Source organism: Medicago sativa, chromosome 4 (genome assembly GCF_051527215.1).
Source record: "Medicago sativa cultivar Bolivia chromosome 4, Bolivia_mono, whole genome shotgun sequence".
Taxonomy (NCBI): Eukaryota; Viridiplantae; Streptophyta; class Magnoliopsida; order Fabales; family Fabaceae; genus Medicago; species Medicago sativa.
The window spans coordinates 14,566,346-14,638,434 of NC_140752.1; the positions used below are offsets into that span (position 1 = coordinate 14,566,346).

A 72,089-nucleotide genomic window follows, 5' to 3' on the forward strand; every position below is an offset into this window, starting at 1 on the left:
TCACCCAGAAATTGACAATTGCCACTGGTTGACTTTCTTTCAATCCTATCACCAGCATAATCAGCATCACAGAATCCAATTAGCTTATAATCTAAGGATTTCCTATAAAGGAGTCCAAGATTAGTTGTTCCTTTCAAATACCTGAAGATTCTCTTGACAGCAGTCATATGAGATTCTCTAGGATCTGATTGGAATCTTGCACACAAACATACACTGAATAAAATATCTGGCCTAGATGCAGTGAGGTATAACAAAGAACCAATCATACCTCTATACAGCTTCTGATCTACTTTAGCTCCTTCATCTTCTTTGCTTAAGGTGCACGTAGGGTGCATTGGAGTGTTCATCACTTTACAATCTTCAAGTTTGAACTTCTTCAGAAGCTCCTTTGTGTACTTTGATTGATGAACATAGACTCCATCTTTGCATTGATTGATTTGAATGCCAAGGAAGAACTTCAGCTCTCCCATCATACTCATTTCAAATTCATCCTGCATTAACTCAGAAAATTCCTTGCAAAGAGATGCATTAGTAGAACCAAATGTTATATCATCAACATATATTTGCACAACAAGAATATCTTTCCCAAGGGTCCTTCTGAAGAGTGTAGTATCAACCTATCCTCTTTTAAAATCATTTTTGATTAAGAAATTACTTAGTCTATCATACCAAGCTCTGGGAGCTTGTTTCAAGCCATATAGTGATTTCTTCAGTTTAAAAACATGGTCAGGATATTTAATATCCTCAAATCCAGGAGGTTTCTTGACATACACTTCTTCTTCTATGACACCATTTAGAAATGCACTCTTGACATCCATTTGATATAATATTATGCCATGATTAACTGCATAGGAAAGAAGTAACCTGATTGCTTCCAATCTTGCAACTGGAGCAAACATTTCAGTGTAATCAATGCCTTCTTGTTGACTATACCCTTGTGCAACAAGCCTGGCTTTGTTTCTTGTTACTTCACCTTTCTCATTCAGCTTGTTTCTGAATACCCATTTTGTTCCAATAATGTTCTTGTGCTGAGGTTTGGGTACCAGATCCCACACATCATTTCTTTGAAATTGATTCAACTCTTCTTGCATAGCTAGGATCCATCCATCATCTGAAAGTGCTTCATCAACTGTTGTAGGTTCAATCATTGAGATTAGTCCAATCATTGACTCTACTTGTCTGAAATGTGATCTTGTTCTTCTTGGACTATCTTTGTTTCCAATGATTAGCTCCTCAGGATGTGAAGACTTGTGTTTGAATGTGTTTCTGGGAGGATCTGCTTGATGTGAGCCATCTTGTGCTTCATCAGAAGCAGCTTCATCTTGCGCTTCTGATGTGGGTTCAGCTTCTGGACTCTCTTCAGACTCAGCTATCTGATCAGGTTCTGGAGTAGCTTCAGGAACCTGTATCTCTGCAAAACTTTCACCTTGCTTTGAAGTTTTATCTTCAAGCTCCTTGTCATCAAATTTAACGTGCATAGATTCTTCAACACAGAGTGTTTCTGAATTATACACTCTGTATGCCTTTGACCTTTCAGAGTAACCTAAAAAGATTCCTCTTTGGGCCTTGGCATCAAATTTCTTTAGGTAGAGCTTGTTGTTCAGAATGTAACATGTACATCCAAACTGATGAAAGTAAGAGATATTGGGTTTTCTTCCTTTAAAGAGTTCATATGCTGTTTTCTCCAAAATAGGTCTAATATAGATCCTGTTTTGAACATAGCATGCTGTATTCACTGCTTCTGCCCAAAAATGTTTTGGTAAATTGTTTTCATGAATCATGGTTCTGGCCATTTCTTGTAAGGTTCTATTCTTTCTCTCTACAACCCCATTTTGTTGCGGTGTTCTAGGAGAAGAGAATTCATGGAAAATTCCATGTTTTTCACAAAAAGCTTCAAATGGCTCATTTTCAAATTCTCCACCATGATCACTTCTGACTTTCAAAATTTTTGATTCTTTTTCAGATTGAATTTGAGTGCAGAAGCTACTGAATACATCACACGCAACATCTTTACTCTTTATGAATTTCACCCAAGTCCATCTGTTGTAATCATCAACAATGACTAATCCATATTTACTTCCATATAAGGATGCAGTACTCACTGGTCCAAATAAATCAATATGGAGTAATTCTAAAGGTCTTGAGGTTGAAACAATGTCTTTGGTTTTAAAAGATGATTTCACAATTTTCCCTCTCTGACATGCACCACAGAGTGCATCTGAATGATAGTCAATGTCTGGTAGCCCTTTCACAAGTTGTAACTTACTAAGCTTAGAGATTAACCTCCAGTTAGCATGTCCCAACCTTCTGTGCCACATCCATTTCTTATCATTCACTGATAGTAGGCAAATCACCTTCTGATCAGCCAGTTCAGAAAAATTAATTTTATAGACATTGTCAACTCTCTTTCCCTTGAACACAATGGATTTGTCTTCCTTGTTGATTACTGTACAGTTGGGTTTTTCAAAAAGCACATCATAACCATTATCACAAAATTGACTAATGCTCAAAAGGTTATGTTCAAGACCATCTACCAACCATACATTATTAATTGAGGTAGAGGAGTTACCGATAGTTCCTGTACCTATGATCTTGCCTGTCTGGTTTCCTCCAAACTTCACATTTCCTCCCTCTTTCATTGTTAGGATGAGGAACATGGACTTGTCTCCTGTCATGTGTCTTGAGCAACCGCTGTCTAGGTACCATGGTCTTTGTTTTGGCACTGCTCTTAGACATACCTGCATCATTGACATTTTTTGATTTAGGTACCCATTGTCCTATGGGTCCTGGAAGGTTAGTACTTAAGACTTTACTCTTCACTTCTTGTACCTTGTGTTGTAAGTTGGGTTGCTTCTGATTAACCATCACCTTAGGTTTTGGTACTTCAGAAGCAGTAACTGACTTCTTCTGAAATTTAGACTTCAGAACCCCAGATTTTGGTTTCACCAGACTCTGAGGAATAGGTTCTGATCTTTTCAGGATCCTAACCTTTGAAATCTTGGAATCAAATTTGATCATAGCCTTTGACTTAGAGTTCTTTGAATTTGAAGTAATCTTAGCCTTAGAACTAGAAGCTTCAGGTTCTGATTGAACAACAGTTTCCAACTCAGCCCCTTCTGGTACAAAGAAGGTTTTCAGACCTTCCTTGATGCATTCACAACAAGATTTTAGATTGGTTTTCTCAAGTTTTACTTCTGGAAAACCAATTCCTCTGCCATTGTTCTTGTAAATGCTATAAATCATAGAAGCTACTCTGCTTCTGTCAATGCCAGATATAATAAAATCTTCAAGAGCAATTTCATGGTTACTTAAAGATTTTTCATTACACTTTTCTTGTAGCTTCTGACATAAGAACCTGAGCTGATCTTCACATGTTTTACACATGAAGTCAAAGCCCCTAAGTCCTTGTTCAGAAGCTTTCAGATCCAATAGAGTTGATTTTTGCAGTTGTACCAAATCAGCATATTTTTCTTTTAAATCCTTCAACTCATTGGTTCTTACTTCAAAATGTGTAAGAAGTTCTTTAAGTGACTCAACAAGTTCATCTCTGGGAATTTTGGAATATACCTCGTTTTCATCTTCTGAGTCTGAATCTGATCCAGCTTCTGAAGTTGTTGTTGCTACCAACCCAACAGCTACCTTTGCATCTTCATCAGCTTCCTCTTTATCAGATCCAGATTCACTACCCAAATCATCCCAGGTTGCCATTAAACTCTGCTTAATCTGCTTCTTGAATTTGCTTGGTTTGAATGTAGACTTCTTTGACTTGTCCTTTGACTTTTCTCTTTGAAGATCAGGGCATTCAGCAATGAAGTGTCCCGGATTCTTACAGTTGAAGCATCTCTTCTGATCTTCTTTCCTTGAGCTTCTGGAGTTACCCCTTTTGGCGAGAAACTTTCTGTTCTTCTTGGCCAGATATTGAAGTCTGTTTGAGAGCATGGCCATTTCAGCAGCATCTGGTTCAGAATCTGAACTTGACTGTTCTTCCTCTTCAGATTCAACCACTTTGAGAGCTTTTGATGACTTGCCTTTGGATGGAAGAGCTATTGATTTACTCTTCTTAGTAGACTCATGTTCATTAAGACTTAACTCATGAACTTTGAGAGAACTAACAAGATCTTCGACACTTAAAGTGTTTAAATCTTTAGCTTCCTCAATGGCAGTCACCTTCGGTCTCCATCTGGCAGGTAAGCTTCTGAGAATCTTGCTTACATGATCAGAAGCAACATAGCTCTTCTTTAGAATCTGTAGCCCAGAAACTAAGGTTTGAAACCTTGAGTACATCTCCTCAATAGTTTCATCATCCTTCATCTTGAATAACTCATACTGATGTACAAGCAGAAGAGCCTTTGCTTCTTTGACCTTCTTGCTCCCTTCATAATTTGAACAGAGAGAAGCAAACATAGCTTTAGCAGTGGATTTGTCACTCATCTTCATGTACTCTGCTTTGGGTATGGCAGTGACAAGAGCTCCTCTGATAATATGATGCTTCTTGTAGAGTTTCCTCAGTTCTGGAGTATGTTTCTTTCTATCCACAGCAGCTCCTTCTTCATCAAGGACTAAATCACCAACACCATCTTCCAGAATATCCCACAATTCTTCATCTAGGCTCATGATGTAACTGTAAAAATTGGTCTTCCACCAAGAGAACTCTTCAGCATCTCCATTGAACTTTGGAACTTTTCCAACACTGGTTTTCTTACTATCACTATAATCATGTGAGACATTTTTATAGCTAGTATCACCAGAACCAGTAGGAGGAGGAATAGACATGTTTTTCTCAGATCTTTGACTGTTGCACGGTTAAGTGTTACACAACAGACCAAGGCTCTAGATACCAATTGAAGGTGAGAAAACACAAGAAGGGGGGTTGAATTGTGTTTTGAAAAATTCTTCGTTTCTCCTAAACAACTGAATACACTGATCAGAAGCTAAGTGAGACAGCTTCTGAAGTGATGATCAGAATCTAAATGCAGCGGAATAAAACAGAGAGAGAGAAGAAGAACGACACAAAGCAATTATACTGGTTCCTTCCACAATCCGGAAGTAGTCCAGTCCCCCTTGCACTTCCAAGGAGATTTCACTAAGAGTAATATCTGATTACAATTGCTCAAGCACACAAGCAAGAGACTTCCTTTGCTCAAGCACACAAGCTAGAGACTTCCTTTGCTCAAGAACACAATCAAGAGACTTCCTGCTCAAGCACAACTGCAAGAGACTTCCTAACTAAACAAAATTACACAGAAAATTGTTTAAGGTTGAACACTTGATATACAATCAGAGGTGCTCACAATATAAATCAGATACAGACTCAATGGACTTAAGAATTTCTAAGATATGACTTGAGACACAGAAATTCTAAGTGAATGCAGAACAATTTCAGCAGAGGTTTGGCACTTGTAAAAATGTTGTGAGTCTTTCGTTCAGCGTTCTTGCATTACCAAAACTCTAAGTCTTCACTCCTTTATATAGAGGTGTGAAAGAGACGTTGTGAAATTGCCAGCGCACCAAAGAGTCGTTGTTGAAGCTTGATCTTTCACCAATGATATTTTGCCTGATTTGGTTGTTGTCCTATGAAGAACCAATTTGAAATCCATTCCTTATCCAAAGGAACATCTATGCAGGCGAAGCTGTATTCTGGAGCTGTTTTCTTGTCTTGTAGCGTGGACACAAAACAGAGTAGTGGAGAACGTGGTTGTACAATTCGTACAAAGTACAATGTCAACGCTTTCGTCCAAATTGCAAGCACATGCCTTCAAACACCTTTGAAATGACCGTTGCAATGTTCCACTAATTTTCTGCTGTGTTTTCGAATCCAATAGACAGCTTTTGCAATGTAGATTCTTCAATCTTTGAATCTTTTGCAAATCTAGTTGATCTTCAGCTTCTGGTGAAATGACTTCTGATGAGGCAGCTTCTGATGATGCAGCTTCTGATGAAGCAACTACTGCAGCTTCTGATGGTGCAACTTCTTCAGCTTCTGATGATGCAGCTTCTGATAATGTGGCTTCTGGACCTCTTGTCTTCAGGAGCACTATTCTTCAGGAGCGCTATTTCTTCAGGAGCGCTTTTACTTTCAGGAGCGTATTGCCTTCAGAATCACCTAAGCTTCATTTTCTTTTGCTCTTTATTTGCTCATTCAGAACCAATTAATGATGTAACTTTTTAACTGTGGTCCTGTACACTTGAACAAATATTAGCTAGTCCAATTTACAATTTTTAATACCTTGTTATCATCAAAACTCTTTAAGGTTCATTGTTAAACATATTTTGTTCCAACAAAGTAAAGCAAAAAGATAAAAGGATACATTTCGTAAAAAATCTTGTTAGATTGATTGTGTCGTATGAAAAATGCACCGTGGATAAACATTAGTCCTACTTGCCAAAACATTGTGGCCTACAAAATTTAGCGTTGATCGATTAATTACGTGGATAGTGTGTATCCTCCCATTGCTAGGGGTACGTGACGCCCCACGTTTGGCTTGGTCTTCTATCTTTTGCAGCATTTCTCATTTCTTCCATCAACATGCGTATTACCTCCTAAGAGCATGCATTTATGCTAATAGCTAAGCTACCACATATACTTGTTGCACTATGAACATGGAACACGAGTAAAATGCAAAATTGTCAAGTTCTACTAAATTTTGACTGATTTTGACAACCATTGTGGATCTTAGAAGACTTAGAAAGATTCGACTATTCATTTGGTTGTATTTGTATTTGTCTAGCCTTTATTTGGCTTAGGAGAACTCACATGACCCTAAATTAGACTATTTACCGACTCCAGCGTACAAGTTAAGTTATATATTTTTAGATTTAATTTTAAAATTTGAAACAGGTTGGTTGATTTTTATACTTGATGATTTAGTATCCCTTGAGTGAAATTAAGAGTGTGTGAGAATTAGGGGTGCCACCTTTTACCTTGCGTTATATGCTTGATCAACTAAAAGAAGGAAGAAGCATAAGGAATGTCAATGGACCCTTCAACTTTGGCTTCGACTATAGTTTCCACAATTCATCAAAACTTTTGATGATGACTTTTGAGGGGCAGACTTCTGGTTTGTTTAGTATGATTCTAAAGGACTCTGAATTCTTTCTTGTATCCTAACTAAGAAATCTTGAGTCTAAACACTTCAATTTTTTGAGTGACTATCCGGTTTTTTTAATCCAAAATTGCTTTTTTTTTGGCATTATATGAGGTGTTTTATCTGATACCCCGAACCTTTCTGATCATCGTGTGCATAATTGTATCCTTTATTAGTGGCTTAGAAGCAAAAGGAAAGGTAGAGAAAATAGAGAAACTCTAATATTATCAAATAAATTAGTTTTTATTTGAATGTTTCACGACTTCAATTCTTAAATATGTCAAAACATATGGTGATGAGTCTTATTTATACAACTCTAGTGAGGTTCCACATTACAAAGTAGAATGATATGGAAGCATTGATTACAATATGGATACTCTAGTTCATATGACTAGAATGATCTAGAAAAGTTAAGATTTTCTTGGTGCTTTATTTTGTCTTATTTAGTAGAGTGTCTAGAAGTTTACATAATATTCTTTAGTATTCTCTATATCTAAAAACATTTATATTATTCTTCATCATTCTATATCAGTTAGTCTGAGTTTTTATGTTACATAGCCACGTTACAAATCTACGACCCAGTTTTAATCGACCCACCTTACTTGGAGTTAGGTACATATTTTTTATCTAGTCTTGATAAAAGTTTTAAGTTTGGGGTCGCTCATAAGATAATCTTTTATTTATTTATCTATTTTAAGTTTGGGGTGGTCGTTCTTCTCTATAATGTGAAAAAGAAAGAGATTTTAAGAGAAACGTGTTGGAAGTTGTTACTGTAGAAAAAGAGAACCCCTAATTGAAAATAAAAATAAAATAAAAAGGTACTCCAAGTGTGTCTGGGAATTGTGATGAGTAAAACAATTTTATTCTCTGATTCAAGGTACCATTTTTTGGAAGTTCCACCTTGTGTTAAAAATAAGTAAAAATAATAGATGAAATTTTTTCGAATATGGTTTGCCTAAGCCCGATTACGATTTTTTTTACCGAAGCAAAGTTAACTATTATCATTTATTAACCAATGTTCAATACAATAATGATAAGAATAAAAAAAAAATACGATGACTAGCCCATGAACAGGACGTCCTAGCTAAAGTATGAGCAACCATGTTCGCTTGTTTCCTAACAAACTTCACCTCGAAGTTGAGATGTAAAGATAACTGATAAATAATACTAGAAACAATATCATAAAATTCTGAATCACCATGGCCCGGAGATGATAGAGCTTGCATTAGAATTGATGAGTCGGACTTGAAGACAACCCGGTCCCATCCGTTCGCATCAGCAAAGTGAAGGGCCTCGAGTAAGACTACAGCCTCCCCCTCCAAAACTGACATATTTTCCCTCTGCCATTTCTTTTGAGCCCGAATAAATTGCCCGCAGGAGTCTCTAACACAACACGCTAGAGATGTAATATGGTTACGGTCATGGAATGCGGCATCCAGATTGCACTTCAACCACATCTCGCTCGGTTTCTCCCAAACTGAGTTGTTACCTTGCACACTATTATGCCCGTGTTGCACAACCGGTGGTGAGGGTTGTTAGCCCGATTACGAATTGTGTTAATCAAACACAAACTTATTTTTTAAAACGCCCAGTAGTGATAGATTGTATCCTAGAAGGTGATTGTCGGATTAGGGAAGACTAGAATAAACTTATATTGGTAGATTGAGTATATTTGGAACATGGTTAGTTAGAGTCGATCAAATACTAATTTTGTCATAATGGTGATCTTTGACAAGTGAGGAGACTAAATATGTAGCAACAAGGTTCGACTATGAACTAGTTTTAAACAAATTGTGGTTTCTCTCCAAATATCTATTTACCTTTGTTGTGTTTTAAATTTGTTTATCAAATTTATTTTATAAAATGTAATTTTGTTCAAAGAAAATATTTTAAAAGGAACTTACACTCAACGCAATTCAAACCCTCTTTAGACAATATTGACTTCAAGGAGGAGCACACTCCCAGATCTCAAACCACCACTAGGCCAACCTAAGTGGATTTGTGGAAATGAGTTTTTTTAAGTGATAATTCACTTAGATAGTGCCACAGTATCAATTCATTTGCTATATAAACATCCCACTTATAACATTATCAAAATTTAGTCTCAAAATGTGTAGATTAATAAAAAAAAAAAAAAAACACATTTTGCAAATTAGGAAATCATGGTAATGGATTTAAAAAATAAGAAAACAAAAAATAGTGAATGAGATCAAATAAGAGAGTAAAAATTGTATTTAATCCTATTGTTTTCTGTATACTTTCATCTTCTTAAATTTATCAAACTATAAGTTTTGTATTTCCTCTCAAAATGAAAAATAAAAAAGTTATGTATTTAAGCCTTTCTCAAACTTTGTGAATATATGTTACATTCTCCACACAAAAAGAAAATACAGACTTTATCATAATCTTAAATTTATTAATAGCTACTTCAGCATCAAGACAAAGGGGAATCAAATATGATCTTAATTTATCGATACATCATTGTTTTAAGCAAGTACATAATTTATTGATACAAAATTTACGATAGATATCAAATGAGTTACAAAGAACATAAACAAATCTGCAATTTGAAAATTTTAAACATATTACATAACATAAAAATGAAACAATACCAAGCACAAACTATTTCAATCTTGATTATGACATGCCAACAGGATTGAGATCCTCTCCATTATTCAATCTTCTTTCAAGGACTTTGACCACATGCGGTGACATTCAATTGCAAAGGACTATCCTCACAAAGGGGTTGTTTTTGTGGGGGCACATTGTCCTCTGAAATCTCAGAAATAGGTGCAGGTGCTAACGCAATATCCTGTGAAATCGATGAAGCAGGGCCAAGTGCAGCTCCTGAGCTAGTAAGTTCGATTGTAGCATGACGAGGGTTGATCTTGTGTTTCTCACAAAGTTCCGGCAAAAATACTCCTGTTGTCACATTAATGCAGCTTAATTATCGTAAATAACAAAACAAAAGAGTTAAAACCATACTTTAAAAAATAGGAATCCTATGCAATTAATCTGACCAGACACAATATTAAATTTTTTAAATTATTTGAAATTGGGTTCTCTCGAACGATTTATCTTCGAGTAGAGCTCATTACCCACTTGAACTGAATCACTTAGTTATTTTCTTATATCATGTATTTGTCTTGGCAAGTAAAATATTTTTTTTATTCACATTGACTTTGACAAATGTATGTGATGATGGTAAATAAAAAAAATAGTAGCATTAACAAACAAGTCTTACCTTCTCCAGCGGCCAAATTGAAGAAAAGGTCAACAATATTGGGACAATTAGAGAAACAAGCTGGAGAACAAAGTTTGCTTGTGAAGTGTGGCTCAAAGAAAGCATCAGATGAAATACCAACTGAAGTTCTATCAAGACCACATGCTTCTACACATTGGTCTGTCTCTATGTATTCTGATATTCTCTCCACCATAACTTCAGATGTTCTGCATTGATACTCTTCTCAGTCTCCAACAAACATCTCTTTCCAGATGAAGCTACTGAGAAAGCACACACTTCTTTTGGCAAGTCCTCACATATCATCATAGCTACAATATTCATGAAAAATAAGTCAAAGAAAAATAAATAATATTGAAAATTATACTATGCTATACGTATAAATAAATATCAAGGAAATGGAATTTAAAGTTGTAGGAGATAATATACATACCAAAAGATGTATGGATGAGAAAAGAAGAAAGTAACAAAACCAAAGGCAATTTGGTTGAGAAAGACATGGTTCTATGTAAAAAAGTATAGTTTGGCAAATATGATGAAATATTATTTAGCAAAGAAGGAACAATAGATTAGTTCTCTCTCTGTTTTTGTGTTTATTTAAGTGTTGAAGATCGATATGATTTGCAAATGAAAATCATATGGGTGTATATATGAGTTTTTATTTTGTTAGTGGTTAATTTTTTATTTTTGTTTTGCTAATAGTGGGTTTATTATATGTTGGAATGGAAGTGGTAAAAGTAAAATAAAATCGCGCGTCTCTAATAGACTTATGTATTATTTTTTATTATTTAGGTTACATAACCAAAAAATTGTGGAGGCGTTATGGAAGCTGCAAAATTTGGCCAAGTGTATGAATTTCTTTAGTTGTATTCGTTAATATTCATAAAAAAAAAAAAAAAAAGGTTCTTAGCGTTGAATTGTATGTGGAGCCTTCATAGAGTTCGATCCACCAGCAGCCCTATTCAATATTCATATGCTTGCTAGCTCAAATATAAATAGTAAATATAATATTGTTGTTCAACTTAAAATTTGGTCGATGTATCAGTTAATAGCTCTTTATTTTAAACGATTGCTCCGAGGAAGAAATTGTGTCCCTCAACTATGTGTTCTATAACTCTTCCAAAGAGTGTTAAGTACGGATTTTTTGGGGTTTTTAAACTAGTGAACTAAGAAATGCATAAGTGTAAAGTAAAGCAGAAAGATAAAAGGGATAAATTGCAAAAACATACTTGTTTGATTGATTGTGTCTTATGAAAAATGTACAAGTGGTATTTATAGAAAAACACTAGTCCTACTAGTCAAAACATCGTGGCCTACAAAATTTAGAATTGATTGATTAATTACACAGGTAGTGTGTGATTTCTACCATTGTTAGGGGTACGTGACGCCCCACGTTTGGCTTGGTCTTCTATCTTTCACGACATTTCTCGTTTTTTCCATCCACATGTGTATTACCTCCTAAGAACGTGCATTTATGCTAATAGCTACTTCATGTATTAGTTGCACTATAAAAATGGAACACGAGTAAAATGTCAAATTGTCAAGTTCCACTAAATTTTGACCGATTCCGTTAACCTCCGTAGATCTTAGAAGACTTGAGAAAGATTCGACTATACATTCGGTTGTATTTGTATTTGTCTAACTTCATTTGACCGAGGAGAACTCGCATGACCCTAAATTTCATTATTTGCTGACTCCTAAAATTTTTATGCTTGATGTTTTAGTATCCTTTGAGTGAAATTAGACCTTAGTAAGAGTGTGTGAGAATTAGGTGTGCCCCTTTTTACCTTGTATTATATGCTTGATCGGCTAAAAGAAGGCAGAAGCATAAGTAATGTGAATGGACCCTACTGGTCCTTCAGCTTTGGCTTCGACTATACTTTCCACAATCATCAAACCTTATGATGATGACTTTTGAGGGGCAGACTTCTGGTTTGTTTAGTATGATTCTAAAGGACTCTGAATTCTCTTTTGTATCCTAACTAAGAAATCTTGTCTTGAGCCTAAACACTTCAATTTTTTATGTGTGATTATCTGGTTTTCTTTTTTTTTTTTTTATCAAAAATTGCATGGAGTTAGGTACGGAATTTTTTATCTAGTCTTAATAAAAGTTTCAAGTATGGGGTTGCTCATGAGATAACAATCTTTTATTTATTTTAAGTTTGGGATGACCGTTCATATCTGTAATGTGAAAAAGAAAGAGATTTTAAGAGAAACGCGCTGGAAGTTGTTATTGTAGAAAAAGAGAACCGCTAAATGAAAAGATAAAAAAATAAAATAAAAAGGTACTCCAAGTATGTTTGTAAATTGTAACGAATAACATTTTTCTTATCTAATTTTGGGTACCATTTCTTGGAAGTTCCACCTTGTGTTAAAAATAAGTAAAATCAATAGATGAGATATTTTCAAATATAGTTAGCCTAAGCCCGATTATGACTTGTGTTAAAAAATTGTGTTAATTAAACACAAACTTAATTGTCGGATTATAGAAGACTATAATGGATTTATATTGGTAGATTGATCGTATCATTGTTAGTTTCTAGATTAGAGAAAGGTTGTTTGGAACGTAGTTGGTTAGAGTCGATTAAATAATTCCTTTTGTCAGAATGGTGAAATCTTTGACAAGTGAGAGATCTTTTTCTTGTGGTGGTCCATCGCGAGGTTTAAGTCCCGGACCTTACATATATTATATATTGTCCATACCAATTGAGTTAAGCTTACGAGGACACAAGTGAGGGGACTAAATATGTAGCAACAAGGTTCGACTATGAACTAGTTTTAAACAAATTGTGGGTTCTCTCTAAATATCTATTTACCTTTGTTGTGTTTTAAATTTGTTTATCAAATTCATTTTATAAAATGTATTTTTGTTCAAAGAAAATATTTTGAAAGCAATACACTCAACGCAATTCAAACCCTCTTTAGACAATATTTTAACAACGTGGAAATGAGTTTTTTTTTTTTTTAAAGTGATAATCCACTTAGATAACGCCACAACATTAACTCATTTGCTATATAAACATCCTACTTACCTCAATATCAAAATTTTGCCATAATGTGTAGATTTAAAAAAAAAAAAAATCAATCATTTTGAAAATTAGGAAATCAAGGTAGTGGGTTTAAAAAATAAGAAAACAAAAAATAGTGCATTTATGATCAAATAAGAGAGTAAAAAATTGTATTTAATCCTACTGTTTTCTGTATACTTTCATCTTCTTAAATTGATCAAACTAAAAGTTTTGTATTTCCTCTCAAAATAAAAAACTAAAAAAAATTGTATTTAAGCATTTTCCCAAACTTTGTGAATATGTGTTACTTTCTCCACACTAAAACAAAAATACAGACTTTATCATAATCTTAAATTTATTAACGGCTACTTAGCATCAAGACAAGGGGAAGCAGATATGAGAATAAACGTATTGTGATTGCTTGCCATATAATACAAGAAAATAGTCATATGCCATAAAAGATGTTATGAGTAATGCTAGCAACACTATATTATTTTTTTTAATACATGAGTTGTCCTAGTGAAAATTGAGCTCGCTCTGTCATGGTAAACATGGAAAGGCTGCTGCCGGATCAAAGTCAATGGAGGCTCAACATACAAACACAATCAACGATCCAAACGTAAGATAATACCAAAATTGTTATAGAAAACAACCTTGAATATAATTGAATAATGAAACCAAGAAAGAAACTACTACATTTTGCTGGTAACACATAAAGTGTGTAATTATAGTGTTACTTAACAAAAAAAAAAAAATATATCTATACTATATATAAAGAAAACTACCCGTTTCAGCACTTTTGAGCTGGATTTTTCTTTCCAAAAATGCCTTCAATTTTCAATTCAAGTAATACATGTAAAAAATACATAAGAATAAATTTAAATATTAAAACAAATGTAACAAACACGATATGAATATATATATGTTTGATTTTTTTTCTTTATCATTTAAAAAATGTAACAAACTATATGAGTATATTTATACTTACTTTTTCATTATCCCAATTATATCGTTAGACAACTTTTTTTATAATATAAATTGTTGTTTGTATCATTAAAAAAAATAATTTAGATTATATTTTTTTGTTATATTTTTCGCGTAATTGAAATAGATAATCATGGTTAGATTAATTTGTTATAACTTGAAAGCAACAAACATTTATATTTTTAGTTTTAATCAAAATTAAAATTTCATAAAAAAAAACACTGTTAATCACTTTCAGACGTTAGCGCAATAGAAAGAGCGGAAAGACGAGCACGTCTTTTCGCTAGTATATATAAAAAATAAAAGCCTCCCTAAGTCCTTTGGAGACGCGCGGAATAATTTTACCACTTCAATTCCAACCTATAATATGACATATACCCACTAGCAAAATAAAAACCTATATATATACCCATCTGCTTTTCTTTTCCAAATCATCTCTTCAACGTACTTCGCATTACATACACACAAGCACAGAAAAAAAAAAAAAAAAATCTCTTCATTCTTCCTTCTTTCCTAACTAATATTTCATCATATTTGCCAAAACTATACTTTTACATAGAACCATGTCTTTCTCAACAAAATTTCCTTTGGTTTTGTTACTTTCTTCTTTTCTCATCCATACATCTTTTGGTATGCATACTATATCCTACAATTTTCAATTTAATTTCCTTTATATTTATTTATACCTATATCATGTATAATATAATACAATTTTCAATATTATTTATTTTTCTTTGACTTTTTTCTCATAAATATTGCAGCTATGATGGTATGTGAGGACTTGCCAAAAGAAGTGTGTGCTTTCTCAGTAGCTTCATCTGGAAAGAGATGTTTGTTGGAGACTGAGAAGAGTATGAATGGTGAAACTGAGTATCAATGCAGAACATCTGAAGTTATGGTGGAGAGAATATCAGAGTACATAGAGACAGACCAATGTGTAGAAGCATGTGGTCTTGATAGAACTTCTGTTGGTATTTCATCTGATGCTTTCTTTGAGCCTTACTTCACAAGCAAGCTTTGTTCTCCACCTTGTTTCTCTAAGTGTCCCAATATTGTTGACCTTTTCTTTAATTTGGCTGCTGGAGAAGGTAACACTTGTTTGTTAATGCTACTATTTTACTTACCATCATCACATACATTTGTCAAAGTTATAAATGTGAATAAAAAAAAAATATTTTACTTCCCAAGACTAATACATGATATAAGAAAATAACTAAATGATTCAGTTCAAGTGGGTAATGAGCTCTACTCGAAGATAAATCTTTCGGGAGAACCCAATTTCAAATAATTTAAATAATTTAAAAAATGTAATATTGTGTCTGCTTAGATTATTTGCATATGATTGACTCCTATTTTTTATAGTATTGTTTTAACTCTTTTGTTTTGTTATATACGATAACTAAGCTGCATTAATGTGACAACAGGAGTATTTTTGCCGGAACTTTGTGAGAAACACAAGACCAACCCTCGTCGTGCTACAATCGAACTTACTAGCTCAGGAGCTGCACTTGGCCCTGCTTCATCGATTTCACAGGATATTGCATTAGCACCTGCACCTGCACCTATTTCTGATATTTCAGAGGATATTGCGTTAGCACCTGCACCTGCACCTATTTCTGATATTTCAGAGAACAATGTGCCCCCACAAAAACAACCCCTTTGTGAGGATAGTCCTTTGCAATTGAATGTCACCGCGTGTGGTCAAAGTCCTTGAAAGAAGATTGAATAATGGAGAGGATGTTAATCATGTTGGCATGTAATAATCAAGATTGAAATAGTTTGTGCTTGGTATTGTTTCATTTTTATGTTATGTAATATGTTTAAAATTTTCAAATTTCAGATTTGTTTATGTTCTTGGTAACTCATTTGATATCTATCGTAAATTTTGTATCAATAAATTATGTACTTGCTTAAATATTACCTTGAGGAATGCTAGCAGCTAGCAACACTCAAGAACTCATTTGATATCTATAGTATTTTCACTTCTTGAGTTGATCTTTTTCCTCTGATAGCTAGAAATACAATGCATGAATGGTACTTATTTATCATTAACTACATGTGGCCTTAGCTGCCATATCTTTCTGAATGACCTTGATATCATCATGCATGCATTACTTTGCTTAATAGGTCAGAAATTTTGAATTTTCTCGTCAATATGTGTCTCTGGAATGACTTGATCCCCTTTAGTCGTTTCCCTCACCTCATGACATTCCAGTGGTTGACAATCCGCCATATCCTCTACCACAATTTCAATAGACTTCTCGGTGGTACTTTTTGTTTCTGGAGCATGATTATGCTCAATCCTCAAATCACCTTAATTGTAATTTGAAGAATGAGTTGTTTCCTCCTCCTTGCGCACAAGATCCTCTTCCTCATGACTATTGTGGTGTTCATCCTCACATGTCAAAAAGACGATTATCATCTTCACAATTGTCTTTCAAATACTCGGGTTGTGGATCAACATACACGTCAATTACATGTTGATCTTGCATCATTCCTTGGAGGGACAACAACAGGCTTAACCAGTAGGTTTCTTACCATTGACTTCACTTGTTCGAACTGTAAGTCATGAATCCAAGTGAGAGCATGATAAAGACCAAGAGCTTCTCCTATATCCATATCATACATGGATGAGAACCACATCGTTTTTACAAGATCAAATTGACCCTCAACATTGCAAATGAAAATTCCAATCACCACTGGTTTTTGTTGCGATAAAAATGAAACTTTTATGTTGCACTTAGCATATATGTTTCACTTGCTACTCAAGGGTGCAAAGTGAGCCGCAGCGAAAATTTGGCTTCTAACACTGATATGAAATACAATCCTCATTAAAATTGAAAGAGAAAATAGCCTGAACAATAAATTGTATGAAGAAATATAAATGTCAAAAGAAGAAAGATTAACAAACCTAGACTTAGATTTATATAGTAAGCTACAAACTATAAATTGAGAGAACCACAATACACACAAATATAAGCCTCATAATTTGATGTCCTTCCTATTAGTATTACTCCTTAATTTCACTGGAGGAACTTTGCATTTTACTTTCCATCTTTCAATATTTATCTTTTGCTAAATATTTCCACAATTCTCCACTTCGTTCATAATTTGAAAACTATCAAATTTTCACCGAACATGAAATAATACTTGATAAGTTCAAGTACTATTGGAACTTGCTACCTGACACAACCTTGGTTAACATTATTGTAGGATTCTTGTTAGTATGTAACTTCATTAGAGAAATCTTGTTATCCTAAATGACATTTCGGACAAAATGATACCTTACGCAGAGTGAATCGCACTTTGACTATCACACCTCAGTTTCACACATTCTTGTTGAATGCCTAAATCATCTTGAAGACCTCTTATCCACAATGCTTCCTTCACTCCTTCTGCTACTCCCATACAGAGCATTTACAATTCTCCATTCATATAAAAATTGTTCTGCTCTGTTCGTAATTTGCTACGGTGTTTCCGTTGAAGTATTCCATAATTTGGTTTTTATATGTTTCAAAATACTCCAAAGTCCAAATTAATGTAGCAAAAAATACAGCCCTCTGATCATTAAAAGTATGCGGCAGTTGTACTTGTTCAAAATTGTATCAAAATACAACATGAGTCGCCACATGATCACCAAACATAGACAACACTGACATTTCTTGGGGGCCTTCAGGAAATTATAAAACGCGTGATAGTGATGGTGACGGCATCTCAGATTGCACCTCTTCTTCTTGACTTTGTGTCTATGCTCGATTTGAGAACATTCGGCTCTCTGTTTTGCTTGCCGCTCTTAGCGAACAAAGGCAGCTCTTGGCGAACAGAGGCAGTCGATGTAACTTTCCCTTGCCTAATACGATGTGAATCAGGAATTCTCTCCATTATTGCAACAAAGGAAAACCAAACACAATTATAGACCCTACAACAACACATAAACCTGAGAAAGCAAGGAAAACATAACATGCAGTGGGGGCACCACTATATATATAATATTGAAAACATAATTATGTAGCACACTAAAGTAAAGAACTCGCAAGAAAATGTAATTGCAGTTTTTGATACTTCAGCTATATAGAGGGAGCAACACACTGAATCGAAGTGAGACAACACCGGTGTGCAACATTTTTTATCAGTAGAGTCTGGTTTTCAGACATGCCGAACGAAGTGAGCGTCTTACGTTTCACCATTAACACAAATTTAATCTCAACAAATTAATAAAATATGTTATGTCTAATTATATTAATAAATAACTTATAAATGTATAAGATTGGAAGTTTAAAATTAAAATTTACAATAGGGGTTTAACCTTTGAAAGATCAACAATGGAAGAGACTATAAATGAGTGAGGTTTGTTGTTTGTATTGTATTTAGCATTTGTGTTTCTTTTAATGAAATTTTTTTCTTTTAATGAAATTTTATTATGGATGTGAGACAACTACAAGTGAGACAAAAACAAGTGTCAGATTAAAATTGTGAAATTTTATCTAGGTAAGACTTTATCATATGTGAGTCGAATAAAAAAGCTTCTAACATTTCAATTGGATGATAGATGAGTGTGAGCTGCTTGGTCAAAATTTTAACATATAAACAACTAAGTAATTTCCCAAAAACTTAGTGCAGGCATGTGAACCCACTATGCTATACATGCCTCTGCCACTGATAACATGCATAGTGTCTGGATTGGCCAATATATATACAATCAACATTCGAATTGTACAAGTTGGACATAAACAGAGAAAAATGTGAACTAAAAACGAAAATGAGGAGAAATGATAACTTACCTCTTGATTATGGCTTCCAAAATGGTGAAATGCGAAGTTTGGAAGGTGGGTTTGATGAAAAATAAAGTATCTTAAAAGTGTGTTTGGACGAGGTAATTGAGAAATTTTAAAGAATTTAGAATTCTAGGCAATTTAAATGATTCAATTAAATTACTTTTATTATCCAATACTTTTGTTTGGATGGAGTAGTAAGAAAAAATCATTGCGATCATTTTAGGGCTATTTTAATAAATTTTAATTTTTTGGGCCAAATTTGAAAATTCAAATTGGGGTCACTTTGTAAATTTTAAAAAAATGAAGGGTCAAATTATACTTTTTGAAACATTTAAGGGGTCAATTTGCAATTTTTTGGAAATATATTGGGGTCAATTTGAAAAATTTGGGAAATGTGAGGACCAAAATGCAAATTTTGAAAAATTATGACAATGAAGAAATTTGAAATTCTTAGCTTTTAGGCGTCATTTCAAATTCTCTAAATTTAACTCGAACGAAATTCTTTATAAATTTCCATCATTTTGAAAATTCTTCAAATTATTAATTAAACAATGGAATTCACCTCAAAGTATTTGAATTTCTTCATAACATTACATTATCTCAAAACATTCCCCCATCCAAACACACTCTAAGGGTTTTAGATTAAGGGGTTTTGAGGTTTTGAAATTTGAAGTTTTGGGAAAAAAGATATGTGAGGAAGAATGAGGGTTCTAGTATGTAAATATGATGTTGCATAATTTTGAACACACTTGCTTCATGTGCGGTCTTCAAAGAGATATGATCTTGTGTCCTTCAAGGCACACATGATTGTAAATCGGTGATGACGCACTCAACATGACCACCACATGCACGATAACACTATTGTGCATTCAGCGAGGTATGAGGCTTAGGTTGTGTGGAAGAGCTTGTAAGTTTCATTGATGTGAGAGAGAGAGAGAGAGAGAGAGAGAGAGAGAGAGAGAGAGAGAGAGAGAGAGAGAATGAATCTTGCATTTCCTCTAAAACATTTCCATTGTTGTAGTTCAACTTGCTTATTTAATTGCACCCATAGGCTTTTTGGTAATTAGGATAAAAAGAAATGAAAAGACTGTGAGAAATGATGATGTGGCATTCTAATGTATCAAAAAACTGTTTAACAAAACAAATGTTAATGATGTGGTATTTTAACTATTTAATTAAAACAAATTATGGTTAAAATTTCCACCAAAAATTCAAATGAATGAGGATAATTCATCTTCAAAATTTAATCTATTGTAGCTCATAGCCTCTATGTTATGTTGATTCAATAAGATAAATGAGAGAGCAAGTATTCCATGGTCACAACTCCCTACCCAAAATTAAAAATATTTGGACACGCTCACATGTCAAATCAATTGAAAAAAATTAAAGGAAAATATTAAATGAACAACCAAAAAGTTGTCCACACCGTATATCAATACGGTTTGTTATGCAAATTAATTTTTTTAATCATTTTTTATTACATTGGTTTGCTTGCGAGGCTGAATTGCTTCATATGAAAGCTAAGGTGTGGAATACTTTGTCAATATAACAATACTCAATATTAAAACAAAATCAATTTAATCACATCATTTTATTTTATTTTATTTTATTTTACTTTTTTCATTTGACTTGACGGTTCTTAAATGTTATTAATTTGTGGTTGTGCTTGTAGAAAAGTTGATCTAAATGAGATAACTTTTCATTTTTCAACAACGAAACATATTTCACTGTAAAAAAAAAACAACAAAACATATTAATTTCTAAGTAGATATTTCTTCAAAAAAAATTTCTAAGTAGATATGAACCCTTTTGTGTTAGATAGAATAAAAAAGCAGAACCAGACAGTATAACAAGTAACTTTTCTTATTGAGACAAAATTCACTGTAGATATCAAATGTGATACCAAGAGTAGAAACAATTCCAAAATTTGATAATCGGAGAACAATACATATTACAGATATAACATAAAAATGAAACATTAACGTGCCCAGCTCAACTTGATATTATTACATTAATCAAAACAAATTCAATAACAAGGAATCAATAGATTTCCCTCTATATATCCTCTACTATAGTAAACATAGGAATATATAAATTTAATGTTTTGGAAAATTTACACCATCTCTCCAAAATTACTGAGAAGAAGGTGCAGCTGCAGGTGCTAACACAATGTCCTCTGAAACCGAAGAAGCGGGACCAAATGCAGCTCCGGAGCTCACAAGCTCGACCATAGCACGACGAGGGTTGGTCTTGTGTTTCTCACATAGTTCTGGTAAAAATACTCCTGTTGTCACATAAATTTAAGGTTTGTTATTATCTATGCCAATTAACAAAACATAAGGAGAAAAGCTATATAATAATGAAGAGTCTTTTAAAAAAAGTAGAAAATAAACAAATTCCTAGGTTACATTTTTTTTTAATTATTTAGCTGTTTTAGTTGAGTACAAGAGCAATATATTCCTTGATTAGATTTGAAGATAAAATATTTTATGGTATTATGTTACTTTCTTAGTGATTGTCGAAGGCAGGAGACAAGAACAGAACATGAATAAACATTGCTCTAAATGTAAGGAAAGGTGAGATTGATTAATTTTGTAAGAATTAAAAAGAACAAACTTCCTTGCATAGAAGAATTAAAGAAACTTTAGAATAAATATATGTCACGCTTTAGAAAATTTCTATATGTCACACTTTAGCCTCCAAAATTGTAGATATTGGAAAATTTGGTCTCTTAAACTAATGAAAATGTTAAAACATCACTAAAATATAAAAATCTTTAATCATATTGATTTTTTTTTTAATCGGTCAATTTTGTCTTTAAACTATTCTAGAGAAACCGGTGAGTTGCTATGAAGCATAGACACTCATCGGATTAGATGTGTCCTGATGTTGGACCTGTGTCGTGTCTGACACAGACACTACACCAACACATATAATTATATTAAATGATGTGATTTTTTTCAAATTATTAGTGGTGTTGACGTGTCAATATCTGTGTCATATCAGGTGTCTATGTATGTATCAGTGCATTGACTTACAATTCCTATTGTAATTTAGACACAACTCATTTTCATGTTGAATTAGATGTTAGTATAAGATTATCAATGAACAATATTCTTACCCTCTCCAGCAGCCATATTGAAGAAAAGGTCAACAATGTTAGGGCACTTTTTGTAACAAGCTGGGGAGCAAAGTTTGCCAGTGAATTGTGGTTCAAAGAAAGCATCAGATGAAATACCAACAGAACTTCTATCAACACCACATGCTTCCACACATTGGTCTGTCTCAATGTATTCTGATATTCTCTCCACTATAACTTCAGATGTTCTACATTGATACTCAATTTCACCATTGACACCTTTTTGAGTCTCCAACAAACATCTCTTTCCAGATGAAGCTACTGAGAAAGTACACACTTCCTTTGGTAAGTCCTCACATGCCATTTCAGCTGCAAAAATTTGTGAGTAGTTTTAATATACATATCATAAGAAAAATATCCAAGAAAAAAATGAACAACTAATTATATTGAAAATAGTATGATATATACATAAAAAAAAAATTATAAAGAAAAACATTAATATACATACCTAAAGATGCATGGATGAGAAAAGAAGAAAATAACAAAACCAATGATAGTTTGCTTGAGAAAGACATGGTTCTAAATAAAGGTATAGTTTGGGAAAATGGAGAAGTTGTATTTAGGAAAGAAGGACTAAAAATGATTTTTTTCTTCTTCTTCTTTGTTTTTGTTGTGTATGTAATGATATAAATGTTGAAGATATGAGAACTATGATTTGGAAAAGGTATGATATAGGTATATATAGGCAAATTTGAAGTGTTAAAATTAAGACCCGCGTCTCTATTGGACTTATTGACGCGTTTGGAAGGTGCAAATTTTGGCCAAGTCTATGATATTTAATTAAATAAATAAATAAATAAAAAGTTTGGTTTTTTTTTTTTTTGAAGAAAAATAAAAAGTTTGGTTCTATATACTTTCTTACGTTTATTTAATTTGATAGTTGAATTGTATCCATTTTTTGGTGGTTGATTTGATATGGGGGTGCATGATTATTGACGAAATGTAAGACGTGTTTGGATGTTTGAACTAACGACTTTTAGAACTTTCCTAGTATAAATTAAGGATATAAGTCAATTTGTCAAATTCACTATTTGTTTATTTTCCAAGAAATTGCATAGTATATTGTATCGGCGGCATCTTTGCTTCTAAACAATTTCGAGGAGAAAAGTGGCAACGTGTTTGTCATTTGTGGGGTAACGTGTGTGCCTATTAAATTCAATTTTCCATTGATAAAGCAAAGTTTGAAAAGCTTAAAATTGAGTCTAATGGAAATATGTATGGTGAAATGTGAATATAAAATTAACACAAGAAAGTATTTTGACCTTAAAATAAAAGTTATTGGAAGAATCTTATTCAACCAATATGGTGAATTCGAGTCCTTACACATTCGATCAGTTGAAAATAACGACTAAGTTAACTATTTGGGCACAAGGGGCTAAAAATATATATGTATTTTATTGTTAACGAAGTTTTTTTTTTTTTTAAGGAAATAAGGCTCTTTTGTCGCTGCTTAAGAGATAAAAAATATTTAAATAAGATGAAATCCATCCATGAAACAAATGGATGTCATTTAACATTTTTCTTTCTACTAATTTTTCACAAACAAACTCATCTATAGTAGTAAAAATATAGATTATTAGACAAGTAATTACAAAATATACTAACATGTGTTCAAATAAAAATAATATTTTTTGGATAGCCAAAGCCACCTCTTTCAAACTCATTGCTTCGTCCTTTATTGAATGTTTGTTCTCTAATTGGTGGGTATATAAAAAATATAAGTTCCAATATTCTGTTTTAGAGTTCACTTTGCCTTTGGAAAGAATTTTAGCTTATGTGATTTGTAGTTTTATATTCAAACATGATTTTAACTATTTAACTTATCGATTCCGTAAAAAGAACTATTTAATTTATCGATCTTTTCATTTTTAACATATTTCTGATGAGTGCTAGCATTTTTAACATATTCATTTTTATAAATATATTTTATGTGAGTGCTAGCAGCAGACTATTTAACATATATTTCTCAACACATTCTCTTTTAGTGCTAATGAGTCCTATCAAATTATGCAGATTTCATATAAACTAGACTTCTGCCCCGCGCTATCGCGCGGGTATGTTTTAAATGAATATCATTATATTTTCTTACAACCAATAATGAATTCGTTATTGACATATGAATCTAAAGGTAATAAAGCATAAAATTGACATATAAATTTTATTCAACTTTTATTGAATTCATTAGTCTATTGTTGATGCTAATAGACACAAATAGGTCACTTTGAGCAACTAACCACGTAAATGAAGCTTGGTAGTTGTTGTCTTAAAAAAATGCATCCTTATCATCATAGGCACTTATAGGTAATCTTGATGAATCCCTAAAAAAAAGGTAATCTTGACGAACTTTTTTATCCAATGAACCTTATCACATTAAACATACAAAATTGACACAATATTCTATGGCATCAAATGCCATCTATGAAGTTTGCAAGGCACACAACTAACTGAATAAATGTTGAATTAGTGGTTATGCTCTTTGACAATGAACATGCAAGCTATAGGATCATATGCACATATAAGCTACTTTATCAACCAACTTAATTAATGAGTGAAGTGAGATAGTTGTTGTCCTGTGGTGAAAAACGTGCAATCTTAGCATAATAGGCACAAATAGGTTATACTCATTAATGAAGTAGTTGATAGTTGGGCCTAAGTCTTGGTTAATGAGTTTTTGAATAGCTACATACATCGTTTATAGCAAACATGGTTCTTTTGTTCATTGAGTGGCTCAAGACCAATGAAAAACGTGTGAGTGGGCCAAAGTTTGAGTGGTTCAAGACTAATGCTGGAAAACAACAAATTAGAGAGAAATGACTTGATGTTCAGGGATAAATTTGTCATTTTGGGTGTTAGGGCTGCAATTAGGGTTAGGGATTTGGAGTAATTAGACCACCTTTGATTTATATTAAGTAAGATTAGGTATGATTGATGCAGATTTTACCCAACAAAATAGAATGGGTTAAAGATTAGATTGAGATTCGATGGTTGCGAGGCGGAAAAATCATGATGACTTTAATGTTATTTTGTGTGTTTTATAAAGACAAAAATGAAAGAATTTGTGTGTTTTATAAAGACAAAAATGAAAGAAAAATCATAAATAAAATAAGAAAAAGATGATATAAGATAACAATATCAAATCATTATGACTTTTCCATCTTAAAGTTTCTGAATCTCATTTCGTTAAACGTTGTGTTGCTAGTATTATTTCGGCTTAATTAATGATTTGGTCCCTTAAGTTATTTGTTGGTTACATTTTGGTCCCATAAGTTATTAACGTTACAATTTGGTCCCTTAAGTTACTTTTTGGTCCCTTAACTATTAAAAGTTTCGTTTTGGTCCCTTAACTTAATTTTTGGTTTCGTTTTGGTCCCTTAACTATTAAAAGTAAGGGACCAAAACGAAACCAAAAAATAAGATAAGGGACCAAAACGAAACCAAAAAATAAGTTAAGGGACCAAAACGAAACTTTTAATAGTTAAAGGACCAAAATGAAACCAAAAAGTAACTTAAGGGACCAAATTGTAACGTTAATAACTTATTGGACCAAAATGTAACCAACAAATAACTTAAGGGACCAAAATAGTAATTAAGCCTATTATTTCTATATGTTATTATAAATTACTCCATTTAAATCAAAATCGATTCGTTATTAAAAAATCAACTACTTCATATCAAATCAAGTTTTGTCTACCCCAAGTGACACTGCACGACTAGTTCAAAGTTGCAACTTGCAATATCTAGCTTCACAAAACCATGATCATTGCAATGTGAGACTACGCAACATAAAATTAATTTGGTGTCACACGATAAATTAACCAAAATAACTGTAGCACACTCAAATTTTGATAAATTCAATAAGATATCAAACAGACACTAAATTTGAGAGTCTTATCGTAAAAATGACTTTATAATTAATTTCCAATATTTAATGATAGGGAGACTTAAATAGGTGGCTCATCAAATTAGAGCAAATATTTTTAGGTGACTAATTCCTTTGAGCATCAACAAAGGATTAATAAATTTAGGGAAATGCTAACCATTGCCCTTGGGGTATTGGTTAAAGTACTAAAATAAGTAAGTTTACATCGAAAAGTGGTGTAATCATTGATAAGAAAAAAGTAAAGACTTGTATTTCCAAGACAAAGTTTCTATTAATGGAATCTTTAATCATTACCTTTAGAGCACTAGTTAGCAAGACCCATAAATTTATTAGAGTTACATTCACAACTTTTATCTATAGTACTCCCTCTGATCCTTATTATAAGAAACAAAAATAAAAAAAAAACATCAAAATTAATGCAATTATTAATTAATGTAATTTTATGAATATTTTTACAAATATACCCTCGTAAAAACTGTGAAACATTAAATACACCAACTAATATTAAAAAGAGAATCATTAATGAAGGATAAAAAAGTCTTTTAAACAATAACTACACCTTAAAAGTTGTGATATTTTATTATAAATAGGACCAAATTATTTTTTGAAAATGCTAACGAGTGTCCTTGGAACCTTGTTTATAGTTCTAAAATAACTACTAAGTAATTTAGCTCAAAAAGTTGTATAATTATTGTTAAGACAAAAGTCAATAATTGTATTTTCAAAATAAAATTTTTATTAAAAGATTATTTAACTAATGCTTTTAGGCCACTCGTTAAAGAGACCTAATTTTTTTTAAAAAAATTTCTTATAATAAGAACAGGATGATAACTGATAAGTAGCCTTAAGGGTATGTTTGGATCCATGGAAAGACAAGGGAAAGAAAGGATAGGGAAAGAAAGTGAGGGGATACAGTAGTTTTCCACCGTTTGGCAGGACAAAGAAAGGATAGGGAAAGAAAGTTTTGAGGTGGGACCCACCCTCAAAAACTTTCTGCAGGAGCAAGAACGGAAACAAGAGAGATGCACCAACTTTATTGAAAAATGTCCAAAATAGCCTTGATGTACCTTATTATTTGCATTGTGCCATTTGCCATTTTTTAGGCCTTAGCGTGTTGTGCTGGTGCATTTTTTTTTTTGAAGGAATGCTGGTGCATAGTACATATGATATAAAATTATGATTTTGACATATAAACAAATTTATTCTCCTACAGTAAAAAATACTTAAATTGTTTTTTTAGAGAATTGTTATATCTAAATTAAAATATATTTAAATGTGTAGATATAATATTTAATTTAAAATGACAATGTAGCCAAAACTTTTCAAGGATGTAATTGTCTTTTTACAAATATACACATCAATCTTTCCTTTCACTTTCCATTCCACTTTCTTTTATACCAAACAATCAAAACAATCCTCTCACTTTCTATTCTTTTTCTTTCCTCATATAATCTTTCCTCACTCTTTCTTTCCTTTCACTTTCTTTGATGATCCAAACAGACCCTAAAGGACAGTTGCAACAGTGAGGTTCAGTTTAATGTGGTGTTCACGATGATAAATTAGTTGAGGAAATTTGACCACATTGATCGGCTATTAAATGATTTCCTAACTAAATTCCTTGGAATTGAAATTTTGGATGTAAATATGAGTGCGCATACCGTTACGGCCACAGCGTCCAGGACACGTTTCAACTCATGCATGGATCACTGGTACTGCCTCTGTCTTCTTACAAGAGTCGTTAGTACTTGCTACCAGCTCTGTCTTTCTTTATGAGTGTCGTAAAAATCAATGTATTTGATTCTAAATATATATTAAACACATCAATTTTTATTGACTCGTATTCTCTTATAAAATGTATCTAACTAGAGATGTCGAATGGGTTGGGCTAGCCCGGTCTGGCCCGAGAGGCCCGACGATATAAATGGGTCAACCTGGCCTAACCCATTTATAATTGGGTGCAAATTCTAGAGTTCGGCCTGTGTGGGCTATGAGTCAGCATGACCTGGCCGATTTATGTTTTATTTTTTAAATTTAATCACTCTTTTTATGCATTTTTTATGTATTAGTTACGCACCATTATTTTTTTTGCTAAAATATGATTGGATGGACATAAAAATGTAATTAATTTTTACATTAACGTTGAATAATAGTTAAACTCTAAATTATTCCTTCAATTAAATCAAATTAATAATTTATAAACTTTAAAATTTTAAAACTTTAAGCTAAATTCATTCATATTTATTAAGTTTATTTATTTAATTTTTTTATTAATAAATTTTAAATTAGCTGATAAAAAAAATCTAAAAATATCTCAATAAAAAACTCAAAAAAACTTGCTTTAATTTAGTAAAAAAAAAACTTGCTTTAATAAAAAAATACAGTTCAAAAATATTAAACCGGTTATGAACCGTTTTTTAAACTGAACTGGATTGTTTTTAAAAATAAACCAATTTTTTTAAAGTGGTTTTAAAAATTGAACTGAACCATTAATGTGGTTCAGTTATGCATCATGAACACCCATAGTAAGAGGGGAGATTGTGATAGAAAGAGTAAGAGGTGTAAGGCTAGAGCTTAATGTTTAAGACTTAAATGAAATTAGGGAGAGTGGTGGTGAGAGGGAGCTATGTGGATGCAAAGGTTAATAGAGGAACTCAAGCACAAGCAAGAGCAAATTATTGTGTATTATGACAGTCAGTGTGCCTTGCACATTGCAAGGAATCCAACTTTTCATTCAACGACAAAGCACATAGGTGTTCAATATCATTTTGTTTGAGAAGTAGTGGAGGAGGGAAATGTGGATATCCAGAAGATTCACACCAATGATAACCTAGTAGATGTAATGACAAAGCCGATCAATACTGACAAGTTTCTATGGTGTCGATCCTCGTATGGCCTATTGGAAACGTAGGAACGGAAGTTGGCAAGGTAGAGAGATTTTGAATGCTCACAAATGTGACTTTAAGTGGGAGATTGTGAACATGATAAGTTCAATATTGTTGACTATTGAATGTCATGGCTGAAAGTTAGTGGCAATTTGTCAAGTATGGCTTATTGTTCTTCTTGTGTTAACATACAAAATTACTACACCAAAGTTGAAAATATTACCATGCCATAAATGTAAATGGTTAGGGCATGACTCTTTCACTCCTATAAATAGTGTTGGATATTTGTATATTGGCCTCACTTTTGCCAAAACAAATATTCATACAAAATGTTGGATACGATGTTCCAACATCTTGGCACGGTTCAGTGGGCCCTATTTATGTGCCTTATTTCTTGTTGGCCAAGTAACATACTTTTTGTCCAGAACCAGCTGGGTGATTTGTTCCTAAAGTATAGATAATATTTTAGGAATCTTTGGTGGTGTTTTGGTTGTTCCTAAAGATGTTCCTACTTTTTAGGAGTTGTTATTTTTGTTATTGATTTGTTACGTGGATCAGCTTTTGGATCTACTTTGTTCTAAAGCCCAACAATACTATTTAGCCTGTATTGTTTCAGTATATATTCAAGACTTCAAGAGCAATTTCATAATTGAAGCCGTCAAATCAAGAATAGAGTTTTTAGGGTTTTGAGTCTTTGTTATTTGTGAGCCTTTTCTTGTATCGCTTTGATACATGATAAGGACTGAGTTTTAGTGTTTGTTAATTGTGAGCCATTCTTGTATCACCTTGATGCAATCATATGACTGTTTTATTGAGTTGTAAGTTGTTGTTACTCCTAAGATTTGAAGCACGGAGGTAGTTTGTCTTTGAAGGTAACTTCACCATATTAAGTTGTAATCTGATAATCATAGTGGCTGTGATTGATTGAGGGAAGTGAGATGGGATCCCAGATCTAGGAGTTCCTAGGTTGAAGTCAAGACGGGTAAGTCCTAGGTCTAGAGTTGTAAATGAGGAGTTTGCTGAGAACTTAGAATAAGGACTACACTAGTGGATTTTCTTCTTGGCTTGGTAGCTCCCAGAGTAGGCGTGTTCATCGCCGAACTGGTTAACAATTCTCCTGTGCTATTTACTTTCTTGTCTTTTACGTTTGCTTATTTTGTTTAATTATGCTAACACGATGTTCTATACATTACATTCAACATTCATATTTTGTGTCTGGTGTTGGAACATCATATAGAACATCTGAAAGCTAACGTGCCAACACAATAACAAGTGTTTTGTTTCAATAGAGTTGGAAAGAAAAAGTATAGATAGAAAGAAAAATAGTTTTTCTGTGAGGTTTCTCCTGGGTAATGTTAGCATTCTTCTACTTACAAGAGAGGGTGATAATTGTACTCTCTTTGCATTTAGAGAGAGGTCCTGTAATATCTTCCACTTAGTGAAAGTTCTCTACTCTTGCCCCATGGTTTTTACCCCTTATTTGTTGAGGGGTACCCATGTAAATATTGTGTGTTCAATTCCTCTTTTCTCACCTCTTATTTTAGCTGCGTGATAATATTTTGTTACTCTCGTACCCAACACTACATTCCCCACATGTGTTTAAGGGAATACATAATGACATATTTTCTCTCTTCAGTTTTTTTTTAACTTCTTCCTAAAATATCTAAGAACAGGTATGGACCATAACTTACGTAGCGCAAGAAATTTATAAATGAATTTGTAATATTAAGTATATATAACTATTTATTTTAAAAATATATATACCTATCACAATTGTTTTATGTGGTTTTTTTATTTTTAACTTCAATAAAAATATTACAATATAAATAACTAAACAATCATAAAAATGAAGGAATTTACAACATGCTATTTTTGTGTGTTGGCAATTTAGTCAATTAGCCAAATTGTCTCGAAGTTACCTCCTTTCATTTAACCTATGGCCTTTAGTGTATTGAAAATTGGTTTTACCACTTCAAATAAAGCTAAGAAACACCATAAAACGATAAGTTTAACCCTAACTGTAGTTAGCTTCTGTCGGTTACTTGTCAACGGTAGTTAGATATCGTTGGTTCAATTTCAGCGGCAGTTAGCTGTTGTTGCGATCTGAGGTTAAACAGAACAGCATCTGCAGTTAACTTCAGTTATGAAAAACACCCAAAACCTTTCCAAATTTCCTCCAATTCTACTTTGACGAAAATCAATCGAATCATTTCTACAAAACCACAAGTAAGTATTAGGGTGAGGGAGAAGAGACTTGGAAGTGGATACAGATGTTGTTTGCTTGGGAATAAGAGATGTTTTTTTTTTGAAGAGGGGAATAAGAGATATTAGGGGAGTGTTGTGCTACGTTTCATGATGTTTTATTGCAGGTTGATGTGAGTGATAGGTGGCAATGGCATTTAGATACAGTTAAAGGCTATACAGTCTGTGACGTGTATCAATTATTAACTAATGCGGATTTACATGTTGAGTCATTGATTTATGATGTTATTTGGCTAAAAGAATCTCCTTTGAAAGTCACGTTATTTATTTGGCGTCTCCTCTGTATCGAATTTCCACAAAAGGTCAACTTATTTCAACGTGGCATCGTTCATCAAGATGCAAAGATTTGAGTAAGTTGTTATGGGGTAGAGGAAGCGACATAACAGCTTTTAAGGGTTGCAATTTCTTTGGTAACATTTGGCATCTTGTTCAGCTTTCGGTTGGTATTTCATCGGCAAACCCGTTCTTTTTTCGAACCAATCTGTTCAATTTGGTCACATAGGCAAGCCGGTCAAATCGATTTGGTCTTTGTTACATTTAATTTTGTTTTCATGTGTTTGAGTGATTTGGAAATAAATGAATAACAGAATTTGCAACCACGAGGAAGAAACGTTACAACAACTGTGAGACAAAATTAAGATACTCTCACTTTGGTGGTTGATAGCAACAAATAAAAAATTTGCTCATGAGTGCCATAACTGGTGGTATAATCATTTTCACGGTTTAGGCATTGGCATGTAGATTTTTTTGTTGCCTAGAAGTTTGTGTAGATAGTGTACTTGACTGTAAAGCTTTCCGTGTTTCTGATCTGATACGTCTTGTGTTAGACAAAATACCTTTGGTGTTAATATATTTCATTTGTTCAAAACAAATATTTATTTGTTTTTTTTTAGAGCAAAAACAAATATTTATTTGTTCTTAACAAACTAGTACCAACATTGTTAAAAAAAGAATTGGCAAAATAACTTCATCATTAGATTTATTTGAATAACTCAATCAAATGATATATATAATCTCTTTAAGTTTAATCAAAAGTTCTGAATTCGAATCTAATTCTAAACTATATTCGGGTCTTCCTTCATACACACAAAAAAAACTCTATTCGAGTCAAGGGATTAATTTATACGGTTTACACTTTACACACGTAGATGTTTGATTCCCAAAAAAAAAAAAATATTGATATACAACATATAAGAAATTGAAAAGTTGAATTGTTACATTCGAAAAATACATTTTTTGGTCTATTAAGTTTGAAAAAAAAATATACTGGATTAGTACTTTTAAATTTTAAATATTCTGTGATGAGAGAATGAGAGCGAGCGACTGGGAGTTTGAGAGAGATGATCGTTCACGATTCCGACGCGGGTAGGTTCACCGGCGTTCTCTATCGCCGGCTGTGTGGTCCAATTGGGGGGGAAGGGGTCCAATCGGCTGGGTGCCACCAAAAGGGGGGGATGGCGATGATTGGCTTGATGTGAGACCTAGGAGGAGGAAAGCGTTGCGACAGGGAGATCGAGGCAAGGACTGGCAGCGGGAGGGTAAGCGGTTCAGAGTTTGGGATGCAGCGGGCAAGCTACAGTCTAGATTCAGGGATTCACATGATGGGTACTATGGAAGCGATACGGATTTCTACCAAGACAGGTGGGCTGATCGGTACTGTGGGGAATCTGAGGAGGATCAGTTTTGGGCTGAAGATAGACGGCGAGTTGGGGACCAGAGACGTGGGGAAGCAGCTGGGTCTCGATGGAAGCAGCCTGAACGCCGGCGTGCTGATGGCAGCGTTAGGCCTGAGGCGCAGGTGGCTGATGCGAACAGTGTTGACATTCAAAAAGGTTCTCAATTTCGCCGGTTCGTCACTTTCTATGTTACTAATTTTCCGCCATTGTTATCGAATTTTTACTTACGGAAAGGTTTTGAGGTATGTGGTATGTTAGAAGAGGTAGTGGTGCCTCGTCGGTGTAATGCTAATGGGGAGGTTTAGCTTTGTGCGTTTTTCTAATGTTCGTGATGTCGGTAAATTGTTAAAAGCTGTGAATTCAGTCTGTTTTGGAAATTTTAAAGTAGTAGGGACGGTTGCTAGATTTGATAAATTGGCTGAGAGGGAGGTTAAGAAGGTGTCTGAGGGAGGAGGTGTTGGTGGCGAGGTAATTAAGGGAAGGGTGTCATTAGATGGCAGTGGGGAGAAGGTATCAGATGAGGGTGATAAGAAAAATGAATTAATCACGGGAGTCAAACAAGTGAGAGTGGTGACTGGGGTGAAGGGAGTTCAGAGTGATTTGGTAGGAAAGGCGAAGGGGGGACCTTCGGTGGCATTGGTTGAAAAGGCAGGTCCGGTTCTTGATGTGCAAGTTGGTGCGGTGGTTGTGCCGTTGGGAAAGAGGAAGCAGAAGGGGAAATTGATTGGTAGCCAAAATGTCAGATGTGATAAAGATAGTGGTGGTAAGTTATCTAGCGAGGGGCAACCTTCAATCCAAAGAATGATGCGTAAGTATCAGTCTTGTGAGGAAGATGTGCAGTGGGCTCGAAAAGGAGTGGTGGCAACTGTGTGTAATGGTGAGAATATACCACAAGTTCAGAACAGAATTGCAGATGCTGGATTCTCAGATATTGACATAATTCCATTGGGTGCAGACAATGTTTTTATACGTAGTACTTCTGATGTTCATGTGTCCAATATTATTTCTGAGGCTAAGGATTTTTTTGATCATTTTTTCTCCAATATTGTGCGATGGGAAAAGAAAGTGGCACCGTTCCAGAGGGGAGCTTGGTTGAGGTTGTATGGCATTCTGGTACATGCGTGGAATGAAAGTTTTTTTAAACTTTGTGTTATGGATTGTGGTAGGTATTTACGTGCGGATTCTTGTTCGATGGAGAAAGAAAGGTTCGATTATGCTCGACTCTTGATTGCTACATCTTCATATGAGATTATTAATTGCTCCGAGTCGATTCTGATAGATGGTGAACTGGTTAAGGTGAAGATTCTTGAAGAGTGGGGCTTTGACATTGGTGATGATACTTGTCTGTACGAAGATGCAGCTGATAATTCTGAAATGCAATCAGACCAAGAAGACTTGCAAGTGGATACGGGTTGTGCAGCTAATGCGGATGTGTTGGTTGATAATTTGATTAATGATTTGGTAGAAGCAAAAGGTAACGCTACTAAGAAGGAAGTTGTGGTGGAGGTAAATGACACGGTGAAAGAAATTGATGAGTGTGTGGACTTTGATATAAAGCAAGATTCACGCATGAAGACTACGTCAGATGACACTGTTAATACGGTTCACTCTTTGGTGGGTGGGGATCATTCGGATAGTTGTGCTTCTAAGACTGTGAATGATGATGATGTGGCGCTTATTGTGTCGCCTGATTCTCAAGTGGTGGAGCGGCATGTAATTAACAGCGATCATGCAGCTGTTCAACCCTTTGGCTCGGTTTTGAGTACCAAACGTAAGCATGTTCGAGCAATTTCATGTCCTCCAAGAGCAGAGCGGTCTGTTGTTTCTGGTCCATGGAGTTTGGAATGGCTAAGCGATCAGCATTGCAGTGAAGCAGGGGTGGTGTCGTCATCCAGGAGAATTTTAAATAAGGGAGTGCGGCCTTCTCAGTGTCAGAAAGCGGCTGATGGTATTGTTCAGAAACGGAAGAAAGTTAATGGGATATTGCGTAATTCCATTCATATCTTAAATAAAGTGGCAAGGTTACCTACCCATGATCGGAAAGCGGTTATGACAATTTTGAAGAAAAAAGCACGTAAATTTCAAGGTTCTTAAAAGTTGAAAAAAGCAGTTAGAAGGATCTCGCAAGAATTATCTGATGAAAATTCTTCATCTGGTACGACTAATACTGATTGGAAAAATTGGGTGGTTGTGCATGGGAGTGAGCAGGTGGTGAAAGAAGATGTGAGGAGTTTAGGTGAATCTATTGGTGTCCAGTTTGGTGGTTTTCATAATAGGTTTGATGTGTTGGCAAGAAAGGGGAGAGGAAAGAGGAAGGTGTTGGTTGAGGGAGAGGGTGGATCAAGGGGGGTGGGTGAGGGTGGCTAGTAGGTGGTGTGGGAGGTTGTGTGAGTGGGTGAGGGTGTGTGAGATGAAATTGTTATCGTGGAATGTAAGGGGGTTGGGTGGGTTTGAGAAGAGGAAGGAAGTGCGTGCTTTGGTGAAAGACAAGCGACCTTTGATTTTGTGTATACAAGAAACAAAGCTCCAATTATGTGATGATGGTGTGTGTTTGGCATTGTGGGATGGTCCGAATGCGGCATTCTCTTTTCGTCCGTCGCAGGGGGCGTCAGGAGGGTTAATGACAATTTGGGATGCGTCAGTGGTCGAGGTGTGGTCTTCCAGCAGTTTTGATCATGTCCTGAGTATTCATGGAAGGTTTATTTCTTCCAATGAGGAGTTCCATTTGTTCAATGTTTATGCACCGTGTGATGCTAGTGCTAGACAAGTGTTGTGGACTAATTTATCGGTGCGGCTACAGGCTTTGCGAGGTAAGAAAGTGTGTGTTTGTGGTGATTTTAATGCGGTGCATTGTCGTGAAGAAAGACGACCAGTGTCTGTTCGTGGTGGTGGCTTGGATTGTTCGCATTTTAATGATTTTATATAGGATAGTGCTTTACTTGATTTACTGTTATGTGGTCGCAATTTTACTTGGTATAAAGGGGATGGAAAATCAATGAGTCGTATTGATCGGTTCTTATTTTCTGAAGATTGGTGTTTGGTGTGGCCGAATTGTATTCAAGTCGCTCAACTCAGAGGCTTATCTGATCATTGTCCTTTACTGTTGTCTGTGGATGAAGAAAATTGGGGACCGAGACCATCTCGTTTTCTGAAATGTTGGGCTGATACACCGGGTTATAAGCAGTTTGTGAGTAATAAGTGGAAATCCATTCAGGTTGGAGGATGGGCCGGTTATGTGTTAAAAGAAAAATTCAAATTAATCAAAATGGCGTTGAAAGAGTGGCATGCTACTCATTCTCAAAACTTACCGGCTAAAATTGTTTCGTTAAAAGCAAGGTTGGCTGAGTTAGATGGGAAAGGAGAATCAGAAGAGTTGACTGCGGAGGAGTGTGAGGAGCTGCATGAGGTGTCAGTAAATATTCATTCTCTATCCAGGCTCAATAATAGTATTTGCTGGCTGCAATCGAGGAGTCGTTGGCTTCGTGAAGGTGACGCTAACTCTAAATTTTTCCACTCAACTATGTCTTCCCGGCGTCGACGTAATGCTTTTAGCTCTGTTTTGGTTGATGGTGTCTTGATTTAAGGTGTCTTACCAGTGCGTCAAGCGGTTTTTTCTCATTTCGCGCAACATTTTCAGGCGCAAAATGAGGACCGACCTTCTATGGCTAATTTACAGTTTCGATCTTTATCTATTGGTGAGGGAAGTGGTCTTATTAAGCCGTTTTCTGTGGATGAAGTTAAAGACGCTGTGTGGGATTGTGATAGTTTTAAAAGCCCGGGGCCGGATGGAGTGAATTTTGGTTTTATTAAAGAATTCTGGCTAGATTTGAAAGTTGACATTTTGAGGTTCGTGTCCGAGTTTCATCGAAATGGCAGATTGGCTAAAGGTATAAATTCTACTTTTATTGTTCTCATCCCTAAGGTGGATAATCCACAACGACTCAATGAATTTAGGCCTATATCTTTGGTGGGGAGCTTGTATAAAATTATAGCAAAATTGTTAGCGAATAGATTGAGGCAGGTGATTGGTAGTGTGGTGTCTGAAACACAATCTGCTTTTATTAAGAGCCGGCAAATTCTTGATGGTATTCTTATAGCTAATGAGGTGGTAGATGAGGCGCGTAAAAAGAAGAAGGAGCTTATGTTGTTTAAAGTGGATTTTGAAAAAGCATACGACTCTGTAAATTAGGGCTACCTGGATACAGTTATGAAGTGTATGTCCTTTCCGGTGCTTTGGCGGAAGTGGATTAAAGAATGTGTGTGCACTGCTACAGCTTCAGTCCTTGTAAATGGAAGCCCAACTGATGAGTTCCAATTACACAGGGGCTAACGTCAGGGGGATCCTCTTTCCCCTTTTTTATTTTTGCTTGTGGCTGAGGGACTTAATGTTTTGATGAAAGCTATGGTTGAAAATCATCTGTTTCATGGGTATTCAGTGGGTGTGGACAATTCGATGGTGGTGTCGCATCTTCAGTTTGCTGATGATACGTTGTTATTGGGTCAAAAGAGTTGGGCAAACGTCCGTGCACTTTGAGCAACGCTTCTTCTGTTTGAATCAATGTCGGGTTTGAAGGTAAACTTTCATAAAAGCCTGTTGGTGGGAGTCAATATTCCTGAGTCATGGTTGAATGAGGCGGCGTCGGTGTTGAGGTGCAAAGTTGGAACAATTCCTTTTATGTACCTAGGCTTGCCTATTGGGGGTAATCTGCGGAGACTTTCTTTTTGGGATCCTATTGTGAATCGTATTAAATCTAGACTGTCGGGTTGGAATAGCCGGTTTCTCTCATTTGGCGGTCGCTTGATCCTCCTTAAATCAGTTCTGACTTCTCTGCCTGTCTATGCTCTTTCTTTCTTCAAAGCTCCATCAAGTATAATCTCTTCCATTGAATCTTTATTGAATTTATTTTTTTTGGGGGGGGGGGGGGGGGGGGGGGGGGAGTAAGGATCATAGAAAAATTACTTGGATTGGTTGGAATACCTTATGTCGTAAAAAGGAGCATGGAGGGTTGGGGGTGAGGAAGTTGAAAGAGTTTAATCTTGCCTTACTAGGAAAATGGTGTTGGAGGATGTTAGTGGATAGAGACGGGTTGTGGTATCGTGTTTTAGTCGCCCGGTACGGCGAGTCTTGTGGGAGGTTGGAGGTTGGGGGCCGGAGTGGTTCTTTTTGGTGGCAGGAGGTAGGGAGGATACGTGACGGAGATGGAGGTTTGGGTGAGGGCTGGTTCGGTGGTAGTGTGAGGAGGAGGGTGGGGGATGGGTCTGATACTATGTTTTGGACGCATAGGTGGATTGGAGACTTACCGCTTTGTGCGCGGTTTCCTAGATTATTTGTCTTAGCTGAGAACAAAGAAGCCACAGTGGCTGACATGTTCTCTCGTGGTTTAGGTCATGGTGGGGAGAGTTGGAGGTGGCGCCGAAGGTTGTGGGCGTGGGAGGAGGTCTTGGTAGAGGAGTGTAGGGCTTTACTATTTGATGTCTCTGTTTTTCCTAATGTTTCAGATAGATGGGTGTGGCTCCCGAATCCTGTTGGGGGTTACACTATGCGTGGTGCCTATGATATGCTGACAGACCTGGCTACACCTAGTATGGATACATCTTTGGAGTTTGTATGGCATCATCATGTTCCTTTGAAGGTTTCAGTCTTTGCCTGGAGGCTTCTTCAAGACCGTTTGCCGACGAGAGCTAACTTGGCCATACGTGGGATTATCCCAACAGCAGCGACTTTATGTGTTTCAGGATGTGACCAGATTGAAACGGCCGAACATCTTTTTCTTTCTTGTTCAACGTTTGGAATGCTATGGCAGCTTGTTCGTGAATGGATTGGTTTTGCGGGGGTTGATACTAATGTTATCTCTGATCATTTGTTAAAATTTACTTATATGACAGGTGCGGCTAAAGCTAAACGTTCGTTCTTGCAACTAATTTGGCTTATGTGTTCTTGGGTTGTCTGGAATGAACGAAACAATCGTTTGTTTAACAATGTTGTAACTGTTATTCCCCGTCTGTTAGATAAAGTTAAGTGGTTGTCATTAGGTTGGCTGAAAACAAAAAATGCCATGTTTGTTTTTGGCACGCATATGTGGTGGTCATGTCCTTTAGCTTGTTTGGGCATTGGTTAACTACCATTTTGTTCTTTTGTAGCTCTTGACAGACTTTGTGTATGCTAGTAGGTCTCTAGGCACATCTTGTGCTTGGGATTTGCTGGTTGGTTTGATGTTATAAAATTCCATTTTGGCTTGTACAAAAAAAAAAATTTAAATATTCTTCAAGTTTTTATAAGATTCAAATAGATCCTTAAAAAAATTTCAAATTTCAAATAAGTCCTTTAAATTCTTAATTTAATGTTTCTATTTAAAGTTTTAAATAGATCATTAAAAGAGTAATAAAAACTATTTAAAACATAAATAACTAATCCGATATTTTTGTCAAATTTAAATCACCTATCTTTTGCCTATTATATTTCTCAAGTAAGTCTGTAGCCAAAAAGATGCACATGAGTCAATTTACAAGTCAAACAACACAAATTCATGCTTATGTATAATTCGTCAGAAAGAAAAACCAGCCAATTTCATTGAACAGAAGCTACAAATGGATATTCGTCAAGAATAAAAATGAGCGATCGTGTACTTCGTGAAAGAGATTAAAAAAATACAAAAAAAATAAATAAATAAAAAAGATGAAATCGCTAGAAGGAGGGGTTGAACCTCCGACCTTGTGGTTAACAGCCACACGCTCTAACCAACTGAGCTATTCCAGCACATGTCGTTAACTAGCAAATGTAACTAATTAACTTAAAATACTGAATACGAAATTAACGTAAGTAAATTCTTTCATATGATTTTATGAAATTTATTCCGTAAAAATGTTTAGTGGCACATAAATTTTTCCTAATTGTTGAAAATGTTTTAACAACTTTTGTTATCAGTAGTAATTTGTTTCAAAAAAAAAGGAAATACTTCATAGTCAAACTGAAAACAAGAAGGAAAGCTTTATATATTAAGAGGCCAGATACAACTCCAAAATCTAGATATAGAGCCTTTAAAACTTTATATATCAACCCAATTATTATCTTCTACATTTTGAAGGTCCAACTCTGTTCTTGTAATTTTCAAATTTTGAAAGGCGGTGAACATAATTACACGTTATAATGCAAGCTTTAGAAGTAGAAGTTTATCCAGAATAATAGTATATGAGAGTTGGCATACATTTTGTTCTGTGTCATGTTGATAAAGAATATTTTATTAACCATGGAATGAATTTTACCGGAATTCTATTCAGGATGTGCTGCAAATCAAACACATGATCAATGCTTTGTAAAAGTTGCAGCTGAATGTGTATATAAACTAAGGACTTTTTTGAGTTAAAGACTTGTTTTTTGTTGAAATGAAGTTAAAGACTTTATTAACCATGAAAGAATTTATTAGTTAAATTGGTTGAATTAAGATTTTGGATGTTGTGCTTGTTGGGTTATGAGGTGAGTTGAGGGGATCATCCACGTTGAATTGAGAGAAATCATACAAGTGAATTAGATATTGTATACATTTATAAAAAAAAACCTTAGGATTTTGCTTCAGATCGAAAGGGAATAGCAAAATTGAAAAATCATAAAATCACAATCGAAATCGAAGGATTTTTTTGGGTACATAAATTGAATGATTTTACTCAATTATTTTTGTAGAATCAATATAGGATAGAAACATCGAAAATCATAAAATCGTCAATCAAAATAGATGGATTCTACCAAAACAAAAATAATGCGAAATATATGTTATAAATTGCATATTGTCATAAATGACTCAAAGTTTCAAGTCTAGAAAATACTTATAACTCAAAGCCTAAATGTCACGGAAACCTACGATTTTATGCGAACAAGGTCAAAATTGACCCGTATAAAAAAAAATCATGGAATCATTCAAAGTCCTGTAAAACCTTGCGATTTTGCAAGAATTTCATGACTATATGTGATTTTACTAGGATTTTGCTTGTTTTTGGATTCTGCAGTGGATTTGGATCGATGAAGGTGAGTAAGTTGCAAAATCCTGGATTTTGGGATTTAAGTCGTGATTTTAACAACAATGCTTAAGACATTGAGTTCATGGGCATCTCACTAATAAAACTAATAAAGTTTTCAACATCCACTTTTATAAGCAATACGAAACTTCTAACTCAAACTTGTTGAACAAGAGTGCTTCATTAACCAATTTTTTATTCTCACTTATTCATGCATGCTTGTTGAAAATTGGTTGAATTAGAGGTTTCTTGATTCCAATCTCCTACAATGGTAAAATGCATACACTATTTTTCACTAGATGCTATTTTACAAGTCTTTGATACAAACACAATGAACTTTCCTATCATTTGACTGGAGACAGACAACATAACATGGTTGTACAAAAAAATTCAATGTTGTCTTGCCCTTTTTAAGGCAACGTTTTTCTCATCCACAATGGACGACCCAAAAAGACTATGCTTTATGGAAAGTGGACAACTTAATGCATCATGATGGATTCTTATTCATTGATAGATTACAGATGTGATCAGACACCAAGTGAAAGCGGAAAAATATGGTCATGTTCCATGAAATTTCAATTGATAGAAAAATTTATATGGGTCATGTTCCACGAAATTCCCCTTAAAGTTTTTGTCTGCTCCACAATGCAAAACACATGACATATTGTGTATGTATGCATACTTCTGAAACTTTATAAAACAAACCATTTGTGATGTTGTTGTCACTCAGAGTAATTAATCAACAATGAGATCAATTACATTACTTTCATTGTTTTCCTTTCTTCTCTGCTGCTACTGCATTTTTTTCACTTTCCAAACATCTCTTGCCTCTGCCAAATGTCTTGAGGATCAACAATCTTTGTTGCTTCAATTAAAAAACAATCTCACATTTCATCCTGAATATTCCACCAAACTAATATTGTGGAATCAAAGCACTGCTTGCTGCAATTGGAGTGGTGTTACTTGTGACATTGAAGGACATGTTATTGTCCTTGACCTGAGTGGAGAATATATCACTGGTGGATTTGACAACTTGAGTAGTCTTTTCAATTTCCAACATCTCCAAAAACTGAACTTGGGTGATAATTATTTCAATTCTTCCATTCCATCATCATTCAAAAAGTTGGTGAAGTTAACTTATCTTGATTTGTCATATGCTGGATTTCAGGGGGAGGTTCCCATTGAGATTTCCCAGCTCACGAGGATGGTTACTCTTCATCTCTCTTCTGATGTCGACACAAAACTTAAAATCTCAAATCTACAAAAGCTTATCCAAAATCTCACCAATATGAGGCGACTGTATCTAGATGGTATAAATATAACATCTCAGGGACATCAATGGATCAATGCTTTGTTGCCTTTGAGCGACCTACAAGAGTTGAGCATGTCTTATTGTGATTTATCAGGATCCCTTGATTCTTCCCTTTCAAAACTAGAGAACCTATCAATCATTATTCTTGGTGACAACAATTTTTCATCCCCAGTGCCACAAACATTTGCAAATTTTAAAAACCTAACAACCCTCAATCTTCAAAATTGTGGATTGAATGGTACATTTCCACAAAAGATCTTTCAGATTAGAACACTGTCAGTTATTGACTTATCTGACAACCCCAATCTCCATGTTTATTTTCCAGACTACTCACTTAGTAAATCTCTTCATAGCATTGGAGTGAGTAACACAAGCTTCTCTGGACCACTTCCAAATTCACTGTCAAACCTCACACACCTTACCTTCCTAGACCTTTCTGATAATGATTTAAGTGGTTCAATTCCTTCATACCTTTTTACACTCCCATCATTGAAGGAAATTAGGCTTAGATCCAACCAGATTAGTAAATTTGACGAATTCATAAATATGTCTTCCTCTGTATTAGAATTCCTTGATTTAAGTAGCAATAATATATCAGGGCCTTTTCCAACATCTATCTTCCAGCTCCGTTCACTTTCTATCCTTTCTCTTTCCTATAATAGGTTGAATGGGTCACTACAACTAGATGAGCTTTTGAAGCTTAGAAATTTAACTGAACTAGACCTTTCATACAACAACATATCAATCAATGAGAATGATGCAAATGCTGATCAGACTGCCTTTCCCAATATTAACATTCTATATTTGGCATCCTGCAACTTTCAAACTTTCCCTAGATTCTTGAGAAATCAATCAACATTGGAATTTCTAGACCTTTCAGCTAACCAAATTCAAGGAGTTGTGCCCAATTGGATTTGGAAACTACAACGTCTTCAATGGCTTAATATTTCACACAATTTTCTCACAGAATTGGAAGGTTCTTTGCAAAATCTTACTTCCATTTCGGTATTAGACCTTCATAACAACCGAATTCAAGGAACAATACCTGTTTTTCCTGAATCTATTAAATATTTGGATTACTCAATCAACAAATTCTCTGTTATCCCACATGATATTGGTAATTACCTATCTTCCACAAATTTTCTATCTCTTTCAAATAATAGTTTGCAAGGAAGCATCCCTCATTCCCTCTGCAAAGCTTCAAACCTTCAAGTGATTGATATCTCCTTCAACAACATTTCTAGAACAATTCCTCCATGTTTAATCACAATGACTAGTACCCTTGAGGCTCTAAATTTGAGGAATAACAATCTAAATGGATCTATACCAGATATGTTTCCAACTTCTTGTGTTGTAAGCTCTTTGAACTTCCATGGAAATCTCTTACATGGGACAATTCCCAAGTCTCTCTCCCACTGTTCATCATTACAGGTATTGGACATTGGATCGAATCAAATTGTTGGTGGTTTTCCATGCTTTTTGAAAAACATACCAACACTTAGTGTCTTGGTTTTGAGGAACAACAAATTTCATGGTTCCATAGAATGTTCAGATTCACTAGAAAAAAAGTCTTGGAAAATGATTCAAATTGTGGACATTGCTTTGAACAATTTCAGTGGAAAAATACCTGAAAAATATTTCACAGCATGGGAAAGAATGATGCAAGATGAAAATGATTCGAAATCAGACTTCATCCATATGATACTTAACTCCTACTCATATTACCAAGATAGTGTGACAGTTTCCAATAAAGGTCAAGAAATGAAGTATGCAAAAATTCTAACAATCTTTACAGCCATTGATTTCTCATCGAATCATTTTGAAGGACCAATACCAGACGTGCTGATGAAATTTAAAGCACTCCTTGTTCTCAACTTTTCAAACAATGCTTTTTCTGGTGAAATCCCATCAACTATTGCAAACCTGAAACAGTTAGAGTCCTTGGATCTCTCAAATAACTCTTTGGTTGGTGAAATTCCTACGCAACTTGCAAGCTTGTCATTCCTTTCTTATTTGAACCTCTCCTTCAATCATTTGGTGGGGAAGATCCCAACAGGTACACAACTTCAGTCATTTGAAGCATCTTCCTTTGAAGGAAATGATGGGCTATATGGACCTCCATTAACTGAAACACCAAATAAGCCACACCCACAACCAACATGTGAAATGTTAGATTATTCAATTGACTGGAATTTTTTAAGTGTGGAGTTGGGATTTGTTTTTGGGCTCGGAATCATCATTGGTCCCCTCTTGTTTTGGAAGAAATGGAGAGTAAGTTATTGGAAACTTGTAGACAAAATTCTCTGTTGGATCTTTCGGAGGATGCATTTTGAATATGCAAATGATAGAGGACAGACATACAGAATTTTAAGGTGGTGATAACATTAATGTTAGTGGGATTGTGATAATTATTAAAATAATGTTTTCTATTTCCATATTAGTTGTACTTTGTGTTTACTCATTTGTGTGTGATGATATGTATTATAACTTTGAAGAAACATTCTATAAAGTTTAAATAAAAAATTGTCATTGAGAATTATAATGATAGTGTTTCATTCAAAATATATAAACATCATAATCAAACCAAAAACACAAAGGAAAGCTTTATTACTCCAAAAAAAAAGGAAACCAAGAGGTCTAACTTAATTCCTGTGATTTCCAAATTTTGAAAGGTGATGAACATAATTGCACTAATAATGCAAGCTTTAGAAGTAGAAGTTTGTCCAGCATAATAGTATATATATGAGAGTTGATATACATTTTGTTCAGTGTCATGGTGATAAAGAATATAATAATAACATTGCCTTAATTGCCTCAGGTAGGGAGACGTGAGTATCCTCAGGGACACAGTACTTAGTAGGTGAATTTGAATCTCTAATACCACTGTCTATGTTTGTTTTAATTATATCATTTAAAAAAGAAATTCAAACCATATTTCATTTCTCTGTCAAATTATAGTGCTGATTATATTTAATTATGCATGGATTATGCTGTAGAACTTAGAAGAGGTGGAATTTCCTTGATTATTTAATTGTAGATTACATATGTATGAAGGATTTATAGTACATGACTGTGGTTCTGAGTAAACATTAGTATAATAGATTGCAAGATACACACTTCTGAATTTATTCTAGTACACTCATTAGTAATTTAAAACTGTTTAAGTTTTTCTTCCTTGTTTTACATATTCAAAATGCATCCAAGGGAATATCCAGCAAAGAATTGTGTCCATGAGTTTCCAATAACCTACCCTCCATTGCTTCCAAAACATGATGGGACCAATAACACTTCCAAGCCCAAAAATAAATCCCAGTTCCACACTTAAAAAATTCCAATCAATTAAACAAGATAACTTTCTACTTCTACATGCTGACTTTCTAGTCAACGGAGGTCCATATAATCCGTCGTTTCCTTTAAAGGAAGAATCGTCAAATGACTGAAGTTGAGTTCCTGTTGGAATCTTCCCCGCGAAATGATTGAATGAGAGGTTCAAGTAAGAAAGGAATGACAGACTATATGTTGAGGAATTGGAGATATTTATTATTTCTTCTGAAATATCAAATTTAGCATGGGCTTGTTTGGTGTGTAGGATAGGATAGAGAGAGAATAAAATAACGAGTTGAAAATCTCAAACCAAAACCAAACAGCAATTGCAACAACAACAACAACAACAAAAACTTGATGGTTCATTTCTTCCCTTTTGTATCTTCTTCATCTTATGAATTATCCTTCATAAAGTCTTGTATTTGAAAATTTAAACTCATTGCACTCAAGAAAGAAAGACAAATGCCAAGTTGCTTAGAAGATATAATTCTTTAACTCAGTTTATTTAGACTTATCACATCAGCACTGATATAGTCTTATAGACATATCTACTGTGACTTGAATTCAATTCCAAAATTCTCTAATTGGTATATTGTACATTAATTTCATTGCAATTCTTCAATAAATTTGTATAAGATTGTACCTCCCCTAATCTAACTTTAACCTTCAAAGACAAATGCCAATTGCTAATTCTGAATTCATAAATTGATTCCTTGCATGTTTCAAGTCTTTCCTTCATCTCATTCTAGTACAAAGTTTAGTTGTTTCACAGCATTTCAACCAGGAAAATATTGCTCCAAGAATTTTTAGACTTGAATCATAAACAATTAACCATGTTTACCATCTCATAAGTCCAACTAAAAGTTAATCTATTGAGTGAACCAGAATAAGAAAGGTACTTATCTACTATCACAAAAATCATTTTAGCTTTTCCTTGATGACCATTGACCAAACAGGTTCAAAGGTTAAGGAAAAAATTAATGGTGTTAACATCCTAAATCAAGGATAGCTACATTCATTGGAACTATAGAATCTGTCACAGCAACTATAGCAAGTCGGCCTGAGTCATTCTTCAAACTCCCTCATTAACAATTCTCCTGATCTAAGTAGCTCTGGTTCTTCTTCTCTGAAAGCAAAATATAACACAGTTAATATTTCGGATAGATAGCCAAGTATTCCAAGTGTTAAAAAAGTGTCATTTGGACTTGAAATGTGATAATGCACACACTTGTCATCTGTAGGATCTTTTTATTTCAAATAAAGAGTAACCAATTGAAGATTTTGAAAAACAGTCTACAGAAAATATCACAACACAACCCTACCCTATTGTAAACAGGATTATATCATTTCATGGACTAACTATACCAAAAGCTTAAGTTGTTCAATCACATCAACAATTTTATACTTAAAAGAATTGAGTAAATTTACCTGGGCTTAAAATTGTTATGCTTCTTGTGAAGGTATTTGTTACATTCGAACAATCAGAGCCTGGAAAAGTGAAAATTTGTCAGTAAATTGTGGGACAGGTCAAAATTAAGATAATTAAGAAGATAGGCAATTATTTTCGTTACCTTGTATGTTCATATTTTTCTCACATAGAGCTTCTACTGAAGTTGATGGTAGTTCCGGGATAACTTGATTATCATTTGAAACAATTGAAAAATCAACACCCTCACAAGAAAAATCCAGATCACTTAACATTTCAGCAAATGAGAAGTCTGAGCTAAACGTATCAAAATTAGGGAAATCAAGGTCACATAAGTGAACTTCGCTGTTAGACTCTGATGTAGAAATCTCATTAGGCAATGATTTGTCTGAATCAAAGCTCTGAGGCATATCAGAAGAATCAAAATTCAACCTGCTTCTTACATGATCCCTCTTACTTGCCTTATCTGAATTCATTTTAACGGGTGAAATGCAATGACTACTCTCTATATAATCCATTTGTTTTGCAGGGCTAACCATAACTCTCTTGGTTGAAATTACAGTGTAACAAGAAGATGTACTCTCTACGTTGCTAGGTGCAGCCTGAGAAATCTCGGGAGGGGATATATTTGTATTGCTGTGACTGCCATTTGTTCTCGGAGGTGTCTTTGGAACTTTTGAATTGGTTGGGATAGAAGTTCGAGCCGGATTGAATAAGCATTTCACAACACTGGATCCTTGAACCTGTGTTCCACTTGGTACAGAGTTCGCAGCCGATGATTGAGTTGCAGAAGAAGGGTGATAAACTACTTGATGATTGACTGCTTTGTTTGATTTTGGCAGTGTGTCTTGACCTGAGAGTGAGGACAGAACAAATATTTTGTATCTTTAATTGATTGCATCTATAAAAACTACAATATTGCAAGAATTAGGCCGTTCGTTTAAGATTTTTTTCAAAAAAAATCTATTTTTGTTGTTAAAAAAATCACTTTTTTTATTTTCAATTGTTTGTTTAGGATTTTTTTATCAACCATTTTATCAAAAAAATCTAGGCTTAATTACTATTTTGGTCCCTTAAGTTATTTGTTGGTTACATTTTGGTCCCATAAGTTATTAACGTTACAATTTGGTCCCTTAAGTTATTTGTTGGTTACATTTTGGTCCCATAAGTTATTAACGTTATAATTTGGTCCCTTAACTTAATTTTTGGTTTCGTTTTGGTCCCTTAACTTATTTTTTGGTTTCGTTTTTGTACCTTAACTCTAATAACATAAAGAACCAGAGTGGTACCAAAACGAAAGTAACACAATAAGGATTTTTAAGTTTTCCTCTTGAGTGCTAATTGAGAAATATTGTTTGTAGAAGAACCATCTTCGTTGAGTGCATTAGAAGCGGCTCCTATAAGTGACCCTACATTGATGTGCCTAATTGACTTTCTTGATTCCAATCTCATACAAAGACACTCAATGTTGTCTTGCACTTTTTAAGGTAACATTTTTCTCATCCACAATGGACGACCCAAAAAGATAATGTTTAATATGGAAAGTGGACAACTATAACGGAAGACTTGGAAGTCATCATTAATATCACCTGATAGAAAAATGTGGTCATGTTCCACGAAATTTCTCTCATGACTTTTAGCCTGTTCCACAATTATATGCATATTTCTGAAACATTATAAAACAAACCATTTGTGCTGTTGTTGTCACTCAGAGTATTAATCAACAATGAGATCAATTACATTACTTTCATTGTTTTCCTTCCTTATCTATTACTACTTCATTTTTTTCAGTTTCCAAACCTCACTTGCCTCTACCAAATGTCTTGAGGATCAACAATCATTGTTGCTTCAATTAAAAAACAATCTCACATTTCATCCTGAAAATTCCACCAAACTAATATTGTGGAATAAAAGCATTGCATGCTGCAACTGGAGTGGTGTTACTTGTGACAATGAGGGATATATTATTGGCCTTGACCTGAGTGAAGAATCTATTTCTGGTGGAATTGACGAATCAAGTAGTCTTTTCAATCTCCTACATCTCAAGAAACTGAACTTGGCTGATAATTATTTAAATTCTTCCATTCCATCATCATTCAACAAGTTGGTGAAGTTAACTTATCTTGATTTGTCATATAATGAATTTGTGGGGCAGATTCCAATAGAGATTTCCCAGCTCACGAGGTTGGTTACTCTTGATCTCTCTTCTGATGCCGACACAAAACCTAAAATCCCAAATCTACAAAAGCTTACCCAAAATCTCACCAATATTAGGCAAATGTATCTAGATGGTATAAGTATAACATCTTGGGGACATGAATGGAGCAATGCTTTGTTGCCGCTGCGTGAATTGCATGAGTTGAGCATGTATAACTGTAGTCTATCAGGACCCCTTGATTCTTCCCTTTCAAAACTAAAGAATTTATCCGTCATTAGTCTTGCTGAGAACAATTTTTCATCCCCAGTGCCAGAAACATTTGCCAATTTTAAAAACCTAACCACCCTCAGTCTTCAAAGTTGTGAATTGACTGGTACATTTCCACAAAAGATCTTCCAAATTAGAACACTGTCAGTTATTGACTTATATCACAACCCCAATCTCCGTGTTTGTTTTCCAAACTACTCACTTAGTGAATATCTTCATAGCATTAGAGTGAGAAACACAAGCTTCTCTGGAGCATTTCCACAAACCATTGGCAACATGACAAGTTTAATCCAATTGGATCTTTCTCACTGTCAACTATATGGAACACTTTCAAATTCACTGTCAAACCTCACACACCTTAACTACCTAGACCTTTCTGACAATGATTTAAGTGGTTCAATTCCTTCATACCTTTTTACACTCCCATCACTGGAGGATATTTATCTTGAATCCAACCAGTTTAGTGAATTTGACAAAATCATTAACGGGTCTTCCTCTGTATTGAAATTCCTTGATTTAAGTAGCAATAATCTATCGGGGCCTTTTCCAACATCTATCTTCCAGCTCCGTTCACTTTCTATCCTCAATCTTTCCTCTAATGAGTTGAATGGGTCACTACAACTAAATAACCTTTTGAAGCTCAGAAATTTAACTGATTTAGACCTTTCATACAACAACATATCAATCAATGAGAATAATGCAAATGCTGATCAGATTGCTTTTCCCAATTTTAATAGTCTATCTTTGGCATCCTGCAACTTGCAAACTTTCCCTAGATTCTTGAGAAATCAATCAACATTGATATCTCTGGACCTTTCAGCTAACCAAATTCAAGGAGTTGCGCCCAATTGGATTTGGAAACTACAAAGTCTTCAAAGGCTTGATATTTCACACAATTTTCTCACAGAGTTGGAAGGTTCTTTGCAAAATATTACTGCCAACCTTGATATGCTTGACCTTCATAACAACCAACTTCAAGGTTCAATACCTCTTTTTCATAAATATGTTAATTATTTGGATTACTCAACAAACAAATTTTCTGTTATCCCACATGATATTGGTAATTACCTGTCTTCCACAAAGTTTCTATCTCTTTCAAATAATAGTTTACAAGGAAGCATCCCTCATTCCCTCTGCAAAGCTTCAAATCTTCAAGTGCTTGATATTTCCTTCAACAACATTTCTGGAACAATTTCTCCATGTTTAATGACAATGACTAGTACCCTTGAGGCATTAAATTTGAGGAATAACAATCTAAATGGCTCCATACCAGATATGTTTCCAACTTCTTGTGTTGTAAGCTCTTTGAACTTCCATAGAAATCTCTTGCATGGGCCGATTCCCAACTCTCTCTCCCACTGCTCATCATTAAAGGTATTGGACATTGGATCAAATCAAATTGTCGGTGGTTTTCCATGCTTTTTGAAAAACATACCAACACTTAGTGTCTTGGTTTTGCGGAACAACAAATTTCATGGTTCCATAGAATGTTCACATTCACTAGAAAAAAAGTCTTGGAAAATGATTCAAATTGTGGACATTGCTTTGAACAATTTCAATGGAAAAATACCTGAAAAATATTTCACAGCATGGGAAAAAATGATGCATGATGAAAATGATTCTAAATCAGACTTCATCCGCATGGGAAAGGACATCTACTCATATTACCAAGATAGTGTGACAGTTTCCAATAAAGGTCAAGAAATTAAGTATGATAAAATTCTAACAATCTTTACAGCCATTGATTTCTCATCAAATCATTTTGAAGGACCAATACTGGAGGCGCTAATGAAATTTAAAGCAATCCATGTTCTCAACTTTTCAAACAATGCTTTCTCTGGTGAAATCCCATATTCTATAGGGAACTTGACACAATTAGAATCCTTGGACCTCTCAAACAACTTTTTGGTTGGTGAAATTCCTGTACAGCTTGCAAGCTTGTTCTTCCTTTCTTATTTGAACTTATCCTTCAATCACTTGGTGGGGAAGATCCCAACAGGTACTCAACTTCAGTCATTTGAAGCATCTTCGTTTGAAGGTAATGATGGACTATATGGTCCTCCATTGAATGGAACACTATCTGGTAAAGGGCCGGATAAGCTGCACTCACAGCCAACATGCGAAAGGTTAGATTGTTCAACTGACTGGAATTTTTTAAGTGTGGAGTTGGGATTTGTTTTTGGGCTCGGAATCATCATTGGTCCCCTCTTGTTTTGGAAGAAATGGAGAGTAAGTTATTGGAAACTCGTAGACAAAGTTCTCTGTTGGATCTTCCGGAGGATGTATTTTGAATATGCAACTGATAGAGGACAGACATACAAAATTTTAAGGCGGTGATAACGTCAGTGCTAGGGATTAAAATAATGTTTTGCATTTACATTTAAGTTGTACTTTGTGTTAGTCCTTTGTGTGTGATGGTATGCATTAACTTTCATTGAGAATTGTGGTGATAGTGTTTCATTCAAAATAGAAATATACTAGATCGTCTACCTGTGCTGCCGCACGGGTCATATATAGTTAAGAACGTAAGTCGATGGGATATATAATAATCTCATGTTTGTATGATAAAGTACTATGATTGAGTTATTTGAATTTATGATATTTGTTTTAATTGATCATCAACACGTTGAATATGCGCTTAGTAATATCAAATTTACGCAGTTACTAATTGAGCATATAATAATGCATTAACCATGTCATAAGACATACTATCAAATTATCAAGCAACAGATGCGTTGTGTAATGATTGAAAATGCGCTTAGCAGCATTAAACATATGCATTCAGTATTTGAGCATAAAACAAAGCACTAACAATGTCATAAAAAATACTTTTAAGAATATCTGAATGATGGGTCCTATAACTATAATGGCACAAGAACATGCTGACATATCTTCCAATTAACCTGCCAACAATTAGAAAGAAACACAATCAGTTTTAGAGGTATGGTTGTTTATACTAACATATATAGCTAAACACTTAGATGTTTCAATCTGCAATCTGCCTGTTAAAACTGAACATACCAATAAATATTATGTCCTTGCAATCGACAGACATGTTGAGAAGCATGTATTTTTCATCAGTGTCTTGAAAGGAAGCATATACTGCTAATAACAACACACACAGATTGACTTGCCCTGCATGAATATATACCTAGGTATAAGAGAAAAAAATACTCACCTTGCAGTTAGAGATGAGAAAATTGCAAAATCGAAAACAGAAAAACTCACTTCAAAAATTTGAGAAATATTATGAAAAAATAAATGAAGAGTTTGGATGCTTGCTCTGTTGACACTATAAAGAATTGAGAATAAAAATTGAGAGGTAAGAGAGAGAGAGAGAGAGAGAGAGAGAGAGAGAGAGAGAGAGAGAGAGAGAGAGAGAGAGAGAGAGAGAGAGAGAGAGAGAGAGAGAGAGAGAGAGATCCAAAAAGAAAAAGAAATAAGAAGTCTCATTCGAAGCTAGGACTCCCGATGTCCGACTTCGTACCGACCCACATACAACTTTCAAAAGATGTCCAGCAACACTCGACGAATCTCTGATATTTGAAAAATCATGGAGACACAAAGAAACAATGTAAGGAAAAAGAGTTGTATATGGAGATCCGAAACGATGTGCCTCTTATCTTTCCCATGTAAAATGGATCAAGTTAATTGAAATAACTCATTAATGCGACTTTCGAAGAGCCAAAGTATCACATATTGAATATCCGAGATGCATGCGATTTGATTGTAATTGGAAGCCACAATCTAAGCCTAGTAGCCTTTATGTTCTGCATGTTCTAAGATGCCACTTTGCCTTCATAAAATAGTTCAAAATAATGAGCAAACAATTGCATAGAAATGAGGAAATACTTGTGTCTTGGTTGAACTCAATATAGCAGAACATAGAGAAGTAAATATTTTCTTACATCATTATTCACTAAAAAAAACAGTGCAAACTAACTGATAATCTATTCTATAATTTGTTAAGAAAAACTTCTCCAATAGACTGTAGTAGTGAAAATAACACAGAGTAAAGAATAGTTGGTCCAAAAGCCTTACTGATAAAGAACAGTAAAAAACAAAATCTCAAGGTGAAGGGTACTTGATCCAAGGCAGCAAGTAAAGTAAAACATTAACACATGTGACTGTTTAGATGTGGGTGCTAAGTGCAGCAAGGCATAAACACTGACGGGTACTTTCTTACAATGATATTCACACACCTTCATGTCAAATTCCCCAATCTCTGATTCATTCATGTTATCACAGGTTCCTAACTTGCAGTCATGACCTTTGCAATTGCACATTGTAAACTGCAACAAAAACAACAAAAGTGTTTTAATATACGGTAACCTTTCCACCATTTAGTAAAATCGTCCTGATATTTATATCTAGAGCACCAATTGCAGTGCCTAAAACAGCCCAAACACCACTTTTCGAAACCTCATTATTTGACACAACATCAAAAACCAAATCAACAATAAATCATGTCTCTGGGAATCAAGACCCCTTGAACACTTAATCCTAAGGGGGATAAGATCGAAGTAAAATAAATAAACAACATGAAAGGAAAAGAAAATAAAGCAATTAGGAAAAAAAAGAGAGAACAAATGCATGTCCACGGGATAAAATGAATGCACAGTCTCATCTCTTGTAAATCCTTCCTTTCCAATCACTCTAAATACAGGCACAATTTAATAAAAATAAATAAAAAATAAAACGGAAGCAACTCAACAAAGTAAAGAAACAAAAATCATATGATTGATCTTACTTGAAGATGGTTAATTTGTTAGAGTCACAATTTCAATACATCTACTAGAAGTAAAGATGAATTTATAGTTTGAGAGATAAAATTGCACGATGAATGATAGTGCTAATGGCGGAAACAGGTAAACTCTAATTGTTTTAACAAACCAGAAGTAGCAAATAGAAGTAGTGATCGATATGGTTAAGCTGAAGTATTAAAAGAAGCTCATTTTGATGTATGAACTGAGGCAAATGATAGGTAAGTGATCTCAGAATATTATTTGACCAATCAAATGTGATCCAAATGCTACCAAATTAAATACTATGCATCCCAACATACCTATACACATATACACAATTTTAGATTTGAAAGAAACATCGCACATTTTTTAGATAGAGTTATTAGTCTAATGGATTTTAAAAAGTAAGAATGGCAGAACTAAGAATCCCTCAAGTTCTCATTGTTATTGAGAGAATATAATATGTTAGTACAAAAAATTTAAAAAATGTATTATAGAGTTATTTTAAAACCCCCAATCAGATAACAGAGTTTAAAACCCAACACCAACATTCAAAATTCTGGTAATTTTTTAACAGTACAATAGGCCAATAGTTTAATTCATACAGTTTCAATACTAAGAAAAGAAACTTGAAGGTGCTCAGGTTGCAACCAGAAGCAATATAAATAGGAAAAAAAATGTCATTATGTGTAATCTAGAAATGACGTGAATATGCGAAATAAAAATGGAAAGCAAATAGATAATGAAACACCCCTACTAGAAATCACCTAGGATATCTAGCATGTGTGTTAAACTTGGTGTCAGATACATGGAAAATATAAAATAAATAAATATTCTCTGAACAAATTATAAAATTTCTCGCCTATTACCTCCATTGACGTGTACCTTACATGGTCCAGCTAGGTCTGCTTCTTCATCACGAGCCATTCTATCGTATAATAACTTGTTCATCTGAAATAAATAAAAGGGATTGAGGTGAGACGAGATGTCTCAGTGAGTTCCATCTATCCTAGGTTGTAGGCAATCTCGGGAACCTAGGATCGCCATCTGTTTCTAACCTCAACCCATTTTGGGTTTATACGATCTCATTATACATAACTGAGCGATCAGGGGATAATTAAAATCGTTGTCAGAAATACTATTTTGATCATATAAGAAATATAGTCATACTCATAACTAAAATTCCTCATTTTCAACGATTAGTAAAATGCCCGTAAAATATTGCTTCGTAGTTAATTTATTCCAAACATAATTTTCATGTTAATACACTTCTCTAAAGTACAAAGCTACTGAAATTTGACACATTCTCGTATACTTTATCATCGCATTCCATGATGTGAATTTACTATCGATAAAGTATATAAATTATTTTCTCATTTATACAACTCAATATAAATTATCTCATCAATATAAAATGTTTTCTCATTTGTACCACTCAATATAAACTATTTCATCATTTATCTCCTTTCATTATTTGTACATAAACCACATTATCTCTTCGTTGTGGCGAACGGGAATATACCACATTATCTCATCGTTGTGGTGAACGGAATATACCACATTATCTCTTCGTTGTGGCGAACGGAAATATACCACATTATCTCTTCGTTGTGGCGAACGGAATATACCACATTATCTCTTCGTTGTGGCGAACGGTGATTATCTATAATTACTATGAGTGCATTACTCATAGGCTGCATTCTCTCTTCGTTGCAGCGAACGGATATAAATTTTAAAAAACTATGAGCACTTAACTCATAGGCTGCATTATCTCTTCGTTGCAGCAAACGGATATCAATTTTAAAATACTATGAACAATTTGTTCATAGGCTGCATTCTCTCTTCGTTGCAGCAAACGGCTTTTCTATTATAGTACTTCTATCTTATCTAATTAATTATTATTTACTTGGAGTTTGATCAATCTCCATAATCATCATATCTGCTACAACAGTCCATTATCCATCAATAACACTTAACATCAGGTATAATGAAACTTTTGTAGTATTTGCCTAAACATGGTACCTTACTAAAATTTATCATCATTCATATAAATTTAGAAGAACATAGAGAGTAATGTCAAGCATTATAAATGCTATAACTTCAGTGAAACTATGTTGGCTTAATTGATCTTTCAACCGGTTAAAATCATAAAATCAGTAAGACCATCTGAAATTCTACAGATTCGACCCAATTTTCATGCATGTAACATGCCAAATTCCATCCAAAAACAGTCCTCAAACAGATCCAAATCAGTTTAATCATTAAGAATCAAGAATAGTATTTCAAAGGTAATAAACATAGTTTAATCATTCTAACTATCTTATATTTATTCTACTTCAAATGTACCATTCATATGGCATAATAGACATGTTTGCACAAAAGGCAAGTAATTCATAAAATGGTCTAATTATTCATGTTATCTCAATAATCTAACATAATCATAATTGATCCCCAAAGGTGGGTGTCAAACTAAAGGAACTCACCGCGACTTATTTGACAACTTTCAACAGCTTGCTGCAACTATTGCTTAAGCCTCCGCCAATGCTCTTACTTCTGTCTTCTTCGGTCCTCGGTACATATGGCTCACATATGCAAAACCCGTAGGGTCCACCCTCCAATTTCCAGCATCAGTGCCTTAACTTTAATAATTTAATTAAAATACCAAACGATATCGGTTTTGAGCAAACGACCACTCGTTGGAAAGCTTAGGGTGTCAAGATTACAAATATAATTTTTGTTTTGAGGGTTAACCATCCAATTGGTACAGTTTAACAAAAGAATGGGCATTGGTACAGAAACAAGACTGAAACTTTTCTCAAACTTGTAGGTAACTTTTCTCCTACTATACTTAATTGAATTTAACAATTCTTGTGTCTAAACTGTAGGGAATTTCCTTACCTATCCATAGCAATAAAAACCACCTGATTCGAACTTACAGCGAGAAAGTTATTACCGTTTTAGTAAAGCCCTGTACCATAACCCGTAACAAAAATCCAGCAGAAAATTACCAAACTTCAAATGCGTTTTTCCAATTCGTTTCTAATCTGAAACATACGAAATTTATATCCGATTTGAAGGGAATTAAGTGGAGAATCTAAAAATCCAACAATCACTTAATTTTGATCAACACAATAACAGGTATGACCCCAAAAACAGAACCTGTCCAACAGCAATCACAACAGCTCCTATAGGTTCTTGAGTCTCTAGTTTTCACTTATGTATCAAATACACACTACCAGCTTATCCACAATAATTCTAAACATAAATAACAGATTCAAACTCAAACATACATAACCTATCACTACTTCTTGACTCCTTAATTCCTTGTCTCTAACACCCATCAAGTAATAGAAAATTTCCAATGTCTCTAATTCCTACACCACATCAATTTAAGTAATTTTCATGATTACCCACAACATATATCTCTTTTCTAAAGCATTAAATGGAATAACTCCAACAAAGAGTGAGATTGAACAAGGTGAGTGGGTGATTTGGCCACCATAGAGAAAGAGAAAGGGAAGGAACTTTTGATGTTTACCTTGAGCTTATAATTCCTTCATGGGTACCTCCAAAGACAAGCTTACAAGTGATTTCCAATGGATTGGTGAGAAAAATTGTGATTTTTGGAAAAATTATGGAAAGGGGCAGTTCACTTGCAAGGAGTGGGAGAGATGAGTTTTGAGTTGTGTTTCTTGTTATTCACACTACTAGGAGCCTATTTGTTGCTTGAATTTAGTGATTCCATGAAGAAATGAAAATTTGTGATGGAGAGGGATAGGGGTTTGATGAGGCCGATGGTATAGAGAAAGGAGGAGAGAAAATTTGTGAAAAATGTGTTGGAAAGAGAGAAGTGTAAAGAAGTGTGTAGAAAATTATTGTATTTTCCTATATAAAAATATACTTGGCCACCAAAATGTCTAAATTGCCCTTGGCTTAAAAAAATATCATGGAGGAGACATTACAGATAAAATATTATAAAATGAAAGCTATGAACACAAATCAACATTGATGAAAAGTGATATTGTTACCTACTGCAATATGTGGTGGAGCTGAAAAACCCTAATTTTTCACTTTCGTGCGGTTATTGAGAAGTTGAGAAAACCCTTTTTGTTTCTTTGTGTCTGTATTAGGTTCCCTCATTGAGGTTTCCTGTTGTTACCATCGTGATAGGTTGCCATGGATTGTTCCGACGCATTCTCCATATCTGTAACATAGAGAGAGACAGGCTCCGAAGGAGACTCGATGGAGAGATAGAGGCGGCGGTTGGTGTTGAAAGGGTGCGAGAGAGAGAGAGAGAGAGAGAGAGAGAGAGAGAGAGAGAGAGAGAGAGAGAGAGAGAGAGAGACTGGAAATGTGACAGGGGGAGAAGAAGAGGGAAGCATGGGGCTCTGTAGACTTTGCTTCGGTATTGAACAAATAATGGAGAGGTGTGATAATAACATCAGTTGTTTTGTTTCCCTATGCGCGTGTTTCAATTTTCAAGGAGTGAGATTTGATCAACGGTTGATGTACTAACCGCCCCCAATTACAATGATCTAACGGTCTGGATTGATTGGCGCCTAAAAATTAAGGATTAGGGTTGTGCAATTAGGCTAACAATGTATGTTAGGATTAGATATAAGTAAGATAACATCATAATAAAACTGGAAACACAAAGAGGATACAACTCCAAAATCAAGATATAGAGCCTTTAAAACTTTATATATCAACCCAATTACTTCATTTTGGTAAAACAATTGCTTAATTTGATTTTCTGATTGTCAGCTAGATAATAACATCATTTGACATACACATGGATACCATTTGTTGGAACAAAATGTGTTTAACAATGAACCTCAAAGAGTTTATGATAACAAGGTATTAAAAATTGTAAATTGGACTAGCTAATATTTGTTCAAGTGTACAGGACCACAGTTAAAAAGTTACATTATTAATTGGTTCTGAATGAGCAAATAAAGAGCAAAAGAAAATGAAGCTTAGACGATTCTGAAGGCAATACGCTCCTGAAAGTGGAAAGCGCTCCTGAAGTCAAGCTGCTCCTGAAGATAGTAAAAGTGCTCCTGAAGAAATAGTGCTCCTGAAGAATAGTGCTCCTGAAGACAAGAGGTCCAGAAGCCACATTATCAGAAGCTGCATCACCAGAAGCTGAAGAAGCTGCATCATCAGAAGCTGCCTCATCAGAAGTCATTTCACCAGAAGCTGAAGATCAACTGGATTTGCAGAAGATTCAAAGATTGAAGAATCTACATTGCAAAAGCTGTCTATTGGATTCGAAAACACAGCAGAAAATTAGTGGAACATTGCAACGGTCATTTCAAAGGTGTTTGAAGGCATGTGCTTGCAATTTGGACGAAAGCGTTGACATTGTACTATTGTACGAACTGTACAACCACCTTCTCCACTACTCTGTTTTGTGTCCACGCTACAAGACAAGAAAACAGCTCCAGAATACGGCTTCGCCTGCAAAGATGTTCCTTTGGATAAGGAATGGATTTCAAATTTGTTCTTCATAGGACAACAACCAAATCAGGCAAAATATCATTGGTGAAAGATCAAGCTTCAACAACGACTCTTTGGTGTGCTGGCAATTTCACAACGTCTCTTTCACACCTCTATATAAAGGAGTGAAGACTTAGAGTTTTGGAATGCAAGAACGCTGAACGAAAGACTCATAACATTTTTACAAGTGTCAAACCTCTGCTGAAATTGTTCTGCATTCACTTAGAATTTCTGTGTCTCAAAGTCATATCTTAGAAATTCTTAAGTCCATTGAGTCTGTATCTGATTTGTATTGTGAGCACCTCTGATTGTATATCAAGTGTTCAACCTTAAACAATTTTCTGTGTAATTTTGTTTAGTTAGGAAGTCTCTTGCAGTTGTGCTTGAGCAGGAAGTCTCTTGATTGTGTTCTTGAGCAAAGGAAGTCTCTAGCTTGTGTGCTTGAGCAAAGGAAGTCTCTTGCTTGTGTGCTTGAGCAATTGTAATCAGATATTACTCTTAGTGAAATCTCCTTGGAAGTGCAAGGGGGACTGGACTACTTCCGGATTGTGGAAGGAACCAGTATAATTGCTTTGTGTCGTTCTTCTTCTCTCTCTCTGTTTTATTCCGCTGCATTTAGATTCTGATCATCACTTCAGAAGCTGTCTCACTTAGCTTCTGATCAGTGTGTTCAGTTTTTAGGAGAAACGAAGAATTTTTCAAAACACAATTCAACCCCCCTTCTTGTGTTTTTCTCACCTTCAATTGGTATCTAGAGCCTTGGTCTGTTGTGTAACACTTAACCGTGCAACAGTCAAAGATCTGAGAAAAACATGTATATTCCTCCTCCTACTGGTTCTGGTGATACTAGCTATAAAAATGTCTCACATGATTATAGTGACAGTAAGAAATCCAGTGTTGGAAAAGTTCCAAAGTTCAATGGAGATGCTGAAGAGTTCTCTTGGTGGAAGACCAACTTTTACAGTTACATCATGAGCCTAGATGAAGAATTATGGGATATTCTGGAAGATGGTGTTGGTGATTTAGTCCTTGATGAAGAAGGAGCTGCTGTGGATAGAAAGAAACATACTCCAGAACTGAGGAAACTCTACAAGAAGCATCATATCATCAGAGGAGCCCTTGTCACTGCCATACCTAAAGCAGAATACATGAAGATGAGTGACAAATCCACTGCTAAAGCTATGTTTGCTTCTCTCTGTTCAAACTATGAAGGGAGCAAGAAGGTCAAAGAAGCAAAGGCTCTCCTGCTTGTACATCAGTATGAGTTATTCAAGATGAAGGATGATGAAACTATTGAGGAGATGTACTCAAGGTTTCAAACCTTAGTTTCTGGGCTACAGATTCTAAAGAAGAGCTATGTTGCTTCTGATCATGTAAGCAAGATACTCAGAAGCTTACCTGCCAGATGGAGACCAAGGGTGACTGCCATTGAGGAAGCTAAAGATTTAAACACTTTAAGTGTCGAAGATCTTGTTAGTTCTCTCAAAGTTCATGAGTTAAGTCTTAATGAACATGAGTCTACTAAGAAGAGTAAATCAATAGCTCTTCCATCCAAAGGCAAGTCATCAAAAGCTCTCAAAGTGGTTGAATCTGAAGAGGAAGAACAGTCAAGTTCAGATTCTGAACCAGATGCTGCTGAAATGGCCATGCTCTCAAACAGACTTCAATATCTGGCCAAGAAGAACAGAAAGTTTCTCGCCAAAAGGGGTAACTCCAGAAGCTCAAGGAAAGAAGATCAGAAGGGATGCTTCAACTGTAAGAAGCCGGGACACTTCATTGCTGAATGCCCTGATCTTCAAAGAGAAAAGTCAAAGAGGTCTACATTCAAACCAAGCAAATTCAAGAAGCAGATTAAGCAGAGTTTAATGGCAACCTGGGATGATTTGGGTAGTGAATCTGGATCTGATAAAGAGGAAGCTGATGAAGATGCAAAGGTAGCTGTTGGGTTGGTAGCAACAGCAACTTCAGAAGCTGGATCAGATTCAGACTCAAAAGATGAAAACGAGGTATATTCCAAAATTCCCAGAGATGAACTTGTTGAGTCACTTAAAGAACTTCTTACACATTTTGAAGTAAGAACCAATGAGTTGAAGGATTTAAAAGAAAAATATGCTGATTTGGTACAACAGCAAAAATCAACTCTATTGGATCTGAAAGCTTCTGAACAAGGACTTAGGGGCTTTGACTTCATGTGTAAAACATATGAAGATCAGCTCAGGTTCTTATGTCAGAAGCTACAAGAAAAGTGTAATGAAAAACCTTTAAGTAACCATGAAATTGCTCTTGAAGATTTTATTATATCTGGCATTGACAGAAGCAGAGTAGCTTCTATGATTTATAGCATTTACAAGGACAATGGCAGAGGAATTGGTTTTCCAGAAGTGAAACTTGAGAAAACCAACCTAAAATCTTGTTGTGAATGCATCAATGAAGGTCTGAAAACCTTCTTTGTACCAGAAGGGGCTGAGTTGGAAACTGTTGTTCAATCAGAACCTGAAGCTTCTAGTTCTAAGGCTAAGATTACTTCAAAGCCAAAGAACTCTAAGTCAAAGGCTATGATCAAATCTGATTCCAAGACTTCAAAGGTTAGGATCCTGAAAAGATCAGAACCTATTCCTCAGAGTCCGGTGAAACCAAAATCTGAGGCTCTGAAATCTAAGTTTCAGAAGAAGACAGTTACTGCTTCTGAAGTACCAAAACCTAAGGTGATGGTTAATCAGAAGCAACCCAACTCACAGCACAAGGTACAAGAAGTGAAGAGTAAAGCCTTAAGTACTAACCTTCCAGGACCCATAGGACAATGGGTACCTAAATCTAAAAATGTCAATGATGCAGGTATGTCTAAGAGCAGTGCCAAAGCAAAGATCATGGTACCTAGACAGCGGTTGCTCAAGACACATGACAGGAGACAAGTCTATGTTCCTCAGCCTAACAATGAAAGAGGGAGGAAATGTGAAGTTTGGAGGCAACCAGTCAGGCAAGATCATAGGTACAGGAACTATTGGTAATTCCTCTACCTCAATTAATAATGTATGGTTGGTAGATGGTCTTGAACATAACCTTTTGAGCATTAGTCAATTTTGTGATAATGGTTATGATGTGCTTTTTGAAAAACCCAACTGTACAGTAATCAACAAGGAAGACAAATCCATTGTGTTCAAGGGAAAGAGAGTTGACAATGTCTATAAAATCAATTTTTCTGAACTGGCTGATCAGAAGGTGATTTGCCTACTATCAGTGAATGATAAGAAATGGATGTGGCACAGAAGGTTGGGACATGCTAACTGGAGGTTAATCTCTAAGCTTAGTAAGTTACAACTTGTGAAAGGGCTACCAGACATTGACTATCATTCAGATGCACTCTGTGGTGCATGTCAGAGAGGGAAAATTGTGAAATCATCTTTTAAAACCAAAGACATTGTTTCAACCTCAAGACCTTTAGAATTACTCCATATTGATTTATTTGGACCAGTGAGTACTGCATCCTTATATGGAAGTAAATATGGATTAGTCATTGTTGATGATTACAGCAGATGGACTTGGGTGAAATTCCTGAAAAGTAAGGATTATGCATATGAGGTATTCAGTAACTTCTGCACACAAATTCAAACTGAAAAAGAGTCAAAGATTTTGAAAATCAGAAGTGATCATGGTGGAGAATTTGAAAATGAGCCATTTGAAGCTTTTTGTGAAAAACATGGAATTATCCATGAATTCTCTTCTCCTAGAACTCCACAACAAAATGGGGTTGTAGAAAGAAAGAATAGAACTTTACAAGAAATGGCCAGAACCATGATCCATGAAAACAATTTGGCTAAACATTTTTGGGCAGAAGCAGTGAATACAGCATGTTATGTTCAAAACAGGATCTATATTAGACCTATTTTGGAGAAAACTGCATATGAACTCTTTAAAGGAAGAAAACCCAATATCTCTTACTTTCATCAATTTGGATGTACTTGTTACATTCTGAACAACAAGCTCTACCTAAAGAAATTTGATGCCAAGGCCCAAAGAGGAATCTTTTTAGGTTACTCTGAAAGGTCAAAGGCATACAGAGTGTATAATTCAGAAACACTCTGTGTTGAAGAATCTATGCACGTTAAATTTGATGACAAGGAGCTTGAAGATAAAACTTCAAAGCAAGATGAAAGTTTTGCAGAGATACATGTTCCTGAAGTTACTCCAGAACCTGATCAGATAGCTGAATCTGAAGATAGTCCAGAAGCTGAACCCACATCAGAAGCGCAAGATGAAACTGCTTCTGATGAAGCACAAGATGGCTCACATCAAGCAGATCCTCCCAGAAACACATTCAAACACAAGTCTTCACATCCTGAGGAGCTAATCATTGGAAACAAAGATAGTCCAAGAAGAACAAGATCACATTTCAGACAAGTAGAGTCAATGATTGGACTAATCTCAATGATTGAACCTACAACAGTTGATGAAGCACTTTCAGATGATGGATGGATCCTAGCTATGCAAGAAGAGTTGAATCAATTTCAAAGAAATGACGTGTGGGATCTGGTACCCAAACCTCAGCACAAGAACATTATTGGAACAAAATGGGTATTCAGAAACAAGCTGAATGAGCAAGGTGAAGTAACAAGAAACAAAGCCAGGCTTGTTGCACAAGGGTATAGTCAACAAGAAGGCATTGATTACACTGAAATGTTTGCTCCAGTTGCAAGATTGGAAGCAATTAGGTTACTTCTTTCCTATGCAGTTAATCATGGCATAATATTATATCAAATGGATGTCAAGAGTGCATTTCTAAATGGTGTCATAGAAGAAGAAGTGTATGTCAAGCAACCTCCTGGATTTGAGGATATTAAATATCCTGACCATGTTTTTAAACTGAAGAAATCACTATATGGCTTGAAACAAGCTCCCAGAGCTTGGTATGATAGACTAAGTAATTTCTTAATCAAGAATGATTTTAAAAGAGGACAGGTTGATACTACACTCTTCAGAAGGACCCTTGGGAAAGATATTCTTGTTGTGCAAATATATGTTGATGATATAATATTTGGTTCTACTAATGCATCTCTTTGCAAGGAATTTTCTGAGTTAATGCAGGATGAATTTGAAATGAGCATGATGGGAGAGCTGAAGTTCTTCCTTGGCATTCAAATCAATCAATGCAAAGATGGAGTCTATGTTCATCAATCAAAGTACACAAAGGAGCTTCTGAAGAAGTTCAAACTTGAAGATTGTAAAGTGATGAACACTCCAATGCACCCTACGTGCACCTTAAGCAAAGAAGATGAAGGAGCTAAAGTAGATCAGAAGCTGTATAGAGGTATGATTGGTTCTTTGTTATACCTCACTGCATCTAGGCCAGATATTTTATTCAGTGTATGCTTGTGTGCAAGATTCCAATCAGATCCTAGAGAATCTCATATGACTGCTGTCAAGAGAATCTTCAGGTATTTGAAAGGAACAACTAATCTTGGACTCCTTTATAGGAAATCCTTAGATTATAAGCTAATTGGATTCTGTGATGCTGATTATGCTGGTGATAGGATTGAAAGAAAGTCAACCAGTGGCAATTGTCAATTTCTGGGTGATAATCTTATATCCTGGGCTAGCAAAAGACAAACAACTATTGCTATGTCTACAGCAGAAGCAGAATACATTTCAGCTGCAAGTTGTTGTACACAACTACTTTGGATGAAACATCAGTTGGAAGACTATCAGATAATTGCTAACAGTATTCCCATTTATTGTGATAATACTGCTGCTATTTGTTTGTCTAAAAATCCAATTTTGCATTCAAGAGCTAAGCACATTGAAATCAAACACCATTTTATCAGAGACTATGTTCAAAAAGGAATTTTAGATATACAATTCATTGATACTAAAAATCAATGGGCTGATATATTTACTAAGCCTTTAACTGTTGAAAGATTTGATTTTATAAAGAAAAATTTGAACATGCACTTTGTGTCTGATTAATGTTTACTTGCTCCTGAATAAGATTTTAGGTTCTGAAGTTAGTTCAGAAGCAGTAGTCCATCAGAAGCTCTTTATTGAGGTTCTGAGGAAAACTCGCTTCTGATGATGACGTCAGCATCTGAAGTCCAGAAGCTGGATTTATTGCTTCTGAATAGTAGAGTTAGAGGAAACGTTGGGAGTTACTTTTTGTGGTAACTTCTGGCCCACTAACTTGGTAGTTACTCTGTGAACTTCTTACGTGGCCTGTATGTATTGGTGTATAACTAAAAGGGCAATGATGATTTAATAACTTTGAAAGTACTTTTCACGCGCCCCCAATTTTGTCATTAATGTTATATTTGTTTGTCTCTTTTGAATTGCAAACGTTTTTACTCTTAAACACTTTTTTAATTCACACACTACTCACTCACAACAAACACATTTTGCTCTCAAACCTCTTGCGAAGTAAGCGCAAAAACCTTAGAACCCTAAATTCTCTAAATCTTCTTCAATCTTCATCAAATGGCATCATCAAGCTCGCAACAAGAAGTTTCAATATCTACTTCACGGATGGTCCCTGAATATGACTACAAAGGAAGAAGCATGAAATTGGAAGAATGGGAACTACAGGTTCAAATAGAAAATCCGGTGGATTTTGAATCACTCGCCTTCCATAAGTGTTGGATCAGAAGCTACTATGAAAAGCAGGAACTTATGCATTACTTCAAGATGTTGAATGGACCAACATACGAAGCATTGATCAGACACTTCTGGGTGAGAGCTAAGATTTATGACAAAGCTGCGTCTATAGCTGAAGAAAGTCAAATGGTGTTGATTTATCCCAAACTGGAAGGGAAGACCAGAGAAGTAATGGGACTTGAGCCATTTACAGGCGTTGAAATCAGGTCAAGCATTTGTGGTATTCCAGTAAGAATTGCAGAATGGCAGATAGAAGCTGTACTCCGTAGAGAGGCCTCTGGAAAATACTCTGGAATTGATCTCTCAAGTACAGCTGAAGAACACTTCTGGAAAGAGAAAGTAAACTTGGCTCTGTACAACTCCATGCAAGCAGGAAAGTATGCTGATCTGAGCATGGATAAGAAGCTGCTTCTGAAGATTCAGAATGAGGACTTACTTCCATGTGGTGGAAGTGAGAAACCCAATTTGGCACAAAAGGTCTTTCTCCAGCACTTCATTAAGAAGGAGAAAGTGAATGTGCCAAAATATATGTTCAAGTACTTGATAGAGTGTCTGAAACAGAGTCAGCTGCAGAATAGAACCTGGGTACCATATGGAAGACTCTTGTCAGAAATATTCTATCAAGGAGGAGTCTTGGACAAGCTAAGCAGTGCTGAAGCCTTCACAGATGAGCTGCTTGATACTAAAACTGGAAAGTTCATAAATGCACAAACCCTCAAGAATATGAAGTTGATTCCTGTTGTCACCAAGCTCAAAACAGATTTGAGTGAATCACTTGTTAAGTCTGATCTTATGAGGGACTTTCCACCCATCTGCAAGAAGGATCCCCTTGAAGTGCAGATGTACTATATCAAGGAACACTTTGAGGCAACCAATGAGAGAATCAGATTGGAAGAAGTACCAGAGGAAATGTATGGTGGTGCTCTGCCACGAGCCAGAGGCAGAAAGTCAAAAAGGAAGATGACTGCAGAGCAATACCTAGAGGTTGAAAAATCTGCTAAAAAGTCTAAAGTCACTTCTGATAAGCTTAACATTGGTGGTTCTGCAATGCCATCAATTGAAGAAGTAGCTGAAGACATCAACTCTAGCGTGGTCCTGAGTATTGGTCTTGCTCTTGATCAACCTGCAGTACCAAAGAAGAAGAGGAAGCCAGCATTAAGGAGGACCAAGGACTTTCCTCATGTTTCTAAGAAGACTGAAGCTGCTACTAATGTGTCAGAAGCTATTAGAAAAGCTATGGAGATTGCTTCTGAACTTCAAGAGAGGGTAATAACAGAAGCATCACAACTTCTTAAAATTCCTGACACTGCTGAAGATGATCAAATGAAGTCAGCTGATTGTTCAGAACCTTCTACTACAGGTAATATTTTCACACACTCAGAACCTGTAGTACATGAGATATCCAGTGACTCTCCTTCACCTTCTTCAAAATCCTCATCATCATCTTCAGATTCTGATGATGATATACCCATAGCTCAACTTGTTAGAAAACCAGTAAAATGCCAGTCAACATCAACCAATACCAACACAAAGCCATCTCAGTCAAACACTTATGAACCAGTTGGTCATATAATCAATGAGAAGTTGACTGAATTGGCTGTGCAGAGAGATAGAGTCATCAATAATATCTTTCGCCTTAACCCTCAACCTCTTAACATTCAACCCCTCAACATGATTGTACCAGAAAATGTTGAGACAACCTCAGAAAAAGCCTCTGAGACAACTCCAGAAGCAGCTGCTTCTGATAAAGTTGTTTCAGAAGACCCCCCACAACAAAAACCTTCACCAGAAAAAGCCTTTTCACCCCCTACAACTTCATCACCTCCAACTGTTCCTGAACCATCTATTCCTGAACAATCAATTCCTCAAAAGACCGTTCCTGAACATACTGTTCCTGAACAACCAGTTACTAAACCCACTCCTGAACCTGAATCCATATTAGAACCTGCACCTGAAATTGCCGCTCCTGAACACATTGTTCCTGAGCCAACCCCTGCTTCCATAACTCCTTCACCAGTACAAGTTATCAAGATCACCCATCATACTGGTGTATGTGACATGGACACAGACTCTGAGGATGATCAAGATGATCATGCCTCTGATATGGTAGTTGACCCCACTCCTGACCAACCATCAACTAGCCATTCCTTAACTACAAATGACCAATCATCATCAAACCTACCAATTGTTCCCCTAGCCCCTCCAAAACCCTCTAAACAACCTTCACCTCCCACCATTTTCCTGGATTCTCAAGTACTAAAAGATGTGTGGGAAGATATTGCTTCTGAAGTTCTCAGACTGATAGCAGGAAGAAATGACTTGGGTCATCAAGTTAGCTATCAGAAGCAATGGAGAAGGATCAAGGAAAGGGTCATCAACCTGTTTTCAGCACTGCATGATTCATGCATTGAGGCTCAAGAGCAAGCCAAGCAGAAGCTGGAAGATTGGTTGAATGGAATAGAAGAGAATACTGGAGATGTTGAAGTTCTTGGTACTTGGGTGAAGAATCCACTCAGTATCAGAGGCAAAGAACCTGATGAATTCCTGCCTAAGGAGCTGCATCTGATTATTCCTTCAGAGATCCTGGAGAAGATTGATGCACCTAACCTGGCTCTAGCTCAGGAGAACAAGGTGCTCAAAGAAGAAAATGACAGGCTTGAAACAGAGCTACTAGAGCAGAAGCTGAAGATATCAAAATTGGAAGCTGATATGCAAGAAGCCAAGATCAGAGAAGATAACTACAGAAAAGATATGGACAAGAAGTATGCTGATGTTCAAGAGCTTCTGAAGAAGATTTTAGAGAAATAAGCCAAACCCATAGTTGCACACTTTTAGCTTATTTTTCTGTCTTTTTAGGCTTTTGATATTCTATGTTCATTTCTGCTTCTGACTTCTTTCGCTTCTGATATTATAAGCTTCTGAATTCTTCCTGCTTCTGAATATCATTCAACTATTTATACCTTGTGTGTTATTATTTGCTTTGATAATAATGCTTGCTATGCTTGTTTATTTAATTTTTGAAGATGGTTAATATGCTTTAAAATAATTTGAATTATGCTCTGAACCTTTAATCTTATGTTTTTCTCATCTCTTCTTTTTGTTTATGTCTTTTTGCTAATGACAAAAGGGGGAGTATATGTGATAGTATTTAAAGGCTCTGAGCCCCATTAATAATATTTGAAAATTTTGAAAAATTTCTATCTTTTTGTTTTACCTTTAAAAGGGTGTATCAAAAAGGGGGAAGTATCAAATTTCAAATAAAATTAATTGAACCATTCTTCTTATCTATAAGTCAATTCTTTCAATTTTTTTTTTAAAGCTCTGATATTATTGTGCGAAAAATGAATTTAATTAACCTGGATAGAACATAGGGGGAGCTTACAAACCTCACCTTAAAGACTATCAGACTCAGGGGGAGTTAGAGCTTACAAACCTCAGACTCTGAGCTTACAAACCTCAGAAACCCCAAAGTCAACTCGTTAATTAGATTAACAACAATTGACCAATTTTAAATACTATTAATTTTAAATACTATTGTTTGTCATCATCAAAAAGGGGGAGATTGTTGGAACAAAATGTGTTTAACAATGAACCTCAAAGAGTTTTGATGATAACAAGGTATTAAAAATTGTAAATTGGACTAGCTAATATTTGTTCAAGTGTACAGGACCACAGTTAAAAAGTTACATTATTAATTGGTTCTGAATGAGCAAATAAAGAGCAAAAGAAAATGAAGCTTAGACGATTCGGAAGGCAATACGCTCCTGAAAGTGGAAAGCGCTCCTGAAGTCAAGCTGCTCCTGAAGATAGTAAAAGTGCTCCTGAAGAAATAGTGCTCCTGAAGAATAGTGCTCCTGAAGACAAGAGGTCCAGAAGCCACATTATCAGAAGCTGCATCACCAGAAGCTGAAGAAACTGCATCATCAGAAGCTGCATCATCTGAAGCTGCCTCATCAGAAGTCATTTCACCAGAAGCTGAAGATCAACTGGATTTGCAGAAGATTCAAAGATTGAAGAATCTACATTGCAAAAGCTGTCTATTGGATTCGAAAACATAGCAGAAAATTAGTGGAACATTGCAACGGTCATTTCAAAGGTGTTTGAAGGCATGTGCTTGCAATTTGGACGAAAGCGTTGACATTGTACTATTGTACGAACTGTACAACCACCTTCTCCACTACTCTGTTTTGTGTCCACGCTACAAGACAAGAAAACAGCTCCAGAATACGGCTTCGCCTGCAAAGATGTTCCTTTGGATAAGGAATGGATTTCAAATTTGTTCTTCATAGGACAACAACCAAATCAGGCAAAATATCATTGGTGAAAGATCAAGCTTCAACAACGACTCTTTGGTGTGCTGGCAATTTCACAACGTCTCTTTCACACCTCTATATAAAGGAGTGAAGACTTAGAGTTTTGGAATGCAAGAACGCTGAACGAAAGACTCATAACATTTTTACAAGTGTCAAACCTCTGCTGAAATTGTTCTGCATTCACTTAGAATTTCTGTGTCTCAAAGTCATATCTTAGAAATTCTTAAGTCCATTGAGTCTGTATCTGATTTGTATTGTGAGCACCTCTGATTGTATATCAAGTGTTCAACCTTAAACAATTTTCTGTGTAATTTTGTTTAGTTAGGAAGTCTCTTGCAGTTGTGCTTGAGCAGGAAGTCTCTTGATTGTGTTCTTGAGCAAAGGAAGTCTCTAGCTTGTGTGCTTGAGCAAAGGAAGTCTCTTGCTTGTGTGCTTGAGCAATTGTAATCAGATATCACTCTTAGTGAAATCTCCTTGGAAGTGCAAGGGGGACTGGACTACTTCCGGATTGTGGAAGGAACCAGTATAATTGCTTTGTGTCGTTCTTCTTCTCTCTCTCTGTTTTATTCCGCTGCATTTAGATTCTGATCATCACTTCAGAAGCTGTCTCACTTAGCTTCTGATCAGTGTGTTCAGTTTTTAGGAGAAACGAAGAATTTTTCAAAACACAATTCAACCCCCCTTCTTGTGTTTTTCTCACCTTCACCATTCTCCGCCTAACATCTTGTTAACTTGTTCTCAACTGTTTTATTCACATATTTTTAAATTAAGATATCGAATTATTATGTTCTAAATTTTAAAGGTCTAACTCGGTTCCTGTGATTTCTAAATTTTGAAAGGTGGTGGACATAATTACAAGCTTTAGAAGTAGAAGTTTATCCAGCATAATAGTATATGAGAGTTGACATACATTCTGTTCAAGGTCATGGTGATAAAGAATATTTTATTTACCATGAAATGGAATATACGAAAGCCAATGAATCATATATATGATGTCACCTTGACACTGCATTTTATTATGGAAAACCTTATTTCCATGGAATGACATTTCTGCTATATAGTTTGCATAAAAAAAAATTACATTAATTCTAAAAAAAATTGATTTTCATACAAAATGTTACGCTTGATTATTACTTTCATTAAACTATAATGTTCTGCCAGTCGCTGCTATGAGGGAGTTGCCACCTCCTTCTGGTTATAAATAACTTGCAATTGGAATTATTCTATTTACTTGTATCAAGGATCTGAATGTGGCTCTGAGTAAACATTAGTATAATAAATTGCAAGATACTTCTGAATTTATTCTAATACACTCATTAGTAACTAATGCTACTACACTACCATCTTAAAACAGTGTAAGTTTGTCTTCCTTGTTTTACATATTCAAAATGCATCCAAGGGAATATCCAGCAAAGAATTTTGTCCATGAGTTTCCAATAACCTACCCTCAATTGCTTCCAAAAC

General features: G+C 35.1%; 5 protein-coding genes, 1 long non-coding RNA gene, 1 other non-coding gene and 1 pseudogene across 15 annotated transcripts; 3 read left to right on the forward strand and 5 right to left on the reverse strand.

Annotated features, from left to right (window-relative positions):
* Positions 1-9,551: 9,551 nt before the first annotated feature.
* LOC146926569 (uncharacterized) lies at positions 9,552-10,922 on the reverse strand (annotated as a pseudogene). Its single transcript, XR_015008134.1, has 3 exons — positions 10,760-10,922; positions 10,330-10,637; positions 9,552-10,007 (listed from the first exon to the last, which is right to left on the reverse strand). The product of XR_015008134.1 is annotated as an uncharacterized LOC146926569 (transcript).
* A 3,439-nt stretch (positions 10,923-14,361) lies between these two features.
* LOC146926570 (uncharacterized) lies at positions 14,362-16,305 on the forward strand. Its single transcript, XM_085758856.1, has 3 exons — positions 14,362-14,948; positions 15,080-15,406; positions 15,743-16,305. Exons 1-3 carry the CDS (start codon positions 14,882-14,884, stop codon positions 16,030-16,032), a joined length of 684 nt encoding a protein of 227 aa, XP_085614982.1. The 5' UTR covers positions 14,362-14,881; the 3' UTR covers positions 16,033-16,305.
* A 4,633-nt stretch (positions 16,306-20,938) lies between these two features.
* Positions 20,939-22,884, reverse strand: LOC146926571 (uncharacterized). The gene is made up of 3 exons (XM_085758857.1): positions 22,681-22,884; positions 22,215-22,541; positions 20,939-21,377 (listed from the first exon to the last, which is right to left on the reverse strand). The coding sequence occupies exons 1-3, from the start codon at positions 22,745-22,747 to the stop codon at positions 21,226-21,228; spliced, it is 546 nt and encodes a 181-aa protein (XP_085614983.1). The 5' UTR covers positions 22,748-22,884; the 3' UTR covers positions 20,939-21,225.
* A 16,731-nt stretch (positions 22,885-39,615) lies between these two features.
* Positions 39,616-39,689, reverse strand: TRNAN-GUU (transfer RNA asparagine (anticodon GUU)). The gene has a single exon. It is a non-coding gene; the product is annotated as a tRNA-Asn (tRNA).
* A 1,965-nt stretch (positions 39,690-41,654) lies between these two features.
* On the forward strand, positions 41,655-44,793 carry LOC146926573 (receptor-like protein 7). Its single transcript, XM_085758858.1, has one exon. The coding sequence runs from the start codon at positions 41,688-41,690 to the stop codon at positions 44,631-44,633; it is 2,946 nt and encodes a 981-aa protein (XP_085614984.1). The 5' UTR covers positions 41,655-41,687; the 3' UTR covers positions 44,634-44,793.
* A 1,437-nt stretch (positions 44,794-46,230) lies between these two features.
* Positions 46,231-48,275, reverse strand: LOC146926574 (uncharacterized). The gene is made up of 4 exons (XM_085706933.1): positions 48,259-48,275; positions 47,150-47,889; positions 47,007-47,066; positions 46,231-46,704 (listed from the first exon to the last, which is right to left on the reverse strand). Exons 1-4 carry the CDS (start codon positions 48,273-48,275, stop codon positions 46,664-46,666), a joined length of 858 nt encoding a protein of 285 aa, XP_085563059.1. The 3' UTR covers positions 46,231-46,663.
* Positions 48,276-48,675: 400 nt separating this feature from the next.
* On the forward strand, positions 48,676-51,902 carry LOC146926575 (receptor-like protein 6). Its single transcript, XM_085758859.1, has one exon. The coding sequence runs from the start codon at positions 48,731-48,733 to the stop codon at positions 51,764-51,766; it is 3,036 nt and encodes a 1,011-aa protein (XP_085614985.1). The 5' UTR covers positions 48,676-48,730; the 3' UTR covers positions 51,767-51,902.
* A 246-nt stretch (positions 51,903-52,148) lies between these two features.
* On the reverse strand, positions 52,149-58,123 carry LOC146926576 (uncharacterized). Of its 8 annotated transcripts, none has more exons than XR_015034155.1 (5): positions 56,658-58,123; positions 55,060-55,125; positions 53,632-53,721; positions 52,451-52,580; positions 52,149-52,332 (listed from the first exon to the last, which is right to left on the reverse strand). It is a non-coding gene; the product is annotated as an uncharacterized LOC146926576 (long non-coding RNA). The 8 variants fall into 8 exon arrangements; XR_015034154.1 differs by having other exon boundaries at positions 52,451-52,564; positions 53,616-53,721; XR_015034157.1 differs by having other exon boundaries at positions 55,044-55,125.
* Between the last annotated feature and the right edge of the window lie 13,966 nt (positions 58,124-72,089).

Excerpts from the sequence above, each read along its gene's own strand:
- LOC146926570 (XM_085758856.1), top strand. The coding sequence starts at position 14,882 with ATGTCTTTCTCAACAAAATTTCCTTTGGTTTTGTTACTTTCTTCTTTT. Across the intron at positions 14,949-15,079 it reads TCTCATCCATACATCTTTTG|CTATGATGGTATGTGAGGAC; the intron begins GTATGCATACTA and ends TAAATATTGCAG. Across the intron at positions 15,407-15,742 it reads TAATTTGGCTGCTGGAGAAG|GAGTATTTTTGCCGGAACTT; the intron begins GTAACACTTGTT and ends ATGTGACAACAG.
- LOC146926571 (XM_085758857.1), bottom strand. The coding sequence starts at position 22,747 with ATGTCTTTCTCAAGCAAACTATCATTGGTTTTGTTATTTTCTTCTTTT. Across the intron at positions 22,542-22,680 it reads TCTCATCCATGCATCTTTAG|CTGAAATGGCATGTGAGGAC; the intron begins GTATGTATATTA and ends AAATTTTTGCAG. Across the intron at positions 21,378-22,214 it reads CAATATGGCTGCTGGAGAGG|GAGTATTTTTACCAGAACTA; the intron begins GTAAGAATATTG and ends ATGTGACAACAG.
- LOC146926573 (XM_085758858.1), top strand. The coding sequence starts at position 41,688 with ATGAGATCAATTACATTACTTTCATTGTTTTCCTTTCTTCTCTGCTGC.
- LOC146926574 (XM_085706933.1), bottom strand. Across the intron at positions 47,067-47,149 it reads GAAAAATATGAACATACAAG|GCTCTGATTGTTCGAATGTA; the intron begins GTAACGAAAATA and ends TCACTTTTCCAG. Across the intron at positions 46,705-47,006 it reads CATAACAATTTTAAGCCCAG|AGAAGAAGAACCAGAGCTAC; the intron begins GTAAATTTACTC and ends TTTTGCTTTCAG.
- LOC146926575 (XM_085758859.1), top strand. The coding sequence starts at position 48,731 with ATGAGATCAATTACATTACTTTCATTGTTTTCCTTCCTTATCTATTAC.